This window comes from Panthera tigris, chromosome B1, assembly GCF_018350195.1.
Source record: "Panthera tigris isolate Pti1 chromosome B1, P.tigris_Pti1_mat1.1, whole genome shotgun sequence".
NCBI classification, from domain to species: Eukaryota; Metazoa; Chordata; class Mammalia; order Carnivora; family Felidae; genus Panthera; species Panthera tigris.
Genome location: NC_056663.1, coordinates 64,048,317 through 64,120,405, shown reverse-complemented (window position 1 = coordinate 64,120,405; position 72,089 = coordinate 64,048,317).

Below are 72,089 nucleotides of genomic sequence, written 5' to 3'. Positions count from 1 at the left end.
CCAGATGGCTTCCCAGGGGAGTTCTACCAGACGTTTAAAGCAGAGATAATACCTATCCTTCTCAAGCTATTCCAAGAAATAGACAGGGAAGGAAAACTTCCAGACTCATTCTATGAAGCCAGTATTACTTTGATTCCTAAACCAGACAGAGACCCAGTAAAAAAAGAGAACTACAGGCCAATATCCCTGATGAATATGGATGCAAAAATTCTCAATAAGATACTAGCAAATCGAATTCAACAGCATATAAAAAGAATTATTCACCATGATCAAGTGGGATTCATTCCTGGGATGCAGGGCTGGTTCAACATTCGCAAATCAATCAACGTGATACATCACATTAACAACAAAAAAGAGAAGAACCATATGATCCTGTCAATTGATGCAGAAAAGGCCTTTGACAAAATCCAGCACCCTTTCTTAATAAAAACCCTTGAGAAAGTCGGGATAGAAGGAACATACTTAAAGATCATAAAAGCCATTTATGAAAAGCCCACAGCTAACATCATCCTCAACGGGGAAAAACTGAGAGCTTTTTCCCTGAGATCAGGAACACGACAGGGATGCCCACTCTCACCGCTGTTGTTTAACATAGTGCTGGAAGTTCTAGCATCAGCAATCAGACAACAAAAGGAAATCAAAGCCATCAAAATTGGCAAAGATGAAGTCAAGCTTTCGCTTTTTGCAGATGACATGATATTATACATGGAAAATCCGATAGACTCCACCAAAAGTCTGCTAGAACTGATACATGAATTCATCAAAGTTGCAGGATACAAAATCAATGTACAGAAATCAGTTGCATTCGTATACACTAACAATGAAGCAACAGAAAGACAAATAAAGAAACTGATCCCATTCACAATCGCACCAAGAAGCATAAAATACCTAGGAATAAATCTAACCAAAGATGTAAAAGATCTGTATGCTGAAAACTATAGAAAGCTTATGCAGGTAATTGAAGAAGATATAAAGAAATGGAAAGACATTCCCTGCTCATGGATTGGAAGAATAAATATTGTCAAAATGTCAATACTACCCAAAGCTATCTACACATTCAATGCAATCCCAATCAAAATTGCACCAGCATTCTTCTCGAAACTAGAACAAGCAATCCTAAAATTCATATGGAACTACAAAAGGCCCCGAATAGCCAAGGTAATTTTGAAGAAGAAGACCAAAGCAGGAGGCATCACAATCCCAGACTTTAGCCTCTACTACAAAGCTGTAATCATCAAGACAGCATGGTATTGGCATAAAAACAGACACATAGACCAATGGAATAGAATAGAAACCCCAGAACTAGACCCACAAACGTATGGCCAACTCATCTTTGACAAAGCAGGAAGGAACATCCAATGGAAAAAAGACAGTCTCTTTAACAAATGGTGCTGGGAGAACTGGACAGCAACATGCAGAAGGTTGAAACTAGACCACTTTCTCACACCATTCACAAAAATAAACTCAAAATGGATAAAGGACCTGAATGTGAGACAGGAAACCATCAAAACCTTAGAGGAGAAAGCAGGAAAAGACCTCTCTGACCTCAGCCGTAGCAATCCCTTACTCGGCACATCCCCAAAGGCAAGGGAATTAAAAGCAAAAGTGAATTACTGGGACCTTATGAAGATAAAATGCTTCTGCACAGCAAAGGAAACAACCAACAAAATTAAAAGGCAACCAATGGAATGGGAAAAGATATTTGCAAATGACATATCGGACAAAGGGCTAGTATCCAAAATCTATAAAGAGCTCATCAAACTCCATACCCGAAAAACAAATAACCCAGTGAAGAGATGGGCAGAAAACATGAATAGACACTTCTCTAAAGAAGACATCCGGATGGCCAACAGGCACATGAAAAGATGTTCAACGTCGCTCCTTATCAGGGAAATACAAATCAAAACCACACTCAGATATCACCCCACGCCAGTCAGAGTGGCCAAAATGAAGAAATCAGGAGACTATAGATGCTGGAGAGGATGTGGAGAAACAGGAACCCTCTTGCACTGTTGGTGGGAATGCAAATTGGTGCAGCCGCTCTGGAAAGCAGTGTGGAGGTTCCTCAGAAAATTAAAAATAGACCTACCCTATGACCCAGCAATAGCACTGCTAGGAATTTATCCAAGGGATACAGGAGTACTGATGCATAGGGGCACTTGTACCCCAATGTTTATAGCAGCACTCTTAACAATAGCCAAATTATGGGAAGAGCCTAAATGTCCATCAACTGATGAATGGGTAAAGAAATTGTGGTTTATATACACAATGGAATACTACGTGGCAACGAGAAAGAATGAAATATGGCCTTTTGTAGCAACGTGGATGGAACTGGAGAGTGTGATGCTAAGTGAAATAAGCCATACAGAGAAAGACAGATACCATATGGTTTCACTCTTACGTGGATCCTGAGAAAAGTAACAGAAACCCATGGGGGAGGGGAAGGAAAAAAAAAAAAAAAGAGGTTAGAGTGGGAGAGAGCCAAAGCATAAGAGACTGTTAAAAACTGAGAACAAACTGAGGGTTGATGGGGGGTGGGAGGGAGGGCAGGGTGGGTGATGGGTATTGAGGAGGGCACCTTTTGGGATGAGCACTGGGTGTTGTATGGAAACAATTTGACAGTAAATTTCATATATTAAAAAATAAAAAATAAAAAAAATAAAAATAACTACCCCCCCTCCCCAAATATAGAAAGCTGGCATTGTTTAAATTATAGCAAATCTTTAAATATCTGGTATGATTTGAAAAAATATAGCTGGAGTCTCCTATGTACTTTTGTATTCAATCATCACACATCATGTACCCTCTGGAAAACTCCACTGCATACTTATTAGAGAAAGGACAAATAAAATACTAGTTACATTGTAAAAAAAAAAAAAAAAAAAAAAAAAAAAAAAGAAAGTTTATGTGTATGTATCTTTCTCTGTATTTTATTTTACCTACTTTTGTATCATGAATGGAAATTACGTATAATTAGAAATAAACAGGTTGATTTTTTTCAATTTTAAAGATACATTTTAAATGACTCCCATGTTTCCTATTAGTACACCCAATTATGTAGCTCAGTCTAATGAACTGTAAATAAAAGGAACATAAATTCTATTATAGCAATACATGTATTTTCAAAAGAGCTTGCTAAATTGTTTTAAAAACTGAAAAGATGCAAAGATATTTAACAAGTCCCTGCAGCTAGAAAACTGATTTTAGCACTGTGTCTTAAGTACTCCTCCATTTTAATGGCATTTAATAGGAAGTGTATGACATTGTATCTAGCAATATGCAGAAAACCATATGTGTCACTAAGAAAAAGAGCACACACCTGATTTGAATCCAGCTTCTGCTCTTCACTGAGTGTGATCTTGGTAAGTGAGTCTTCGTAAGGGTGTATCTTTGCCTTCAAAACAAGCATAATGACTAATAATTCAGAGGCTTCTTTAAAAAGTTTATTAGGAGGATTAAATTAAAATGAGATGATCACATGTGTCAGATCTGGCAAAGAGATGGTATTCAAAAGGCAGAACCACTTTGTGGCTCCCAGACCAGTTAGGAAATGGTAAATGGTATAGTTAGAAATGGTGTCAGGTCTGCTTCGTGAGTTCAAGTCCCACATCGGGCTCTGTGCAGACAGCTCAGAGCCTGGAGCCTGTTTTGGATTCTGTGTCTTCCTCTCTCTCTCTCTCTCTGCCCCTCCCCTGCTCACACTCTTTCTGTCTCTCAAAAATATTTTAAAAAGATAGAAAGAAAAAAAAGAAATGGTGTGAAGTCAAGATCTGATTTCTTTCACCACCATAAACACCCTGGTCCAGCTAGAAACATGGACTTATGGCTGTTATTGGTTAAGTACCAAGACATTCATTTGTTCACTCTCTTGCAAGAATTGGTTGCATTAAAAACTCTGAGGATTGATCAGCGATGAACTCTCCTGGTTGGCCAAAGATGTGCTAGGCTTGGTATTGTTGAACCTTGATGCTGCTTCCTTGGCCCTTTTTCCTGTTGGTTTTACACTTTGCTTTCACCTCCAATAACTCTTATGTCATTGGCCTTTTATAACCCTGCTATCCTTTCCATTATTCTATGCTTTGCAGATTCTTGAAGAATGGTGGTGTTGTGCTACAGTTTTCTGAAGGTAGACTGCCAGTCCTGTGTTATGTGACTCCTGTGTGCTTCCCTCAGTGTGGTCCCAGGAATGATCTCCCACCTTATGTTCTGAGTATGATCCATGATCTCAACGTCTGAGCTCACCTGCACTGCCTGTGGTCCTACTGACAAAAGATGAGCTGAAAGAGACAGAAGGGTCAGGAGTTTGGAAGCATTTTTGCCATAGCTTCAAATTTTAATTGAACTTTTGGAATATGTTGAGTGAAATGAGTTACTGAATCTTCTTGCACGAAATAAACATTAAGGATAACTATGCCTCTGTATTTTAGGGTAAATTTCCAGGACTACACAGATTCTTAAGGAGTGTCAACTGAACAATGTAAGAACATCTTATAAACACAAGCTCATAAAAATTAAAAAGGATTCAACCAAAAGATACCAAATTGGCTAAAATTTAGAAAATAAAACCTGTAAAGTTTTTTTTTGAATAATGTTTTAGAAAATAAAACCTGTAAAGTTTTTTTTGAATAATTTTTTGAATAATGTCAAATTTTAAAAGACATATAATTTGAAAAGGCTTATCATGTTCAAGTCTTGAACTGTATCAAAGCACTTTTTTCCAACAGAAGTGATTGCAAAGGTCTTTGTTTCCAAGGAGAGCAAACTCAGGTTAAATCAGTTAAATCAGTTTAAAATAGTAAGAAATACAAATGAGAAGAAAAAACACAGCCTGATGGAAATGTTCTTAAACAGTATATGATACTATGCATTGTCACAGGTTCTAATTCTCCGGCAGATGTTTGGAAATGGAGACCCTCATTCATTTGGAGAGCTTAAGTATAATCTTGCCTAAAGATGAAACTAAAAATCTTCTCAATGAGTCAGACTTTAGATGTTTATGAGCTTATGTTAGGCTGATTTAAGTCATCAGCTCCAAAGAAATTTTGTAGATCTGGAAATTTATATTCATTTTATATTTTTTTGTGTTCAATCCGAGGGCAATATGTAGTAGCTTCTAAGAAAAAGAACCATCATAGATGGTGTTTTATTTATTTATTTATTTATTTATTTATTTATTTATTTATTTATTTTTAATGTTTTTATTTATTTTTGAGGCAGAGAGATACAGAGTATGAGCAGGGGAGGGGCAGAGAGAGAGGGAGACACAGAATCTGAAGTAGGCTCCAGGCTCTGAGCTGTCAGCACAGAGCCCGACGCGGGGCTTGAACTCACGGACTGTGACATCATGACCTGAGGTCAATTCGACACTTAACCGACTGAGCCACCCAGGTGCCCCAATGGTGGTGTTTTATAAACAATTAACAATGTGACCATGACTAGAACTGTCTCATAATGACTTAGATTTGTAAGAGAGCAAAGTAAGATAATGTAATTATTTACAATTAGATAAGAAATAGAAAAAACATACTTCAGGAATTTTTGTCAATGGTTCTTTTTTTTTCCCAGAATATTACAGCTGTATTGAATGAAAAAAGATGTAAAGGTGATACCATGATAAATGAAAAAATAATAATTTATGATTTATCAGAACTATTTAACTCTCAGAAAAGCCAGGATTGATTTTTGGAGGAAAAAGTGATTGTTGTTTTTATTCTTCTAAATTATTTAATATACTTCTAAGTTGGGAAGAAATTCTCAGTAATCTTGAACACTTGAAAAGATACTTTAATATTTCCTATATCATAAAAAAAGAGGGGTTCCTGGGTGGTTCAGTCTGTTAAGTGTCCGACTTTGTCTCAGGTCACGGTATCGCGGTTGTGAGTTCAAGCTCCGCATCAGGTTCTGTGCTGACAGCTCAGAGCCTGGAGCCTGCTTTGTATTCTCTGTCTCCCACTCTCTCTGCCCCTCCCCTGCTTGTGCTTTCTATCTCGCAAAAAATGAATACACATTAAAATTTTTTTAAAAAGAACAAAACAACAAGAACACAAGGTTGTTGTTTTATGCTTTTTTTTTTTTTTTTTTCATTTTAGACCAATTTTCTGTATGGGACAAAAAGTTTTCCTTTGGCTATTGTATATTGAATCACGCTGACCTGCTGTACTTTACCAAAACATCTCTAGCAGTCAGGCTTCCCATAACATACAGAAAGATTGTTGAACAAATTCAATTCATCCATCTGTTACTCACACACAACTATTGTTAATTTGAAATTCTGTGAACAATTCATGACTTGGGTGTTGAATTAGTGGTGTTTGATTTTATATCATTAGAATTTCAAATGTGATTCTCTAATGTATTTGCATAACTACATTTGATAGATATTTCGGCTGAATAAAGCAAGGTCACAAAGAGTAATTAACTCTCCCTTTTAATGCCACATGTCAATGACACGTCAATAGATATTCTTTATTGAGCAAACTCCTTTGTTTCCTTTTTCTTCCTGTGGAGTTTTTTCTTTCACTAGATACATAACAAATGCATTTTCTTTCAGGGCATCTATTGAGAAAAATTACTCGCCAATAAAGTTAAATTCAGCTTGGTCAAATAAATCATAAAAAAAATTTTATTCTAAGAAGAGCTACAGAAATAAAAGAAACCTTGTCAAAGATCAAAGAATTATTGAAGTAAATAAATGTCAAGTATGTGTACCTCTTAGAGGGCTTAAAGAAAGACCTACTGAGCAAAGGTTTAAAATATGTATTTGAAGAGCACACCAATTGTGACCCAGGTTTGCTTAACTGCACAAGATGATCGTACTTAATATAATAACCTCTAGAAAATAAATTTTGGAAGATCAGTTAAACTCCTAATTATTTTCTTGAACTGACAAATATTTTTTCCTCAAATCAACAAAATATGTGTTCTTTGTTCCTTTGTAAGTATGCTAGTATGAAAACCATTTTAAAAATGAATCATTTACAAAACATTCTACAGATATATATCACCAACTTCCTTTCCTTAAGTTCCCTCTCCATGCTTTTTTTGCTTTCTCCTGTTTAGAGCAAGTTAAAACTACATTTTGCTTTCAAAATCAAAAGTTCTATATGGAAAATATTTAGTAATTCTTTTAAGATTTCTAATCGAAATTATTTTTTATCTGTTCAAGCTAACCATTCAGTTTTTATTACAAACTAGTTATGTACTTAGAATGTAAGAGAGAAGACCCCCAACTTTAGGTTGTCTCACCTCAGAAAATCGAATTAGATCGATGTGCTAAAAGCCAGAAGATGAATTTATTTATTCTATTTAATCTATTTAACCTAGTGTTAAACTACTCAAAGATGATGGTGCATTTCTCATTTTTCTGGGCTAACATAACCTTATTTTTACATAGGCACTTATGTTGCAATATTAAGTTTTTACAATTATAAAGGTGATATGTTGAAATTATACACGTTATCAAAAAAGTAAAATTTAAATCACCAGCATTCTATAATATAGACATAAATACTGTCAACATATTGGAAGCTTTTACCCAGTCTTTTCACAATAGGTAAGTCGAGATAGATAAGAAGTGAATACATATTTTATTCTAGGAAATTGGAGTCATGCTGCTTATAGAGTTTTATATTGCTTAACATTAAATTGTACTTTGTCTTGTCAATGAATATTCTTATAGGGACACCTGGGTGGCTCAGTCGGTTAAGCGACCGACTTGGTTCAAGTCATGATCTTGCAGTTTGAGCCCCGCATCAGGCTCTGTACTGACAGCTTAGAGCCTGGAGCCTATTTGGATCCTGCATCTGCCTCTCTCTATGCCCTACTCTTACTCACATTATCTCTCTCTCTCTTCAAAAATAAACATTAAAAATTTTCAAGAAATAAAATTCTTAGAATATATGACTTAAAAACAATATATTTTAATGTTAGAATATGTTTCAATTAAACTTTCATTAATTCACTCCACAAATATTTGCTGTGCATCTATGCTGTACATCTATACTATGTGGAAGGAATTGTGCTCAGTACACAGAATATAGAAAGATTTACACAATATTCCCAGATCTACAATCTAGGAAATGATGTGCTACACTCAAGAGGCTAAAACATAAGATAGGAAGCACTTAAATCTTATAAAATAACACCATGCTTCATTCATAATTTCAAAGGAGGAAGAAATTAACATGGTCTTTTAGAGAGTAATAGGAGAAGGTGTCAATATATCTGAGCAAAATCTTCAAGGCTGGCTGGATTTTGCACATGTAAAATTGAGAACAAGCATTGCAAGTGAAGAGACAGCATAAGCTAAGGAAAAGAAGCAGGATACACCTATAAAACATGGACAAAATGTCTCAGAAAATATAGTATAATGCATTCAGATCCATGTGCATAAAAGTCTTCTAAAACAAAGAGCAATGACAGAGAAGAACATGGTAACAAAGTTAAAGTGGGGCTATGAGTTATTGTCCCTCTTAATTACTTTATTTAGAGGTTTTATTTTTAATTTCATTTAATAAAGCATGCATAGTGTCAAGAAGTTCTCTTGCGACTTTATTTTTTTTTAATGTTTACTTATTTTTTGAGACAGAGAGAGACAGAGCATGAACGGGGGAGGGTCAGAGAGAGAGGAAGACACAGAATCTGAAACAGGCTCCAGGCTCTGAGCTGTCAGCACAGAGCCTGACGTGGGGCTTGAACTCACGAACTGCGAGATCATTACCAGAGCCGAAGTCGGATGCTTAGCCAACTGAGCCACCCAGGTGCCCCTCTTGCGACTTTATAAACATAAATTAATTTGATGAGTTGGACAATATGGGGTAGGTGTAACTACTTCAGATGAAGAAACTGAAGGATAGAGAGGATTAGAAACCTGACCAAGGGGACACAACTAGCAGGTACCAGAGCTACATGTCAAACTTGGACAGTTTCACTCTAAAGTCCAAACTCTCAAGCACTGTGCTATGCTGCCTGTCTTCCCCCACTTCCATTTATTATTAATTCATAATGTAATAAACTTGAAGAAAAAGAAATTAAACAGGAATGTGATACGTATTTATGCAAAGTTTATTTCCGGAGATACCTCGTTGTCTCCACCAGCCAATTTATTTTTGGTGTAACCCTATACAGATATAAAGTAACATGACCATAACTTGTAGTCATGAGCCAAACGCTGCAGAATCCTAAATCCCAAAGAGTTTTCTAAGGTCCAAAAGAAACAAATTAATTCTCCTATTCTTGTTTTCCAGTGGATTTCAATTTGGTCTCCCCAAGCAGGACTGCAATCACTAATAAACTCTGTAAGATGTTGTCATGGGCAATGACCATGGTTGGCCAAAGACTGGCAGCTTTGAAATTTGTTTTTCTATTTATCTGACAATATTTTCTGGCAGAATTACCCCATTCAAGAGAGGAAAGGAGAAGAGTATTAGGAAAAACAATATAAAGTTTTGTTCATACATGAAGTCATTTAGACCAGAGGTGCATATATGCAGCATTTGTTGGGGACTCAGGGGTCCACAAATGTACGTCACTTATGGGATGACACATTCCCCAAACCTAACAGATAACTCAATAACCCAATGTAGCATGTAATTCCAAGCAGAAATTATCTTTAGTTAACCTCTCTATCTTTAATAACTGTTAAGAAATACTTATTTGGCAATGGAAATAATTCTTCTAAATCATCTTCTAAATCATCTTCTAAACAATTCTTATAAACAATTCTTCTAAATCTCACATTACTACATTATTTTTTGTATTTACCACACATATAAGATGCTTTTAAAAAATAAAGGAGATCAAGTGGGACATATCCAGAATTTTGTTCAAAATAAATACTTACCTATGAAAATCTGTACTTGTTACCAGTTCAAAGAAGCTTAGAGACTGAATTAAAAAAATACCAGAAACAAACAAACAAAAAATCTAACAATTTTCATGAGAATAAGGGATAAATACTTGGGCAGAACATAAGAAGATGGACAAGACTGGATATAAGTGTGACAGATATTTACTAAACTGAATCAGAGTAATTACTTATTTTGAGGGGTATAGTTTAATTATTAGTTAATAACACATTACTTTCTTGATAATTAACATGTGAAAAGAAAATCTGGCATTAATAAATGTATCCTACCTAGTAAAGGACAGAAAATAAATTTCCAACATAAAAAAAAGTAATGATTAAAATTTAGAAATACTTTCCCAAAGCTTCCCCTATACCAAGAAGTATTTAGGTCCAAAGTGTTGAGTTTTTGAGATCCTTTCAAGTTCACTATGCAAATAATAACAGTCATATGAAATATTTAAATTCCTTAATTGAGGTATTATATACATAAAGTAGATAAATTTTAAAATACCCCTTGTTTCATTTAACAAATTAGCCTAACTATGTAATTATAACCTAGATCAAGATGTAGAACATCCAGTTAACATCCCCTATAGAGAAAAACATTATGACTTCAAATAACTATAGTTTTTCTGTCTTTTTGAAATACATATAAATGAAATCATACATTATGTATGTTTTAGTGCCTAACTTCCTTCATTTAACATTTTGTGAGATTCACTCACATTTTTGCAAACAGTTGTAGTTTTGTTTTGCTTTGTTTTATTCTCTATCCATCAATTGTTCATGGATATATTGGCTACTTCCAGTTAGGGACTATGATGAATAAAGCTGCTAAGAGCATTTTTGTACTTGTCTTTTAGCTGACATGTACTCTTCTCTGTTGGGCACATACATAGAAATGAAATTTCAGGGGTGCCTGGGTGGCTCAGTCAGTTAAAGCGTCCGACTCTTGATTTCAGCTCAGGTCATGATCTCATGGTTCGTGAGTTCGAGCCCTACATTAGGCTCCACTCTGAGTGCAGAGCAGGCTTGGGATGCTCTCTCTCTCTCAAAGGAAATTGATAAACTTAAAAAACAAAAATAAAAACAAAACTCTCAATATTAAAAAAGAAGAAATGAAATTTCTGAGAAAGAGTGTATATATATATATATATATATGCTCAGTTTTAGTAATTCTATCTAGTCATTTTCCAAAATGGTTTCATCAATATATACTTCCCTCACACTGCATGAGAATTCCAGTTGCCCTACATCTTCACAAATACTTAGAATTGTCAGTCATGTGTGTGTGTGTGTGTGTGTGTGTGTGTGTGTGTGTATAATTTTATATATTCTGGTATATGTAGTAGTATCAGAATCTCACTTGGGATCTACTTTGCATTTCTCTGATACTAAGACATTTAAATTTTAAGGAGAATTAAAAGAGGAAAAGTGTGCTACTTCCAAACTAAAACTTGGGCAGGTATCAGGATAAACTTCTAATGATACGTGAAAATGTCTTCCAAAGGAGAGTACTAACTTTATTATCCAGAAAGTTCTAGCAAAATGAGAATGGACAACAGAGAAGCAATTCTCTAGAAGCATTCCAGTTATTCTATTTAATACAAATCTAATAGAAACGTTCTATTCTCTTGCAAATGATAATAGAATGTATATTGCAGAGAGCAGTTAGTTAAATATTACTAAAAACCATTGATGAAAAAGCCAGTTTGGAGTCATCAATCCTAATTTTAAGTTATCCAGATGTTGTTCTGCCAACCATTGCTAGGTTTAGATACACATCCTACATTGGGAAAGATAAATTATCAGATATGATTCCATTCCTTTTTTTACCTAAGATAAACTTAAACGTTGGTCTTTTTCTTCTTTTTTATAATGAGACTTCACACTTTGACATGTAAAATGAGACAACACAACTTGATGTGATTAGCATCTCCTTCTTACACTGTATCAGTTCCAACTGCCAGCTGGATTTCATGTTTCACATGACTCCAGATGAGACAGACCTAACAGGATTCATAATTCAGGCCTTGTAGCTAAGAGAAATTTCAATTTTAAATAAATTGCCAGGACTAACCTTGCAAGGAACTGGCCAAAGTAGTTATAGTTATTAAAACTAGAGTTTAGTGTCAGAATCTGCATATCATATTCAGCCAACGCTTTCATGTGAGAAATTTTTTTAAAAAAACAGGGAAGAGGTTGTTCTATACTAATGAAGCCATGCAAATTTTAAGTTGTAGAAGTGCCTACTTATATTTTCAAAGTGAAATCCAGAATATTTTTATGTAGTTTCATGATTCTTATACTTCATTTTAAATGATCCTAACAAGCTCAAGAAATAGCTTTTCCGCTACTAAAATGGAACAGGTTTGTTTAGTGTGCAGGGTAATTTTTTTTTCAATATATGAAGTTTATTGTCAAATTGGTTTCCATACAACACCCCGTGCTCATCCCAAAAGGTGCCCTCCTCAATACCCATTACCCACCTTCCCCTCCCTCCCACCCCCCATCAACCCTCAGTTTGTTCTCAGTTTTAAAGAGTCTCTTATGCTTTGGCTCTCTCCCACTCTAACCTCTCTCTTTTTTTTTTTTCCTTCCCCTCCCCCATGGGTTTCTGTTAAGTTTCTCAGGATCCACATAAGAGTGAAACCATATGGTATCTGCCTTTATCTGCATGGCTTATTTCACTTAGCATAACACTCTCCAGTTCCATCCATGTTGCTACAAAAGGCCATATTTTATTCTTTCTCATTGCCACGTAGTATTCCATTGTGTATATAAACCACAATTTCTTTATCCATTCATCAGTTGATAGACATTTAGGTTCTTTCCATAATTTGGCTATTGTTGAGAGTGGTATGCAGAGTAATTTTAAAGCAGACTATATACAAAGATGAAACTAACAATGAACAAATTGTCCTCAAAAAAGAAAGCTGGAAGAACTTCTATAAATTCTTGTTAAATTAAAAATTATGCCCTGGAGTTAATATGTATCCATTTTATAAAAATTCTAAGATAAAATATTAGATCAAGCCAATTTTTCAGATTAGCATTTGGTTTGAATACAGGTCAGATGCACTCAGCAACCAAAGATTCAAGGGCAAAGAACTTTTGTGCTAATACCAAGGTTGAAAAGTTTTTCTGCCAGTTGAAGTATGAGGAAGAAAAGTTGTACATTTCTTTTCTCCTAAGTTCTCTTCTTTTTATGATTGTCCATTTCTGAATTAAGCATTTGATGTTTGAATGGCATATGTACAGTTTACTCAAGCCCTTGAAACATCTCTAATGCAATTCTTTTATGTAATTCTCTACAGTACAGAAAATTGAGGCAAATTGCCTTTATCCATTTCATGCACTCATTCTTTTTTCATTAATTTACTCTTCCCCTCCACGAATATTTACTTTTATCGATATGCCAATCATTCTGCAGGGTCCAAAGTATAAAAAAGAACACACCAACACAGTGCCTTTGCCTCAACCTAATATCTCAATAGCTAGGGCAGAAAAAAAATAGAAGATAAAGCAGTACGACAAGTGCTAGAGGAGAGGCAATGTGAAAATGAATAGGGAAGAAAAGCTAGTGGTAGAGGCAGACAAATCTTAGCATTTATATGAACTTTGCAATTTTTATAAATCTAGGGTGGTTGGTATTATGACTCATGTTTTACAGAGAGTAACATAGGACAGAAAGAATTTAATTGGCCTGGGATAATCTAAATTGCATTATCATAACTTCAGAAAGGTGAGGTGCCATATTCTTTTTGACTGAAAACTGGACAGAAATGACATTTTAATTGTATTTTTAGCAGCCTTTGGGGGGAAAACATTAAAATCCTAACTTAAGTTATATATTAGTATAATTTTTATACTTTTATTTTTTAAATGTTTACTTATTTTGGAAGAGAGAAAGAGAAAGTGCAAATGAGTGGGGGAAGGGACAGAGAGAGAGAGGGAGAGAGAGAATCCCAAGCAGGCTCCACACTGTCATCTTGGAGCTTGACACGGGGCTTGATCTCACAAACTGTGAAACCAAGACCTGAGCCAAAATCAAATCTGAGCCACCCAGGTGCCCCTAAGTTATATATTAATATTATCAAGAGTGGTTATAAAAGAGTACAATGAAAAGTAACAAAATCAAGAAAAACTGCATACAAGGAAAGTGATCAAATCTACTGGAAGCACTTTAATTTCTGATATCCTTTCATTGGGTTTTTTAATTTTCAATGTAATGTAATTTAAAAGACATAATTACCTAATAGAAATTTTGAAATTTCACTGTTCTAATATATTCTATACTGAAAGAATTGTCCCCAAGGTACCAGTGGGACAAAGTAAAAAAATAAGAGAGATTGTGCCTTTATTAAAGCAATGTAGCCTTTAAATAGGGAAACCACAAAAATCTGGTCCAAAATGGAACTCTTCTGAGATTGAAAAGAGGCTCTCATAAACATCCTCCCAGCACATCAGATGTAAATTGGGATTATTCTGAACAGGCTGGGATGTATGGTCAGCAAGTGTTACGGGCTGACCCATGTCTTCCAAAATGCATGTATTTAAGTCCTGACCCACAATAGTTCAGAATTTGACTGTATTTAGAGATGGGATCTTTAAATAGGTGAATTAATTTAAAATGTGGTTGCTATGGGTGCACTCTAATCCAATACAGCTGATGTCCAGACAAAACAAAAAATTAGGACACAGACAACACAGACACAAAGGATGACCATGTGAGGGCACAGTGAGAAGGCAAACCAAATAGAGAGCTCTCAGGAGAAGCCAAATCCGCCAACACCTGATCTCAGATTTCCAGCTTCCAGAATTGAGAACAAATAAATTCTGTTGCTTAAGCCACCCAGTCCATGTTATTTATTATGAAGTCCAGAAAACTAATAAAGCATGTCTGTCAGGTACTCATTGCTTTCTTGATATTCTGAAAGCTATAAAATACAATGGGCTTTTAAACAATGTGGGGGTTAGGGGTGCCAAACCCCTGCACAGTCAAAAATCTGTGCCTAACTTTTGACTCCCCAAAACTTAATTACTAATAGCCAACTATTGAGCAGAAGCCTTAATGATAACATAAAGAGTCATGAACACATAATTTGTATGTTATATATATTATATACTGTCTTCTTACAATGAAGTAAGCTAGAGAAAAGAAAATACTCTGGAGAAAATCATAGGGAAGAGAAAATACATTTACAGTACTGTACTATACTTATTGAAAATAATCTGCATATAAAAGAACCTGCCCAGTTCAGAACAACCTGTGTTGTTCAAGAGTCAACTATAGTTGTTTTCAAACTTTAGAGTACAAAACACTCACTGGAAGTGTAATTAAAATGCAGATTTCTGGGCCTTACATAAGGCTTCCTGAATCAGAAAATCTGAATTTAGGGCCCAGGGATCTGACAATTCATTTTAGGCTAAGTCTAGGGTCATATAGTCCAAAAAATTCTGATCTCTAACAGTACTGTTTTCTTATAATTCTGAAAAAGAACAGTCTAAATATTTTCTAATAGAGTTTAGGTATATTTTCTCAAATCAAATTTGAATTATAATTGTCTTCTGTATCTAGCTATATTGATTTTTTTCCTACTTTATTGAGATATAATTGACATGCAACATTGTGTACAATGTAATACATAACGGGCACAATATATTGATTTGATGCACTTACATATAACAAAATGATTACTGCCATAGCATTAGCTAACACTTCCATCATGTCACATAAAGCTATACTCATCTTGATAATTAAAATTATGACATGGGGTTATGAAGCTAGGCTACTGGATACAATTCTCAGTAGCATCACTTCCTTGTTATGTATATTCACACAAGTTAGTTAACCCCTCTGAATCTTTCATCTATGAAATGGAGATAGTAACCATGCCTGCCTCACAGTATTAAAAAAATTCTCCCAGTTGCTCTTTGGCAAGCATATGTTTTTCTCTTTCTCAGAACACTTCTCACAATTCATGTCATTTCTGGCACCTTCTAAAGCTACTCAGGTTTACATCAATATTGCAGTAGTAAAACATTTCAGTATATCCAAGCAAACCATATGATAACATCATAGATTATAAAATAATATAAATAAATGGAAGAAATAGTCATCTTCTCCTCAGGTTAAGTGATTTGCTCATGGTCACATACATTTTTTACAGACCCAAGACAAGATTCCAACCAAGTGTCCTGATTTCTTGCGCACTATTCTTAATTTTTGCCATGATCATATAATTTATTGTCAAACTAGGATACATTTGAGAGTGAAAGAAGCACTATTAAAATACATTGGAAAAATAAACATAAATTAGGACTGTCCCAGGAAAACCAGAATTATTGCAATGGACTGAATGTTTGTGTTTGCCCAGAATTTATATGTTGAAATCCTAGTCCCCAGTGTGACGGTATTAGAATGTGGAGACTTTGGGAGGTGATTATGTTTTAATGATATACGGGAATAAATGGGATTAGTGCCTTTATAAAGACATGAGAGATCTTGCTTCCACCACTCTCTCTGCTCTCTGTCATGTGATGACACGGCAACAGACAGCCAGTAGTGAACCAGTAAGAGCCTAACCATGCTCATATCCTCATCTTTGACATCCAGCTTCCAGAAAGAGAGCGATATATTCCTGTTGTTTATAAGCCACACAGTCTATGGGAACTTTGTTATAACAATCTGAATTAAGGTAATTATGGCATATCATGCACAGTTTAACAGATAAAATAGAAATGGCAGCAGGTATTTTAATGTGGAAAATTTAACATAGGGAATTTGTAAAATTGGGTTGGAGAACTGTTAAAGAAAATGAGGACAAAAACAAAAAGTTAGATAATTACTGAAGGAAACAACTATCATTTTCCAGAATGTGGAAATAAAATGAAAGATACCAATAAACCTTAGAAGTTCGGGATGGTCACCTTAGTACTGGGATTCAAACACTTTTGAATAAAGGAACCTCAAAGGAGGGTCGCAGCAGACTTAGGGCTCAGGTCTTTGAAAAGGGTATAAGGTCAAGCTGATAATACTACCTCAGGAGTTTAAAAGAAGGGGTTGTGTTGTGACTTGCATCCTTGAGGATGATATCTTACATGACAATTTCATATGTCAACTTGGTTGGACCATGGTGCCCAGATATTTGGTCAAGCATTATGCTTGATGTTTCTGGGAAACATTTGTTTATACTAGCATGTATCATCATCACATTTTGAAAGCACATATAATTTATAAAGTTTCACATGTTCACAGCTGGAGAAGAATTTTGCCTCAGGGATGAATCATACCTCAAGTCTCATTCACATATGATTTAGATGATATTTAAATGAGACACTGAACTTTATATTTAAACTTCTGAGTTGATACTGGACTGAGTTAAGACTTTGGGGGCTGATTCACTGAGGAAATTTTGGGGATGGTGTTAGAGAAGAGGACCGTAGGCCTATCTTGTCCCACAAACACAACTAGATAACTACCAAATCATCTTAAATACCCCAGAAATCAACCTAAAGACTGGCAGAAAAAACTTCACAATTAAAGGGAGAGAAGAGTCTAAATTCAAGAAGATAGAAAGTGTGGAGACAAGGTTTAGGGAAGAAACAGACCATGGGTGCTGTGGAGGGGAGGGAGCCATGGTTGCCAAGAAGGTCGAGAGAGAGAGAGAGAGAGAGGAACACACAGGAGAATGCCCTAGGAGAAAAGTTTCCCCAAAGCCATTGGCTTGGAAAATGTGAGGGGATGAATTTTTTTTTTTCATTATTTCAACCACTGGGACTTAAAACCTGGAGTTTTAAAGGTCAGCAGGCTTGGCATGGATAGAGCCTGGATGGCACTTCACTGCTTCTGGAGAGAAGGCAGGGAAACAACCTGGGGGCAGACAGCATGGAAACAGTGATCTGAAAAACGTCAGGACACATATTGGAGAAATTATTTTCTTTTCCTAGAGCACATCCCTGAGAGGCAGCATTCTGCCTCACAAAGGAACAGGCTGGTGCCATTTCCCTCCCCTGTCCCTCAGCATAAACACAGAGCCACCTTAGATAAGCAGCTCAGCATGGACACTCCTGCCTAACCTGCCTACACTAAGCCTCACCTCCTGTGCTCTGGCAAGACTGCCCTTCTCACTCAAATTTGCCTCAGTCCCAGTTTAGCAGATCCTCCTCCAGAAGACCAGCACAAATCCCTGCCCACACTACATCTCTTGACCAGAGAGTTCTGCAGCGCCTCAGTTCTGGTGGAGCTGGTGTTGGGTCTCATTTCACAAGCAGACCAGAGCGTTTCTAGTTCTCACTACATTGAAGCCAGGGACCAAACACTTCTGACAGCATGCAAGGAGAGCTTCTGCAGACAACTGGATGAAGGATAGAACAGCCAAAACACAATAGTAGAGTCCATTCAGTACACATTTGAGACACTCCCTGAAGCACCAGGCCCTGGACATTACACGCAGGAGACATTAATGGCTTTTCTAACACACAAGAAGGCAGAGACTTAAACCAAATGCCAAGATGAAGGAATTTATCCCAAATAAAAAAAGAAGGCCATGGCCAAACATCTAAACAAAACAGATATAAGTAACATGCTTAATGGAGAATGTAAAGCAATGATCATAAGGATACAAACTGGGCTTTAAAGAGAACAGAAGATATCAGCGAGACCCTTAAAAAGAGATAAAAGAGTTAAAAAAAAAGAATCAATCATAGATGAAGAATACAATTAATGAAATTGGAAACAGGCTTGATTCAATGAACAGAAAGCTGGAAGAAACAGAGGAATGAATTAGTGACCTAGAAGACAAAATAATGGAAAATAATGAAGCTGAACAAAAGAGAGAAAAAAGAATTATGCAACATGAGAATAGACTTAGGGAACTTAGTGACTTCATCAAATGTAATAGCATTCGTATTACAGATTGGAGTCCCAGAATAAGAGAGAGAAAGAGGGAAAGAAAATTTATTTCAAGAAATAATAGCAGAAAATGTCTGTAATCTGGGGAAGGAAACAGACATCCAGATCCAGGAGGCACAGAGAAATCCCATCAAAATTGACAAAGGCAAGCCAACATCAAGACATATTATAATTAAATTTGCAAAATATAGTGATAAAGAAAATATCTTAAAAGCATCAAGACAAAAGAAGTCCTTAACATACAAGGGAAAACCCATTTCAACAGAAATTTGGCAAGGCAGAAGGGAGTGGCATGATATATTCAAAGTGCTGAATGGGAAAAATCTGTAGCCAAGAATACTCTATCTAGGAAGGCTATCATTCAGAATAGAAAGAAGAGATTCTCAGATAAATAAAAACTAAAGAAGTTTGTAACCACTAAACCAGTCCTGCAAGAAATATTAAAGGGGACTCTTTGAGTGCAAAGAAGAGACCAAAAGTTAGAAAGACAAGAGAGGCACAAAAAGATCCAAGAACAGAACAGAAAACTCAGAATTGAGCCCACAAATGTACGGTCAATTTTGAACAATTCAGGGAAGACTACCCAGCAGGAAAAAGACAGTTTCTTCAACAAATGGTATTGGAAAGACTGGACAACAACATGCAAAAGAATGAAACTGGACCACTTTCTTAAACACAAAAACAAATTAAAAATTTATAAATGCCGAAATGTGAGACCTGAAACCATAAAAATCCTAGAGAAGAACATAAGCAGCAACTTGTTTTGACACTGGCCATGGCAACTTCCTTCTAGATAATGTCCCTGGAGGCAAGGGAAACAAAATAAAAATAAACTACTGGGACTTAATTTAAAAAAAAAAAAAAAGCAAAAAAAAAAAAAAAAAACCCACAAACTTCTCCACAGTGAAGGAAATAATCAATGAGACTAAAAGGCAACCTATGGGAAGGGAGAAGATATGGCAAATGACATATCTGATAAAGGGTTAGTATCCAAAATATATAAAGAATTTATAAAATTTAACACTGAAAAAACAAATAATGCAATTAAAAAATGGGCAAAAAATATGAACATACATTTTCCAAAAAAGATACACAGATGGCCAACAGACACATAGAAGATGCTCAATGTCACTGATCATTAGGCTAATACAAATCAAAACCATAATGAGATATCACCCCATACCTTTCAGAATGGCTAAAATCAACAACACAAGAAACAACCGGTATTGGCGAGGATGTGGAGAAAAAGGAACCCTCTTGTACTGTTGGTGGGAATGCAAACTGGTATACCCACCACAGAAAACAGTATGGACATTCCTCAAAGCATTAGAAAAAGAATTACCTTATGATCCAGCAATTGTACTACTAGGTATTTACCCAAAGAAAACAAAAATATTCTTTCAAAGAGATACATGTACCCTGATATTTATAGCAGCATTATCTACAATAGCTAATTATGGAAACAGCCCAAGTGTCCATCACCTGATAAATGGATAAAGAAGAGGTGGTATGTATGTATGTATGTATGTATGTATGTATGTATATACATATACATATACATACACACATACACATACATACCGCCTCTTTATACATTTATCTTCTTTATCCATTTATACATACACACACACACACACACACACACACGCACGCACACACACACACACACTGGAATATTACTGAGCCATAAAGAGAATGAAATCTTGCCATTTGCAATGACACGGATGGAGCTAGAGAGTATAATGGTATATGAAATAAATCAGAGAAAGACAAATACTTTATAATTTCAATAATATGTGGAAAATAAGAAACAAAAAAAATGAGCAAAGGGGGGAGAAAAGGAGAAAGAGAGGCAAACCAAGAAACGCTCTTAACTGTAGAGAACAAACTGATGGTTACCAGGAGGGAGGAGGATGGGGGGATGAGTAAAATAGGTGATGGGGATTAAGGAGGGTACTTGTGATGAGCATTGGTATTGCATATCAAATCACAATAATTGTACACTTGAAACTTATATTACACCATATGTTAATTACCTGGAATTCAAATAAAAACTTAAAAATTTTCAAAAGATTTTGGAGGTTGTTGGCATGGAATAAATACATTTTGCATGAGAAAAGGATATGAATTTTGAGGGCACAAGGAATACCATATAAAATCAATTGTGTCCCCTCTCCCTGGTAATTAATATACTGAGGTTCTAACCTCCAATGTAACTCTACCTGCAAATAGTGTTTAGGAAGAAATTAAGGTTAAATGAGTCGTAAGGTGGGACTGGTAGCCTTATAGGAACAGGAACAGAAAGATCTCTCTCTGACATGTGAGGACAGAGAGAAGGTGGCTATCTGAAAGCCAGAAGAGAGCTCTCACCACAAACTGAATCAGCCAGAATGCTGATTTTATACTTCCAGTCTTCTAAACCCGTGAAAAAATAAATTTCTGTTTTTTAAGCCACCAAGTCTGTGGTTCTTTTGTCATAGCACCCAAGCAGGCTAACACATTGTGGTTTTGGATGAGATTAATATTTAAATTGGTGGACTTTGAGTAAAGCAGATTTACAGGATGAGTAGGCCTCATCCAATCAGTTGAAGGTTTTAACGGAACAAAGACTAACCTCCCCTGAGAAGAAGGAATTTTTCCAGTGGACTTTCTTTGGAGTCAAACTGCATTTCTTCCCCGAGTCTCCAGACTATCAGCCTACTCTATCAAGTTTTGTATTTGCCAAGCCTCCATAATTACAAGAATCAATTCCTTAAAATAGATTTCTCTGTGGAGTTGCACACATCCTATCATTAATGTTTCTCTAGAAAAGTCTAAATAATACATGTGGCCAATGTCAGTACATCAGGAACTCAGAGAAGGGCACTAGGAACTTGGTCTGAATACTGACAGGAAGAAGATTCTTCTTCCTGCCTCTCCACCTCCCTCCCGCTTCCCTCACTGGGTGAACTCACAGGAATTAGCTGACAAAGAAGAAAGTAATTTTCAGAATATCAGGCTCAGCATCTCCAGAGTATTAAGAGTGAGTTTGTAGCACAATCCACTCCATCAAAACTACCAATTTTATGCTTCTGTATAACAAGTTGCAAATATATTTCTATAAATGAAATAACTCTAACCTTCTCCCTAAAGAGAGGTGCAAAATCCAAGCCATCATATACTCTAATAACAGTAGTTTATACCTCTCTAGTGATGTTCACTACTCTTCTATTTCAGTCACAGTCCCACCTGAATATTCTGTAACCTAAAGACTAAATTTTGAAGTAAACCACCACCACTAAGCCTTAAATAAAATAATAAAGGAAATGAGGTGGGAGGAAAAGGAAACCAGTGAATACATACATACAAACATATATACACATGTATATATACTCACATACACAAATATATAATAAAATATGCATACTGATGGAGCTCTCATTTTGCAGCTGGTCACAAAGCTGTAATTATTTTTTTTAACTTCTTTATTCAACTATCAATTCCATATGCCCTCTGTTTCTGGAAGCATGTGTGGAAATTTTCATCTCTAAAAAATATGAATCCTCAGTGGTCTCCTATATATAAATATTTTGGGGGTTGCTATAATTTGTCACTAACTTTTGCCACTGGGCTCGGAGGCATCACAGATAATCTTCTGGGCTCACTGACATATTCCTTCAGCTCCCATTAGTAGTAGTGACCCAATTTCTTCTCTGCATCAAGATTAATCATGCCAGTCAGTGCAATAATGTGGTTGGTTCACTGACAGGAGAAGCACAAAACGGCCAGGCGGCAGTCTCAACTTCTAATTCAATGAAACCACTGTGTCCCCTGGTAAAAGTAGTTTTCCCTTAGGAAGGAAGAAATGCAAACCAGTAGAGTATAAGTTATGGGAAAGAAATGCAAAATTTCTGCAAATGGGTTATAAAGTGAAATAGTGAGTGATACCTCTCCATCTCTGACTCTTGGTTTCCAGGACTATAGAAAAGCTATAGAAAAAAATGATATGATACATTGCTCACAGATTCATAACATATTCCCCATTTTATAAGATAAAATCTCACTTTTTTAAAGGCTATCATCTCTAAACTGCATTGTGATTAAGTCTTCAATAGACCATTCCCTCATTCTATCAGGCCACTTGACTTTATACCCATGGAGTACATGATTAAGACCAGGTAACTCTATGAGCATGAACCCTTTAGCACACTTCTTCTGGTGTGAAATGAGTACTTTGGTCCTAGGCAATGTCCTACAAATAAAACAAAAGTAACGCACGTGTTGGTGCTAGTAGAAACGTTTTGGGCAGAGAAGGCTAATGTATATCCAGAATATGAATCCTGTTCCAGCGAGGGTTAATTACTGCTCTTCCCTGTTGAAAGGCGTCCAGTGCCGTCACTAAACAGTAACAAGGCTGGCTGGTCCCCCTAGAGTAAGGTGTCATGTTGGAGCCTTGTATCAATCGCTGCTATTAAAAGACTAGGTGGTCAGCCGTGGTGGTAGTCAGATACCAGCACTGTGAGCTTTAACAGTGAATAGAAAGGGCAAACTCAATCTTAGTTACAATTGTCAAGAAAGACTTTGTGAAGGAGCTAGGATTGAAATGAACATTGAACGGAATTGAGTGAAAGGAAAGAAAAGGATATTTCAAGAAATTAATAAAGTGAGGGAACACAAGCAGTAATTGAGGCAGGACTAAACATGATATGTGCGTAGCACCAGTTAGCAAACATCGCTGTCTGACTAGAATTAGTGGGGTGTGTTCAGTAGCAGTGTAGAATAAATGCTCGGATTTTGGATGGCCTTCTCTGCTTATAAATCGTGGCCCTTCCACTTAGGACCTGTGGGATTTTTTGGGTATTTCTCAATCCATACAAAACCAACAAAATATACTACTACTACAAATTCTGCTCTATGGACATATTTCTTTTCACCACTGATTTCTCAGAGACATTCCTCCTTTTTGTCCCCAAAGAACAGTATACCTATACCTCAGTTTTCTCATTTATGAAAGAAGATAATAATAGTATCCATGTCACAGAGCTGTTGCAGTGACCAGAAGATTCAATATATGGAAAACACTTAAAACAGTGTCTGGCATATAGTAAATGCTACAAAAGTATGATTTATGATTCAATTTTTAAAAGTATTAACTTATATCAGAAATAGTTCATATAAGTAAGATAAAGTAAAACCTGTTTCTTTCCATATTATGCTTTGTAAGCCACAGAACTTTCTTCTGTGTTTACTTTTTGGTCAAAGTCAAATATACCGTACAGAAAATTTAGTGTGAAGGAAGAGTTAAACTAGAAACGCTTTCTCCATAAAAGCTGTTGTATTTCTGGTCATAAACAATAAAACAGCATGTTAAAATATTTATTTTCTATTGCTTTATTTTACATCTTTCATAAGTCACAGCCTGACTGTGTGAAATATCTGTGAAGCTGTAATATTTCACATCATCACTGCCCTGAAAAAGTGATCAAATCCACCATAGCCAATTTGGAAGTCATTCCCAAAATGCTGTAGTATAAAATAATGAAGCAAAGAAATTAGTCATGGGTTTCAACAATACCCCTCATATCCAACGTTTCTAGAAGCATGCCTTTCTGGATAAGACAGTGTTTCTCTGTATAACTGTAATTCCTGTTAAGACATGCATCAAGATAGTAGCCCAACTGTCCTATAAGCCTCTTGAGCAGCTTCCTGACTTCATGCTGCCTCTATTGACAAGCCAGTAACTCCTGAGAATTTGAGCTGAAGGCACAGGTGAATTGTTATCCGGGCAGAGAGATTCATAAAGGTTCATTTCCTCACAAGTAATTGTACAGTGTTCGTGGAATATACAGTGATGGGAAAACTGAAGGGGAATCCATTCTCACCAAGTCATTCAAATAAGATCCTTTTCTCCTCTATTTTTTCCTCCCCATAGGGATTAATAAGGAAGAACTCATTACCTCCCCAGATATACTTTGGACAGTTCTTTTGATTGAAAATTCATATTTATAATGAATTAAAATCATTTCCTCTCAAATTAGTTTTCTCCTTGTTTCCACTCATTAATTCCTTTGCATTCCACACCACCCACCATTACCGTCTTTCCAATGTGGAACTGTATTTATTTGGTGGAGAGTTCTCCTTCAAAAAACCAAAATGGGTATATTGATTCTATCAGCATCCTCATCTAGGAAATCAGCTTATAGTACATGATAATTATCATACTATTATTATTATTTTAGATCAGCCTGGGTACCATCTGTAGAGGGTTACTTTGTACACAACTCAAAGTAACTCTGGATAACTAAGGGATAGAAATAAGTAATTTATTGGAATACTATTATATAGGTCACAGAATCAAAGCAAAGCTGGGGCACCTGGGTAGCTCAGTTGGCTAAGCATCTGACTTTGGCTCAGATCATGATCTCAGGGTTTATGAGTTCAAGCCCCATGCTGGGTTCTGTGCTGACAGCTTGGAGCCTGGAGCCTACTTCAGATTCTGTGTCTCCCTCTCTCTCTGACCATCCCCCTGCCCAACTTGCTCGCTCTCTCTCTTTCTCAAAAATAAACATTAAAAAAAAAGGCAAAGCTGCAATACTTAAATCTCAAGCAGGGCAAGACCCAGGGAAGCACTGAGGCTTGCAGGCAATCTCTTCAGGCAGTTTACATCTTGATGAATCAGTCTCAGCCATTTCTTTCCTACTTTTGTCACTCCTCTCAAAATTCAAGTTCTAGGGAAAATCCACCCCATTGGCTGAGCTGAGCTTAGGTGCCTACGTCTAGGCCAAGAGTGAGCAGAGCACTTGACTACAACAGGAGAACAGGAGTTTTCCAAAACAAAATCAATGTTCGGTTCTCAAGAAGAAAGGGACTCACATTCTAGACAAAAAAACGCAGACACCCACTAATGGATATGCTGACATGTATGTTCTGTAAGCTAGGTGCTTATGGTGTTTTAAACTACACCTCTGGGAGAAGCCAAGATGGCAGAACAACATGGAAGCTTTTTGTGTGTCTCACGTCCATGAAATACAGCCAGACCAACACTAAACCATCCTACACACCTAGAAAACTGATTGAAGGATTAACACAACAATCTGCACAACCTGAACCACAGAATTCAACACGCAGCATGGAGAGCAGAACTTGGGGAGCAAGAAGATGTGAAAGGTAGGGAGCTGCTTTTGTGGGCGGAGAGAGGACAGAGACTGGGGAGTGGGGGAGAGTACAGGAAAAGCACCCCTCCCCAAAAGCAGCTGGAGAGAAAGTGGAAAATTGGAAACAGCTGCAGGGACTAAACTAAAAAGGGAGAAAGGAGAAAGGAGAGGGTTTAAATTCCATTAAGACTATAAACAAGGGGAGCACAAAGGCTGCAACTCTGCAGCTCCATACCTGGTGGTGCTCTGGTGGGAAGGGCAAATCCCCAGGAACAGAGTGGGGTACGGGAGGTTCTCGGGCCACACAGGGAACAGCAGTTCCACTGCTGGAAGGACATTTGGTAGAGACTGTTGGAGACACCTGGTCCTAGCAGACCCCAGAAAAACGGCCACATTCGCTGGTGCTGGGGCAAGGTTGTCAAGGGTGAAGCCTGGTGCCAGATGTGTGCTGTGATTTTCCATAATCCCTGAAACGCTGCTGCTACACTATCCTGTGAACTTTTTCTGGGGAGGGCTGGCACCTGGCCACAGTCTCAGGGCATCAGCAGCAGCAGGGTCCAGCAAGCATTCCTGGGTGCAGCTGACATTCGGCCATTTCTTGGTGAGACCCTCCCACAAAGGGGCAGAACAGGTCAAAAGCCACAGTCCTTCAGAAGTAAGGGGCCAAGGAAAACATCTGCATCTGAGACAAAACTCGGGACAGAGGTACTGCCTGGAGCCTGGTCACAGAGAGTGAAAAAGCGAGGAGTGAACGAGAGCTGAAGACAGAGGACGGGTGCGCGATTGCTGATCCAGGAGAACAGACTGGGTACCTGGGTGGCGCCATTTTCACCACTTCCCACATGCGCATACACACTTACAACTGCTGCAAAAATCCACCCCACTAGGTTAGCAACGCCATCTAGTGGAGAGCGGAGCTGTTACACTGAGCCCCGCCCAACTGGGCCAACTTTGCTCTTCAAGAACACAAGTCTCAAAGCGGGCTTACTTTATGGACTATAAAGAGCTACATAGACTGACTTCTAGGGTAAAAGGAAGCAATTTCAGTCCTACTTCAATCTGCGAGCAGGTTCATCTATTCAATTTTCTTTCCTTTTTTTTTTCTTTTTCTCTTTTACAATTCTTTTCTTTTTCTTGAATACAGAAAGAGAAAAAATTCATTTTTGTTTTCAATTTTTATTAAAAATATCTTTCTTTAATTTGTAGTACTATATTTTTTACTTTTGTGTAAATTTTTTAAATTCTACTTTACTTCCATCATTTTATTTTAGTCTACTTCAGAGTACTCACCTTTTCAAATTTTCAAATAATTTCTTTTTACTTTCCTTTTCTTTTTTCTTTTTCGTTTCTTTTCTTTTTCTTGAATGAAGAAAGAGAAAAACTTCATTTTTACTTTCAATTTCTATTAAAAATATTTTCATTTTATTTTTATTACTATATTTTTTGCTTTTAAGTACATTTTTTCAAATTCTATTTTACTTCCATCATTTTATTTTAGTCTACTACAGTGTATTCACTTTTTCAAATTTTCAAACAATTTCCTTTTTCTTTTTGTTTCCTTTTTTAAAATATTTTTTCTCTTTTTCATTTCTTTTCTTTTTTTATACCAAAAATGAAGAAATTCATATTTATTTTTAATTTTTATTAACATATTTTTCTTTAACTTTTTTTATACTATATTCTTTACTTTTGGGTATATTTTTTCAAATTCTATTTTACCCCCATCATCTCATTTTAGTCTACTTCAGTATATTCAATTTTTCAAATTCTCAAACGATCTCCTCTCCCCTCTTTTTTTTCTCTAATCTGTCAAACAACTTTCAACACCCAGACCAAAACACACCTAGGATCTAGCATCATCTATTATATTTGTGTGTGTGTGTGTGTGTGTGTGTGTGTGTGTGTATTTAATTTTTAATTTTAATATTTTTTTATTTTAATTGTTTTAATTTCAATTTTTCTAACTCATTAATTCCTTTTCTCCCTTCAAAATGACAAAATGAAGGAATTCAGCCCAAAAGAAAGAGCACGAAGAAACAACAGCCAGGGATTTAATCAACACAGATACAAGCAAGATGTCTGAACCAGAATTTAGAATCACGTTAATAATAATAATAGTTGGAGTGGAAAATAGATTAGAATCTCTTTCTGCAGAGATAAAATAAGTAAAAAATAGAATGAAATTAAAAATGCTATAACTGAGCTACAATCACAGATGGATGCAGCGGTGGAAAGGATCAACAAGGCAGAACAGAGAATCAGCGATACAGAGGACAAACATATAGAGAATAATAAAGCAGAAAAAAAGAGGGAGATTAAGGCAAAAGAGCACGATTTAAGAATTAGAGAAATCAGGGACTCATTAAAAAGGAACAAAATGAGAATCCTTTGGGGCCCAGAAGAGGAAGAGAGAGAAATAGGGGTAGAAGGGACATCAAAATCCAGGAAGCACAGAGGACCCCCATTAGATTCAACAAAAACCGACCATCAACAAGGCATATCATATTCAAATTCACAAAATACTCAGGCAAGGAGAGAATCATGAAAGCAGCAAGGGAAAAAAAAGTCCCTAACATACAATGGAAGACAGATCAGGTTTGTACAGACCAATCCACAGAAACTCAGCAGGCCAGAAAGGAGTGGCAGAATATATTCAATGTGCTGAATCAGAAAGATATGCAGCCAAGAATTCTTTATCCAGCAAGGCTGTCATTCAAAATTGAAGGAGAGATAAAAAGCCTCCCAGACAAACAAAAATTAAAGGAGTTTGTGACCACTAAACCAGACTTGGAAGAAACTTTAAGGGGGAATTTATGAGGGGAGAAAAGATGAAAAAAATATATATATGTATGTATATATTGGTGTGTGTATGCATATATATATATATATATATATATATATATATATATATATCAAAAGCAGCAGAAGATTAGAAGGACCAGAGAACACCACCAGAAACTCCAACTCTACAAGCATCATAATGGCAATAAATTCATATCTTTCAGTGCTCACGCTAAACGTCAATGGACTCAATGCTCCAATCAAAAGACACAGGGTAACAGAATGGTTAAGAAAACAAGATCCATCTATATGCTGTCTACAAGAGACCCACTTTAGACCTAAAGACACCTTCAGATTGAAAATAAGGGGATGGAGAACCATCTATCAGGCTAATGGTCCACAAAAGAAAGCCAGAGTAGCCATACTTATATTAGACAATCTAGACTTTAGAATAAAGACTGTATCAAGAGATGCAGAAGGGCATTTTATCATAATCAAGGGATCTATCCACCAAGAGACCTAACAATTGTAAACATTTATGCACCAAATGTGGAGCACCCAAATATATAAATCAATTAATCACAAACATAAAGAAACTCATTGATAGTAATACCATAATAGTAGGAGACTTCAACACCTCACTCACAGCATTGGATAGATCATCTAATCAAAAAATCAACAAGGAAACAATGGCTTTCAATGACACACTGGACCAGATGGACTTAACAGATATATTCAGAACATTTCATCCTAAAGCAGCAGAATATACATTCTTCAGCAGTGCACAAGAAATGTTCTCCAGAATAGACCATATACTGGGACACAAATCAGCCCTAAGTAAGTACAAAAAGATCGAGATCATACCATGCATATTTTCAGACCACAACACTATGAAACTTGAAATCAACCACAAGAAAAAATTTGGAAGGGTAACAAATACTTGGAGACTGAAGAACATCCTACTAAATAAAGAATGAATTGGCTAACCAAGCAGTTAAAGAGGAAATTAAAAAGTATATGGAAGTCAATGAAAATGATAACGCCACAACCCCAAACCTCTGGGACGCAGCAAAGGCGGTCGTAAGAGGAAAGTATATAGCAATCCAGGCCTTCCTAAAGAAGGAAGAAAGATCTCAGATACACAACCTAACCTTATGCCTTAAGGAGCTGGAAAAAGAACAGCAAATAAAACCCAAAACCAGCAGAAGACAGGAGATAATAAAGATTAGAGCAGAAATTAATGCTATCGAAACCAAAACCAGTAGAACAGATCAATGTAACCAGAAGCTGGTTCCTTGAAAGAATTAACAAAATTAATAAACCACTAGCCAGTTTGACCAAGAAGAAAAAAGAAAAGGACCCAAATAAATAAAATCAAGAATGCAAAAGGAGAGATCACAACCAACAGAAATAAAAACAATAATAAGAGAATATTATGAGCAATAATATGCCAATAAAATGGGAAATCTGGAAAAAATGGAAAATTTCCTAGAAACATATACACTACCAAAACTGAAACAGTAAGAAATAGAAAGTTTGAACAGACCTATAACGAGTAAAGAAATTGAATTAGTAATTAAAAAATCTCCCCCAAAAAACAAGAGTCCAGGGCCAGATGGCTTTCCAGGGGAATTCTACCAAACATTTAAGAAAGAGTTAACACCTATCTCTTGAAACTGTTCCAAAAAATAGAAATGGAAGGAAAACTTCCAAACTCTTTCTATGAAGCCAGCATTACCTTGATTCCAAAACCAGACACAGACCCCACTAAAAAGGAGAAGTATAGACCAATTTCCCAGATGAACATGGATGCAAAAATTGTCAACAAGATATTAGCCAACCGGATTCAACAATACGTTAAAAAAATTATTCACCACGACCAAGTGGGATTTATACCTGGGATGCAGGGCTGGTTCAATATCTGCAAAACAATTAACATGATTTATCACATTAATAAAAGAAAGGACAAGAACCATATGATCCTCTCAACAGATGCAGAGAAAGTATTTGACAAAATACAGCATCCTTTCTTGATAAAAACTCGAGGAGCATACCTCGAGATCATAAAAGCCATATATGAACAATCCAATGCTAATATCATCCTCAATGGGGAAAAACTGAGAGCTTTTCCCCTAAGGTCAGGAACAAGACAGGGATGTCCACTCTCACCACTGTCATTCAACATAGTATTAAAAGTCTTAGCTTCTGCAATCAGACAACACAAAGAAATAAAAGGCATCCAAATAGGCCAGGAGGAGGTCAAACTTTCACTCTTCACAGATGACATGATACTCTATATGGAAAACCCAAAAGATTCCACCAAAAAACTGCTAGAACTGATTAATGAATTCAGTGAAGTTGCAGGATATAAAATCAATGCACAGAAATCGGTTTCATTCCTATACACCAACAATAAAGAGAAAGAAAGAGAAATCAAGGAATTGATCCCATTTACAGTTGCACCAAAACCCATAAAATACCTAGGAATAAATCTAACCAAAGAGGTGAAAAATCTATACACTGAAAATGATAGAAAGTTTATGAAAGCAATTGAATCAAGACACAAAAAAATGGAAAAAAGATTCCATGCTCCTGGATAGGAAGAACAAATATTGTTTAAATGTCGATACTACCCAAAGAAATCTACATATCAATGCAATCTGTATCAAAATAACACCAGCATTCTTCACAGAGCTAGAACAAATAATCCTAAAATTTATATGGAACCAGAAAAGACCCCAAAAAGCCAAAGAAATTTTGAAAAAGAAAACCAAAGCAGGAGACATCACAATCCAAGACTTCAAGCTATACTACAAAGCAGTAATCATCAAGACAGTATGGTACTGGCACAAGAACAGACACTCAGATCAATGGAACAGAATAGAGAACCCAAAAAGGACACACAAACGTATGGCCAACTAATCTTTGACAAAGCAGGAGAGAATATCCAGTGGAATAAAGACAGTCTCTTCAGCAAGTGGTGCTGGGAAAACTGGACAGCGACATGCAGAAGAATGAACCTGGACCACTTTCTTACAACATACACAAAAATAAACTCAAATGGATTAAAGACCTAAAGGTGAGACAGGAAGCCATCAAAATCCTCGAGGAGAAAGCAGGCAAAAACCTCTTTGATCTTGACCGCAGCAACTTCTTACTCAACACATCTCCGGAGGCAAGGGAAACAAAAGCAAAAATGAACTACTGGGACCTCATCAAAATAAAAATCTGCACAGCAAAGGAAACCATCAGCAAAACTAAAAGGCAACAGACAGAATGGGAAAAGATATTTGCAAATGACATATCAGATAAAGGGTTAGTATCCAAAATCTATAAAGAACTTATCAAACTTAACACCCAAAAAACAACCCAGTGAAGAAATGGGCAAAAGACACAAATAGACACTTCTCCAAGGAAGACATCCAGATGGCTAATCGACACATGAAAAAATGCTCAACATCAGTCATCATCGGGGAAACAGAAATCAAAACCACAATGAGATACCACCTTACACCTGTCAGAATGGCTAACATTAACAACTCGGGCAACAACACATGTTGGCGAGGATGCAGAGAAAGAGGATATCTTTTGCATTGTTGGTGGGAGTGCAAGTTGGTGCAGCCACTCTGGAAAACAGTATGGAGGTTCCTCGAAAAACTAAAAATAGAACTGCCCTACGACCCAGCAGTTGCACCACTAGGCATTTATCCATGGGATACAGGTGTGCTGTTTCAAAGGGACACATGCACCCCCATGTTTATAGCAGCACTATTAACAGTATTAACAGTAGCCAAAGTATGGAAAGAGCCCAAATGTCCATCGATGGATGAATGGGAAAGAAGATATGGTGTGTGTGTGTGTGTGTGTGTGTGTGTGTGTGTGTGTGTGTATATATATATATATATATACATATACATATACATATATATATGTGTATATATATATACACACACATATATATATACACACACATATATATACATACATACAAGAGTATTACTTGGCAATCAAGAAAATGAAATCTTGCCATTTGCACCTATGTGGATGGAGCTGGAGGGTATTATGCTAAGTGAAATTAGTCAAAGAAAGACAAAAAACATATGACTTCATTCATATGAGGACTTTAAGAGACAAAACAGATGAACATAAGGGAAGGGAAACAAAAAGAATATAAAAACAGGGAGGGTGACAAAACAGAAGAGACTCATAAATATGGAGAACAAACTGCGGGTTGCTGGAGCAGTTGTGGGAGGGGGGCTGGGCTATATGGATAAGGGGCATTAAGGAATCTACTCCTGAAATCATTGTTTCACTATATGCTAACTTATTTGGATGTAAATTTTGAAAAATAAAAAAATGAAATGAAAAAAAAAAAGAAAAAAAAATAAACCAGACATCTGTCCTTGCTTTGGCTCTAGAGCCTTCCTGAAAATTTGACCCTGAGCTTCATATGGCCACCATCATAGCTTTAAGATGGTAAATCTTATATTCATCTTATGATTCACCCATTACCATCATTCATAACTCCTACCCCAATCCTTCGCTACAATCTGCCATTTACTGAGTCAGGGTGGCATATAGATAAAGATGCTACCCTGGGAAGGCGGATTCATCCAGCTGGGGTGCATGGGATCTGTAGACTGTCTCCAGATGTCACCTCCTTTACAGAAGTTTCTGCTTCAGCTCCAGAAAGCCACCTTGCTTGATGGGATGCCCCTTTGGAGACAATCCACATGCAGTGACTAAGGATGCAAAGAAGGAGGGGGTTGAAGGCACAAGGACTGCAGCCAGGTGTGGGGCACTCTGATGTGCAGAATTTTCTCCCGAGCTTTCAGTTTGGTCAGCCAAAGCTGTGTTGGGTCTGCACTGCAGACACTCTCTCTGTCTCTCTCCTTTTTTTCCCCTCAAGTGTTGATGTCTAGGAAACATCACAAACCCCAAACTCATCTTAACATCTGCTCCAGAAAACCCAACTTGCAATACTTGGGGACTGAGGCAATACCCATAATGTAATCTGTTCCAAGTCCTATTAACTAGAGGCATAGAAAGGCATAGATATAATGAGAACGTGTGATCACTTGACTAGAAATCCAGTATTACTCCTAATTTTCCATCATGCCTCATGTCCACAGACATCCATGACAATTTGGTTGATTCTGGCCTTGCAAGGACTAGTAGCCATCTAAAGTGATTAGATGCAGCTAGAAGGTAAAAATCATAAAATGACTTGTATCAATTATTAATATCCATGGGACTCCAAGCACAGGTTGCTGGCTCACCCTTCCATCTTCATAAGCCAATTCTATAGTATAATTCTAGATGTACAGCTAAAATACAAAATGTTGTCCTACACGCATAAGCAACACTCACAAAAGCTGTGTCTCAGGTATATAGCATGCCTCTCTGATTTCTACATTAGCCTCTACCCCTAAAGATTTCAAGAAAATAAAAAGTCTCATATGTTTTCTCTACCTTTACAAAATCTCTGGTTTTCTCCTAATTTTCTCTGAACTCCTGGTTATTGGCCAAATTTCTTCCTTGGGCTCTTTGTCATGAAAATTTATGAATTATTTTAGGTCACTAACTGGAGAGTAGCTACTACAAGAAAGAAAAAAGGTAACTAAAAATTTCTGCTGTCATATAAAACATTTTATAAGTAGCATAATACCTATGATTGTCAATATGTTTGGGGTTCATAATGTTGGATAGGTACACGCAGGATAATTTTCAAATGGTATAAAAATCAACACAAATACTATTTCTAAATTAGCTTATTTAATAGTTAAGTTACAAAAATCTTCTATGTCTTAATTATTAACTCAGTCCTGGCAATGCTACAATTTCAGATCTTTATCTCAGTTGCAAACTTCATTAGTTCTTTAAAGTAACTTATTAGCAGCTCAATATTTTGCATATGAACTTAATTGAAAATTGCACTTTCCCTGTGTACAGCTAGTTCATTGAGTTATCTTGACATTTCAAAGGATGAAGTACATTTTAAAAAAGGGATACATTCACAGGTATATCATGAAAAATTATTAGAATATTCTGCTTCTTTTTAAAATATTTTTTAAAGTTTATTTATTTTGAGAGAGAGGGAAAGCGTGAGTGTGGGGTGGGGGAGCAGAGAGAGCAAGAATCCCAAGCAGGCTTCTTACCATCAGCACAGGGACCCCAAAGAGGGGCTGGAACTCATGAACTGCAAGGTCATGACCTGAGTTGAAGTCGGTGCTTAACCAACTGAGCCACCGAGGCACCTTTAGAATATTCTGCTTCTTAGTTTAAGGAACAGGCTTTTATCTAGAAAAGGTTTCTGTCTGCCTTAGAGAATCTGAACTTGGCTTGGTCTTATAGAAGAGCCTGAACAGAGTCAACTTTCTTGCTGAGTAGACAGTTCAGGGTCCCACAGCCTTCCTACTCTTAAGTCTCTGCTATAGAAAACATGAAACCCAGCTCTTCATTCTGGTATTCTCAGTACATCTAGAGAAAAAGAAAAAACCTAATCCCATAGAGCATCAAATTAATGCTATATCATTTATACTAAAACATTAATTTCAAAGTTTATTTTTTATAAAAATATAACATGGAAAATTAGTTCAAGTAATTCATTCATTCAATAAAATTCAATAAATATATATTAGACATTGTTCTGAGCACTTGGCATATCAGTGCAAAGACAAACAGACAAAAATCCCCATCTTCACCCCTCAACACCCCAAGGCATATTTTCTGTGTCATGTAGGGAGACCTTATGTTCTAGGATTTTGTGTGTTTGATTTTTAAATGCCCTGTGTACTATCAAGGCTAAATTCCTCTACTTGTCTTTAAATGACCTGTTAATCTGACCCCACTATATCTATCCAAAACAGACCCTGTTATATCATCCCACTCTAGCCCTGGTTTTCTCCTAACATTAGTCTTTTTGTCAACTCCATGTGTTAGCCCATGGTGTCATTTTTGCCTATCCATTGCACCTGTATGTAATTTAAAATAGTATCCTCCAAAAAAGTTTCCTGACTCCCCTAACCCAAGACAATTTATGCTCATCTCCCAATTTCTAATGAAACTTAGTTTACATAAATATATGTGGATTGGTATACATTACATAGATTGGTATTAAATAGACTGGTAGAATAGATCATGCTTACATTCATTTTGTGTTCCCCAGAAGGCTTAAGATGATGCTAAACACAAGTGGACAATCAATGTTGATTCATTTATTTTTAGATAATCTTGCTAACTTATCTGATTATGGTCATGTTTTTAATGTCACCATAGCATCTTAATAGTTCCTCTCAGTAATTAAAAAAATAATTAAAATTACTATGATCTATTTTCCATGGGATGGATTTGCATTATTAATAAAAATGCCCATTTCACTGCAACCTTTTGTTGATATGTTACATCTATACACCGTTAGAAAATCTACCACGTTCTACAAAGATAAATAAATTCCAAATCTGTATTTAAATATACAGAATATATTTACAGAATGTATGTCTTCGCCTTTCATGCAAACTTGTGGGATATGAATGAAGATAGCATATTCAGTGAACAATGAATATCTGAACATTTTTGCATTAGCATGTGTACAAAGAAATGGTGTAAATGAGGAATAATACATCAGAAAATTTTGCCTCATGAAAATGCTCAACCTAAATTCACTTGGAGAAAAGTATTTCACTTTATGTAATAACTTACTAATAATATGGTCTAAAAATTCCAGACTTAAGCATTTTTCTTGTGTGTGTTACTCCTTTCCAATACTTAGAGTAGGAAGATCATGAACTATGGTCCAAATACCCTGGTACTTATGGTAGCCAGAATAATGTTTCCATACAGATGTCTATGTCTGAATCCCTGAAACCTATGAATTCATGTTAGCTTATGTGGTAATGGGGGGTTCTGACAATATGATTAAGTGGAGGACCTGGAGATGGAGAGACTGTCTTAGATTATCCAGGCCAACCTAATATAATCACAGAGTCCTTATAAAAAAGAGGCAGGTGGGTCAGAGTCAGAGAAGAAGCCAGGACAACAGAGGCAAAAGTCAGAGTTCTGTGGAGCCACAAGCCAAGGAATGCATGCAGCTTCTAAAAACTAGAAAAGCCAAGAAAATTGGTTCTCTCCTTGAGCCTCCTGAAGGAACACAGCCTTGTGGACCAATTTTAGATTTCTGACATCCAGTACCAGAAAAGTAATAAATTGTGGTATATTGAGTCACTAAATTTGTGGTAACTTTTTATACTAGAAATAAGAAATTAGTAGAGTACCTTACATTGTCTAGGATCCTTCTAGGTAACTTAGTTTCCTTTTGTATATGTTGATTATCTTATTTTTTCTATTACATAGAAAGAGACTAAAAACTGCTTTGTAGTCACTATAGTTTCTTAGAAGACAGAGAAACATATGATTTAACTGTTTCTATTTCTGTTGACTATTAGCAAAATCCAAAGGGATATAGTAATATTTCCCAGTGTGGACTTCTCTGCTTTCATCTCCAGCCATCACTGCTCTCCTTTGATTGCATGCTTTGCCTTCTTACTACTTTCATTTCTTTGTCACATTGTGTCTTCCACTATAGCACATTACAAATCTACAGTGAGGTACAAAACCAATATCTAGCTAGAAAATTAAATGCATAAAACATACAATAGCATCTTAATCTAAATATTCAATGTCCTAAAATGTCATGACATGGTACATTTTACATTTTAATGGTTCATTAACAATATTACTGTCAAATCAGGTAGTGTCATTAGCAACATTGTTTTTTCATATTAAGAAGCAAATTCAGGGGTGCCTCAGTGGCTCAGTCAGTTAGGTGTCTGACTTCAGCTCAGGTCATGACCTCATGGTTCGTGGGTTGGAGCTCTGCGTCAGGCTCCATGCTGACAGCTTAGAGCCTAGAGCGTGCTTCAGATTCTGTGTCTCCCTCTCTCTCTCTGCTCCTTCCCCACCCCCGCTCACACACACACACACACACACACACACACACACACTCTCTCTCTCTCTCTCTCTCTCTCTCACTCTCTCTCTCAAATAAATAAATAAATAAATAAATAAATAAATAAATAAATAAACAACATTAAAAAAAGAAGCAAATTCTTAGAGGTTAAGCTAATTGTAGCTATCCTAATATAGTACTAGAGAGCACATTCATTTTTATTAGAAAGAGCCATCTTCTAAGAATTTAATACATGTCTAGTATTTTAGGAGTTTGGAGGGCAAAACTTCAATTCCTTACCTATACGAAATTTATAATCAAGTTGTGAAAACAACTCAAGTTAGTGAAACAACCCAGGTTAGTGAAAAGTATCTGATTAATTTCCAGTTATTTCAATAACGATGATATGCATAAAAAATTAGAGAAGGATCAAGCTGAGCTTGTTTCTCAAAAAAGGCTAGTATAGTAGAATAATAGAAGTTAAGAATAAACAAGAAGAGAAGTCCACATTTAATGGAGGAGTCAGCAGTAACTTGCAAACACCATGGAAACTCGAGCAAGGTAACGAAATTATGAAAGCATAAACAAACAATGATTAGTATAATGGTTTGAGGAGTGTGGAAGTCAAAAATCAGAAACACCAAGGCTACTGGAGGGTGAATGGGGAGCAAGATTTTAATCCTGGAGGGATTTAATCCTGGAGCCCCATCTGAGGGCTCCATATTATATTATATGAGGTTCCTGTAGTCCCTGCTCTGAGGCTTGACTATTATAAATGACTCTTATTATAAATGATAAAATATACTAATTTATATGATTATTTGTATTATATGAATGTTTATTAAAGTGCATTTTCAAGGAACTTATCTAAAGAAACCTACTTCTTCTTGACGTTATAACCTCACCTTGATGTCAGCTCTGTAGAACACTATACAGGGGAGGCAATGAGCCAAGTGACTTTTAATTAATTTAAAAACTACTATGGTTATTGAAAAAGCATGAGATGTCAAGTCTTAGACAGAATCAAGTTTAAAAAAAATGAAAGCACATAAAAATATTACTTCACTAACTTTGAGGGTATTCTGAAAAAAGACCTAAACTTAACTGAAACATTAGATGAAATAAGTCAAATTGATCTCAAAAGAAGAAAAAAAAAGGAGATAAAAAGGATTATTATTTCTGGAAATAGTCAACTGTATCTGCACTTGTACTTCAACATATCTGTAATTTTGTCTTTAAATCTACCTCTCATCAGCCCCTACTCTTCTTCTGATGCCTTTAACCCTTGGCCTGAACTCTCATCTACAAAGCAGGTTGCTATCTAGATGAAAAGAACCGTGAACACAAGTGTAAGTAAGCCTGTGGTAAGGTAAGGGATAGTAGAGTTGAAAAATATGTCTATTTAAGGAAACAGGATTCTTCCCTGTGGAAAATACACAGGCTGAAACTAAAACCAGAGCTAATACCAAAAAGGAAAGGAAAGTCTTGGCAAATAAGAAAGAGAAAAGTTCTGTGACTGATTGTAACTAGTCCTGAAATGAAAGCTTCAAGGGAGTAAGGATTGCAACCCAAGAACTAAGGAAGAGAGTACAAGAGAAAAAAAGCAGAAAGATAAAGCAGAAAGGAGACCAGACTAATTGTTGAAAGCACACACTACAATTCATAGCTTGCCTTCTGGGTCCTTTCTGCCTGGGTAGGTTAGGTGGATAAGTCAGGTGAGTTTGAAGATCTAGGAAGAGCTTAGATCAGCCCAAAATATCACTTAGGAAAGAAGGGTTGGACTCAGGGCTGGAGCTCCCCATATATATGCTACTTCAACAAGCTATAGCTACAGGTACCTTAGAATGACAATTTCATAAGCAGACAGTCCCTAGGTTACTACTTCAAAATATGCTACACTGTGAATTATAGAAGTCAACACTTTCATAAAGTATTTCCTGACTGTGTTTCTTCATTCTTCATTTCATCATATAATTTAACATTTTTAGCAGACAGAACATTTCTTAAATCTTGGGAAACAGTCATTAGAAGCAACAAAGATTCTATTGATCTCTTATCTCTTTAAGACTCCATGAAAATTGCTTGTTTTTCCCTAAATAAACATTAAGACATGAGAAATATATATTTAAGTGTGCTCTTCCAAATATAAAGTCATATTTGCCATCTCCTGAATCAAAGTTGAACACAGTTTAATATTGTAGATTTTATTTGTGAGAGATTCACACATTCTTTTATTCTTTCTTTATCCTATATCATCATGTACATTGCAGAAAATATCAATACAAAGACATGCAAAATGTGTTCCTGTATAACTTTCTCATATAATTTTTGTAACATTTACTCTAGAATCTTAGTTGTATGCTAACTTGTTCATTGTCTTAACCTCAGATTTTTTGGCTATGAGGGATTCCTGAACAAAGAACAATTAAAATGCCTAAAAATTAAGCACACATTAAATATAAGACTGAGTTATTAAGAGGAAAATGTGAGCTGTGTTTCTCAGCATGCTCACCATACAACAAAAAGGGAGTCCGCGTTAGGCACATAGCTGTATTAATAAAATATTCACCATTGTACCTATGTAGTAATCATTATTTAGCTCAAATACTGTGACCAATATAATTTGCATATCCTCTCAATAGCTATGGGCTGTATGTACTTTGAGAAAAGTACAAAAGGCAATGGGGTGTGAAAGACACAACCTCTATCAGCTGCGTCCCTTGTCTTTCATTACAGCACAATGCCAAATACAATTGGTAGAAATTGGAAGGTCCTTCTGAAATCTTTCTTGGGAACACAGAATTGCCAGATGAGCACCAATGAGTTTACTTTTTGAAATTGTGGGCCAAGAACAAAGACAAGTTACTAAAAAGAAGAATGTGAACCAATCTATTTTCATCAGGCAATAAAGGCTAAACATTACAAAGGGGAAGAGGAAGACAAATGAAGGGGAATAACATGAAAGGCAATGTCATGTCCACTGGGAATTTTAAAGTGGTCTTCTACCTGCTTATTTTTCAGCTTCTACATTCTCATGAGCTTGGAGCTGAGCTATAATTTGGACTGTCTTCCCCCTCCTTCCAGCCACTTGTCAGAATTTCACTACAAGGTTCTAAACAAATTGCATTTTCTGATACTCTCCTTTATCTTTCTTTAAAAATAATTTTTTATTAGTATATAGCATGCCTTCCTGTTGGGTGAGCCCCATGGCCAGTGTGGTAAAGCGCAAACATCTCAGGTTTCAGAATCAGACTTGGCTTAATTCTGCCAGTGACTTGCTGTATGGCCTCAAAACCTTACTTAAGCCTTCCTTGTTCTCATGTGTAAAATGCCAATAATACTGTATGTTTCATCAGTGGATAGTGAAGCTACAAGATGAAATATATAAAATGCTGAACAGTAAATTCACTGTTCACAGTAAATTCACAATGATTTTTAGTTCTCTGTACTTCTTTCTCTTTCAATTTCTGGTTTTCTTTTCAAATCAACAAAAACATAATACCAGTGTTACAGTTAGCATACTAGGAAGTCATCAGGTTCCTATTAAATCTATAGTCAATAGTGAACCACAGTCCATATACATTCATATACTCAATGTCTTATATCAGAAAGCAGCAAACTACAGCCTATAGTCCAAATCCAACTCACTGGTTGTTTTGTCTAGTTCATGAGCTAAAAATGGCTTGTACATTTTTAAGCCATTAAAAAAATTTAAAAGAAGAGCAATATTATATGAAATTGAAATTTTGGTGTTCATGAATAAAGTTTTATTGGAATATGTTCAGACTCACTTATTTATATATTGACTATGCCTATACAGTTATGCCACAGTGGCAAAACTGCATATACAAGACAGAGGCAGTATGAGCCACAAAACCAAAAAATATTTACTATGTGGCCCTTTACAAAAAAAAAGCTTACTGACCCCTGTCTTAGATTAGTAACAATAGAGAACTGAATCAGAATTATTCATGAGCAAGCTACTGCCCCATATTTTGATGCTAATTTCTTAAAGGCAAAAATCAATGTAGTTCTAACGATACTGTGTATATAATAAGGCATATATATATATATATATATATATATATACACACATACACAGAAATAATTAAAAGACATAGGTTCTGTGAATGGTAAATCATTTCTAACTTTCATAATTAAAATTTCACTTAAAATACAGTAGGGAGTTTTAGTTCTTGCAGAAATCACACAGAATATTAAGATATCATAATTAAATTCCCAGTAAATAATTTTTTTAAGAATTTTTTAAAAGTCTAGTTTTAGCTTAACATAAACCCAAATATTTTGGTGGTAGTTTAAAGAATTCAGCATTTACAGTTCCATGACAAAACTTTCTAGGAAGACTGATATAAGAAATCTCATTCACTCATTAAAAATAAATAATCAGAAGGAGTAAAATATAATGAGGTGACATTTAGAGATGCTTAAAACCAATTTTATCATTTGTCCCTTTCATGCTCTTAGGTAAAAATAAAATGCATATTTAAAAATATGGATAATCATATGCAAAGCTTTTTCATTTCAAGAAGTTTAGTATGCACATTGTCTTGACAAGTTCTCTTCTTTTAAAAATAAACTATAGCCATGATTTTATTTATTGCTATCAAATACTTCTTCATAAAAATTTAGAAATCTAATAAACAATGCCTTAAATTAGTGCTTCTGAAACGATGTGCATGTGACCCACAGAGGAATCCTGTTACAAATGCAGGGACGGATTCAGTAGCTCTCAGGTGATGCTGGTCATGCCTTAAGTAACAAGGTCTAAAAATACTGGCTTCTAACACAGAGACAAAAGATAGCATGGTCTTGCTTGAAAATTGATAATTTGTGCATCTTATATAAGTTCAGAATAAAATCCCTTCCTTTGGTGTTTGACTTGGGGATTTCAAAAAACTATTAAAGTGGTTTTTTTATTTATTATTTTTATTTTTTTTAACGTTTATTTTTTTTGAGACAGAGAGAGACAGAGCATGAATGGGGGAGGGTCAGAGAGAGAGGAAGACACAGAATCTGAAGCAGACTCCAAGCTCTGAGCTGTGAGCACAAAGCCCAACACGGGGCTTGAACTCACAGACCATGAGATCATGACTTGAGCCGAAGTCGGAAGTTCAACCGACTGAGCCACCCAGGCGCCCCTAAAGTGTTTTAGATTCCACATATAAATGAGATCACATGGTATTTGTCTTTCTGTATCTAACTCATTTCACTTAGCATAATGCCCTCAAGCGGTTGTCGTAAAAGGCAACATTTCCTTCTTTTTATCGCTGAATAATACTCCAGTGTGTGTGTGTGTGTGTGTGTGTGTGTGTGTGTGTCCACATGATCTTTTCTTTATTCATTCATCTGCTGATCATCACTTAGAATATCTTGGCTATTGTAAATAGTGCCACAACAAATATGGGGGTGCATACATTTTTTCAAGTTAGTGTTTCATTTCCTTCAGATAAGTGCCCAGAAGTGGAATTGTTGATCATATGGTAGTTCTACTTTTAACTTTTGACAAACCTCCTGTTTTCGAGAGTGGCTACACCAATTTATATTCACACCAACAATGCAAATGGGTTCCTGTTTCTCCACATTCATGCCAACACTTGTTATTTCTTCTCTTCTTGAGGGGTAGCCATTCTAACAGGGGCCAGGTGATATTTCATTATGGTTTTGATCTGCATTTCTCTGATGATTCATAATAAAGGCCCTTTTGATATACCTGTTAACATCTGTATGTCTTTTTTGGAAAATAGATCCTTTTCCCATTTTTTACTAGGATTTTTTTTGTACTTTTTTTTGCTATTGAATTGTATGAGTTCTTTGTATATCTTGAATATTAACTCCTTATCAGATATATAAATTACAAATACTTTCTCCCATTCATTAGGATGCCTTTTCATTTTGTTAATAGCTTCCTTTTCCTGTTTAGAACCTTTTTAGTTTGATGTAGTCCCACTTGTTTATTTTTGCTTTTGTTGTCTTTGCTTTGGTGTCTCATTATATTTCTTTCTCTTTCTTTCTTTCTTTCTTTCTTTCTTTCTTTCTTTCTTTTCTTTCTTTCTCTCTCTCTCTCTCTCTCTCTCTCTTTCTCTTTCTTTCTTTTTAGACAGAGAGTGTGAGCGTGTGTGAGCGGGAGAGTGGGGCAGAAAGAGAAAGAAATAATCCTAAGCAGGCTTCATGTTAAGCACTGAGCCCAACACAGGGCTCAATCTCATGACCCTGGATTCATGACCTGAGCTGAAATCAAGAGCCAGTCACACAACCAACTGAACCACCCAGGCGCCCCTCATGATATTTCTTATTTGTAGGAAAATATGGGAATTTGGACAATGAAGGTGAGACACAGGTATCTTTTCATTATTACTAAAATTTACTTATGGAGAAAGTTAACTTCTGAAACTGTGTATGAATGATAGCATTAGTCCTAAAATTTTTCCTAATCCTTATTAAACATTAAGGAAAAAAGAATCTTTGAGAAAAATACAGTGTTTTGAATGAAAATCTGATAACAGGAAAAACTTCCCAGAATAATCTAATGATATTATGAACATTTCTGTCATATAATATAGGGCCAAAGTTAGGAACTCCACTTAAAAAAAAAAAAAAATTCAATGGCTCTCATTACCTTTGAAATGCAGCCACATTTTCCAGCAGAACATGCATGTCCTTAAGGATCTGACTCCCCCTGGCCACTATATTTTCTCGTCACTCAAGCATTCACTTTACATGCCCATCTTGTCAGTACCTGTGCTATGCTTCTCACTTCTGCACCTTTGCATATACTGTTTCCTGTCTCAAACACTTCTAATTACCTGTAAAGTCTCACTCTCCTTCAAGACCTAATCCTTCCAGTTGAAATCAGATGTTTTCCATTTCCCAATTCCCCTCCTTATTCCTCTGTTACAGCACTTAGGCCATTGCTGGAATTATTTCCTCACAGTAAATGAGGAGCCTCTGTAGCATCAGAATATAACCATGTTTATACCCCAGTGCCAAGAACTGTATATTATGATAGATACTTAATCAGTGTTCAGTGAATTGATAAATAAATGAAAGGACTTTCATTTTTATATAAAATATCTTAGAAACTCTAAAAATTCAACTATTTTGTACATAGATGTCAAAAGTCTTGCTCAAAAATTGTCACAAGTAGAAAGACAAGGACACATGATAACTAAATTCAATATGGCATCCTAGCTTGGATCCTGACATAAAAATAGGTATGAATGGAATAAGGGGTGATTTTTAAAAAAAAAAAATAACCTGTAGTGAATAGGATAGTAGCAATATCAATTTATTAAGTTTTACAAAAGCAATATGTAAAAACTACAATTATGTAAGATGTTAAATTAGGGGAAGCTAGGTGATGAGCATATGGGAACATTCTGTACTATCTTCATAATTTTTCTGTAAATCCAAAATAATTCCAAAGTAAAAAGGAAAATGCTGCTCAAGTCATAGTCCTAAATCAGATTTTCTCAACTCATTCAGTCACTTAATAAGTTTCTACTTAATATGTCTACCATCTAGTGAGGGCTCAAAAATATTTGTTGAAATAACCACTGCCACATGAATACCACAGCACATGATCACTTTGCATATTGGAAATCCCATCATTAAAGTCACTCACTACTGAACAGAACAATGAAGGAAGCCAGCACTGTTGCCAGAAGGCCACTGTTTGAATGAAGAGACTAGACAGTAGACAGTAGGTTTTCAGCTCATTCGTAAATTAGCACTAAGATTTTTATATTAGTTAATTGTTCTGCTAAGAAACAAATAAAGGTGATACAAGGAGAACATTTTCTATAAGGGCAACAAAATAAAAAAGATTGCCATAAAATAGATCCTGTTAGATATAGAATTTTAATATATGATATGCAAATCATTTTGAATAAATCGCATAATTTATGTGTTGAGATACCGGTAAGTGATTTGGGGGGAAATGAACAAATAGATCTAGAGTGGCAAAATGACCTTTTATCGAACGTATCTAAATAAGCATTTAAATAATATGTTTCTCATTCAGTTTGACATAACACCTACAGATCTGTGTCCTCATCAAAGGACTTCAAAACTACACATATTAAGATGGTTATACATTTAGCCAAAATAACTATGTGCTGAGTCAAAATGAATCTCTGCTTCTACCCATCTCATTTGACCTAGGATATTTGTCTCCATTACATCCAGATTATGAGAAAACTCAGAATATTATTTTCATTTTTCCTCCAAATATATAAACTTCATGTGGCTTTTATTACTTAAATAACTATTTTCGACTATTAAAGAATGGTATTAAAGGTAAATAGAGTTTATGCATTTTTAACACACATTTAAATTTGAATTTACCAACAGAAACTTCAGAGTTATAGCTGAGAATAGTCTTTCTTTGGGAAAAAATCATCACTGTGTAATTAAACCATGATACTAAGTTCTAAAACATTTATTAAACTCTATAATCATCAATGTAATGTAACAAATTTCCTTTTTGAAATTCTGTGTACATGTGTAGTAACTAATGAGAAATTGATCTGAGCAGTGGTTTTAGGAGTTCTTTTGGCTAAGCTCATGCAGCCAAGACAAAACTAGTAGAAAACTGAGTAGATGGCAGTCTGTTGCCCAGGAAAGCATGCCATCCACTGGTTTCAAATTTACCTTGATGAAAAGTTCCAGCCAAAATGCCAGGAATTTATTTGCTGTCAAGTCAAGAGCTTGGCTCTTTGCTACTTTTTTTTTTACACCTTTTATTGTGTTGTAGAAGAAAAGTTATGAAGGAGGAAAAGAAAATATCAATTGATGGAGCATCCACTTCTACATACAAACTAAACTCTCACTTTCCTTTAAAAGAAAACTTGCTTTTTCAATTGTTCTCAGTCAAGGAAATAGCTCTTATTATTGAGTTTCTCAGGCAACTTAAAAAAGTTTTTTAAGTCATTTTTGACAATTTATATCTTTTCTCCCAACTTCCAACTTGTAAGCAAATCCACTCTTCTATTGGATATGGTGAATCTGAGCAGCTCTCTGTACATCCACATGGGTTACCCAAATACTGATCTGAATTATTTCTTTTCCCAGACTCCTGCAATAGCTTCCTAATGGGCTCTCTGTTCAATTCATGTTTCTTTACAGTTTATCCTCCATACTACATTCAGAAAGCCTTTAAAAAACCCAGATAATTTCCAGGGGTGCCTGGGTGGATCAGTTAAACGTCCGACTCTTGATTTCCGCTCAGGTCAGGATCTCGTGGGTTTGTGGGTATGAGCCCTACATTGGGCTCCACGCTGACAGTGCGGAGTCTGCTTGGGATTCTCACTCCCTCCCTTTTCCTCCCTCTCCCTCCCTCTCTCTCCCTCCTTTCTCTCTCTCTCTCTCTCTCTCTCTCTCTCAGAATAAACAAAGTTAAAAAGAATTTAAAAATTAAAAAAAATTTTCCAATAACGTTTAGAATACAAATCAGAGTCTCAAAATAGTTTGACAGACTCTGCATGTCTGGACCCTAAATATGTCTCAACTCCATCTTTCTCCCATGTGTTTCAGTCATACTTGGTAGATCATCCTAGAATATTACTGTCAAAAGGCCTTTGCACAGAGGCTCTTCTACATATCTGCATTTCTAACTCCCCAGTTACTTTCAGGTGTTCAAATTTTACCTTTTCTGACACCTTTAACGTGAACACTTTATTTAACATAGCAACCTTTCCCTTCCTCAATTGCTATCACTTTATTTCCTTTTTGTGTGTGTTTTTTTTTTAATTGTGCATACCCTCTGACACAGTACATAATTGTGTATCTAGTATCTGTCTCTCCCTACTAGAAACTTAAAACTATAATGATTTTATTAGGGACTTTCTTACAGATAATAAAGTTGGGAAATTTAATAGTTTACCGCTGTATATCCAGTATCCAGAAGTTTGTCACATAGTAGGTAGTAAGCACTTGATAAATAATTACCAGTTTTGTAAATGAATGAATGAATATATTCTATTATTTATTGAAGTATAATTAACATACAGTGTTAAATATTAGCTTTAGGCGTACAATATAATGAGTCACCATTACTCTACATTAGTCAGCACTCATCACAAGAAGCATGTTATTCCTCCCCTTCACCTTTCTCACCTATCCCTGCACCCACCTCCCCTCTAGCAACCACTAGTTTGTTCTCCGTATTTAAGAGACAATTTTTTGTCTTTTTTCCTCTGTTTTGTTCCTTAAATTCCACTCATTAGTGAAATCATATGGTATTTGTCTTTCTCTGTCTGACTTATTTCACTTAGCATTATACCCTCCAGATCCATCCACATTGTTGCAAATTGCAAGATCCCATTCTTTTTTTTTGTGGCTGAGTAATATTCCATTGTGTAGGTATATATACATTGTGTATATATAGATATATATACACATTGTGTATAAATATATATACACAAATATATATACACAAATGGATAAAGAGGATGTGATATACAGATATAGATATATAGATATATCTATATATGTTAATATAGATATATGTATCCTCATTCATCTATTGATAGAGACTATGTTCGATTGATTCTTTATTTTTTTTTAATGTTTACATATTTTTTGAAGGAGAGAAAGATAGAGCGTGAGCAGGGGAGGGGCAGAGAGAGTGGGAGACACAGAATCCGAAGCAGGCTCCAGGCTCTGAGCTGTCAGCACAGAGCCTGACATGGGGCTCGAACCCACGGACTATGAGATCATGACCTGAGATGAAGTTGGACACTCAACCAACTGAGCCACCCAGGTGCCCCTACTGATTCTTATACATACTTGTAATTGTTTCTTTGTATATAGAAGACTGATTATTTTACATATTGATAAAAACCTGGGATCATACAACATAAAACAGATAAAGTTTAGCCTTTGTTAGGAAAAGAGTAATATTAAGTCAATTTTAAGAACATTACCTTCATTCTATTTTCTTGCTTTCTGTTATTTACGTCTCCTCAGTGACCTAGGCTGGCCATTGAAAGTCTACCAAAATCTACAATCTGCTGAAAGTGTTGCACAAAAAAAGAGAGCTATTCTTGATAATGTTCTGTTTCATTTTACCAAACACAGTCTTCCAGTAGTTTCAGAGTATTTGGGATAACAGGTTTTAACCAATAGATACAGTGTAAGTGACATTCTGGGAGTTCTGAGTCTGGGCTTTAAAAGGATTTGCACCTTCTACTTTCACAGAGAAGGAACCCATCTGCCATGTGAAGGAGTCTAGGGCCATCCTCTCACTGGAGAATTCGAAACATGTGAAATAAAGGGCACACGGAGACAAACTATAACTCTCCAGCCAATAGCCAGCACCAAGGCCCCAGACACGTGAGTAAGGTCACCTTGAAATCTCCTCCGCTGGCTGATATTCTCTACTCAATACCACAGAGAGTAGACAGGAGCTATCTCTGCCAAACCACACACAAACACTAGATCCTCAGACTTGTGAGCAAATAATATCATGATTGTTTAAAGCCAGAAAAATTTGGAGTAGGATTATTCAACAGCTAAATTAGACTTCTCAGGATGCCAAATACCGAAGTCTGGGTGGCTTAAACAACAGAGATTTATTTTCTTACAGTTCTGGTGGCTACAAGTCCAAGATTAAGGTGCTGGCTATATCAGTGCTGGTTTCTGGTGAGATCTCTCTGGCTGTTGGGCAGCTACCTTCTCACTAGTCCTCACATGCCCTTCACTCCGTGTGTGGAAACAGCTCTCTGTGGAGTCTCTTCTTCTCATAAGGACACCAATCCTACTGGATTAGGGCTACCCTTATAACATCATTTATCCTCATCATCTCCATAGAAGCCCAATCTCCAAAATACAGTCACACTGGAGGTTAGGGCTACAACTTATAAATCTGGGAGGGACACAACTCTGTCCATATGCAGCAATACAAAACTTATACACTCATCTATAGAATAATTATTAAGTAATTAGCCAATCCTATCTTGACCTTCTGTATAACAAAGATGAACCTGCTGTCTACTGAGTATTAACAATCTTAGGGACAACTAACATGTGATATTGCTATTTCTTATATTTAAAATGGGCACTAATGCTTTCATTTAAGATGATAAAAGTCAAATGTTTCTACCACTGTTAATATGTGAGACTCTCTGAGTACCATTTATCTTTTAATCTCTCATTCACTTAAGTGGATGCAAGAAAATAGTTAAAAGACGGGCCCCTATTGGGCTCAGTCAGTACAGCAAGAGGCTCTTGATCTCAGGGTCCTGAGTTCCAGCCTCATGCTGGGAGTAGAGATTACTTACAAAAAATAAAACATAAATAAAAAAGAAAATAATAAAAGAAAGTTATATGGTATAACATCACTATGCCATTCACTTAAAAGCTGTCATATAGTCAATGATATTGTAATAGCAATCTATGGGGACAGATAGTAGCTACACTTAGAGTGAGCACAGAATAATAGCTTACCCACTATGCGGTACACCTGAAACTAATAAAACACTGTGTGCCAAAAATACTAACAAAACAAAACAAAAAACAACGTGTCATGTGCTATTACCCACAATTGGCCTCTTATTCTATCACAGTTCGCCATTAGCTAGAGCACCACGGTATGATCAAAGGGACACTCAACTGCCCTAGTTGAGACTTGATTATTATCGTTTCTTAGCAAATACCTATGCTATTCTCTGACCTAAATATTTATGTAACTTCTCTTTAACGCCTTTTTCCCCAAAGTTAAATAGTAAGATTAAAAATGCTTTCTGTGATATAGTGAGGCTAAAAGTACAAATGCATCAAGAATAACTGTACTAATTAATTTTCATTAGCATATTTGGAGCTCCAAGATGGAACACTGCAAGTAGCAGAGCACATTGTTTTTAGAAGATAATACTCATTGTTTCAGTATGCTCTAGTGATTTTCATTTGCTCCATTCAGTTTATTGTCCTGACCCAGTTTTCTGGGGCAAAGTGGAAAATTTTAATATTCCTTTTTACTTTAAAATTAAGAAATACTGTCAATTAAAATGTTTAAAATGTGACTTACATACCTGTAAAAATAGAACATTTTAACAGTTAACACTAAAGATAACTTGTCAGTATCCATATTAAATTTTATTTCTAAAAAAGGTATTCTAATATTTCTCTCCAAAAACTCCAGTCTCTTAGGCTTTGGGAAAAAAATCTCATAGGCTTTTCCTTTCAATGGGGGAAATGCTACAATTAAAAAAAAAACTGATAGACTCATCCCTAGTCCAGGAGATCTTAGAAACTAAAATCAAAGTGCAAGGTGAAGTCATTTGGGACCAGGAATACCTTCCATTCAATTAAAGAGACAATGATTTTGGTGTAATCACAAAATTATTATGCTGGGCCCTATGCTGGTTGCTGGTAAGCAGTGAGTTGGAGGGCAGGGGTGGGAAGGGTGTTTTGGCTGACAACTTATATAGAGTGGTCTAGGAAGACTTCAAGGTGGAGGTGGCTAGATGAGAAAGCAAAATGTCTTCTATGGAAATGCACAAGTCCACATGCCCTAATAAATTGATATAGAATATAATTAAAAACTATGCTATGACTATGACGTGCGTTTGAACAGCAGGTAGTTTATTGTATACATATTATGTATTATAACTGTGGAGAAAAATGTTCTGCTTGGGCATTCAAATCTGAATAATGTAAAAGAAAATTTCTAAGCATAAAAAAACCATAACATTTCCATTTCCTTAATTTTAAAACTTTAGATATTACAGTAATATATTAAAGAAAATATGTTTTTGGCATTCTAGCAAAGATGTTTTATAAGGATTTGAATGTAAATCTTTTAAAAATGCTTGACTACTTTTTAAAGCATAAGCAACTTTAAAAAGTAACTTTTAATTATTTAGAGATTGGAATTTTATTTTTGCTACTATGGCTAAAACTTCAATGACTTTCATACAAGGATATGACACCTGGCTTGACCTCATGAGATATTCTGAGCAATAGAGCCTGTATATGCAAAAAAAATCTAAGAAAATTCACATTTATTTCCACTCAACAGAATTTCCTAAAGGGCATTTTATTTCTCTACAGAGCCTTGTATTTCAAAACATTTGGGTCAGAATAGAACCATTATATTTTTAAGTAATAATGACTTTAATGGAACTAAATTCCCCCCAAAACACTAAAATGAATTTATAAGGTATTATTGACTTAAAAAATAACTTACGTACCCAATGTACTAGTTATATGTCATCACTTTGAGATCCTGATATAGCCTGGGGTAATAGTGTGCTCTGAATTTAGAGATGAAATTAAAACAATGTTTCATCAACCTAAGAGATGTATTTTTCTAGGAGGTTGCTAGTGGCTTGATAACCTGAAGAAAAATTTCTTTGGTTTTTCTTTTTTCATCAGCCCATACCGGTAACCAGTTGAAGACAAAACACCACAGAAATAGAACATTGATGATATTTATTCTAGATACACATTACTGTTCTCCTTGGTGCATTGCAATATATGCAAGGAAGTTTTGTGGATCATGCAAAGGTGAAGCTACATGCAGGGATACTCCACACAGATCATCTAGGTCAAACCCAACATTTTTCAGAGATTATCAATGACTTATGGCAGTCTCTGAAAGATGGCCCTGTAACAAACTTTGCCTCCAAAGAGTCACCCCTGTATGTCCCCTCCCCTTGAATCAGGACTTGATCCGTGATTGCTCTGACCATTAGAACAGGGTGGAACTGATGCTATGTCAATTCCAGGTCTTTTAGAGCACTTGGAATCCCACTCGCTTTTTCAGAAGCCAGCTGCATGGTAAGAGGCACACCTCTCTGCCACCATGATGCTGAGAGAAGCGTGAGTCATATGGAGATGCCCTAGATGATAAGACACTGGAGGCAGAGATAAAGAGGCCAGGATCTGTGTGAGAAGCAGTGTTCAGTGACATCCAGCCGAGTCAAACTTCTGGAGAACTCCACCCAGCTGCACTCAAAATGAAACCACATAAGAGACCCTAAGCAAGACCCTCTTAGCTGAGCCCAATAAACTCTGAGCATTATAACAGATAATTATAAATTGTTGTTGTGGGCTACCAAGTTTGGGGTGGTTTGTTCTCAACAATAAATAAGCAGAAGGCTTGCCTAGAAACCCAGAGCTAGAATGGGACAACTCACATCTCCTAAATTCCATTTTCTGACCCCTTCCACAATCACCTGTGGTTACTGCTACTTTCTCTAAATATCCATATTATTTATTATTTATTATTATAAATAAATAAATGGGTGTGTTCTATTTCTTATTGAAGTTTAATTAACATACAGTGTTAAATATTAGTTTCAGGTATACAATATAATAAGTCACCACTATTATGCATTAACCAGTACTCATCACAGTAACTACATTCTTCCTCCCCTTCACCTTTCTCATCCGTCCCTACACCCATCTCCCCTCTAGCAACCACTACTTTGTTCTCTGTATTTGAGTGTACTTTTTGTCTTTTTTTTCCTTTGTTTTGTTTCTTAAATTCCACACATAAGTAAAATCATATGGTGTTTGTCTTTGACTGCCTGACTTATTTCACTTAGCATTATACCCTCCAGATCCATCCACATTGTTGCAAATTGCAAAATCTCATTCTTCTTTTTGTGGCTGAGTAATATTTATTGTGTAGGTGTGTATATATATACACACATATATATAGCGTATACACATATATACGTATATATATAGTGTATACATACATATAGTGTATACATAAATATATATATTGTGTATACATAAATACACACACACACACACACATACACACACATATACACACACACACACACGGATAAAGATGTGGATAACAGATATTTGGTATTAAGCAAATACTGCTTTGAATTGTTAACTGTCTATTTTTGTCTTCTTTATAACTAACGAGAGCAGAAAATAACTGCCTCTTGATCTTCAGAACTAGCAGAAACACATGACTTCTATATGCAGCAATTATTTAGAGATTACAATGACATAGGCTTCATAAGCTTTAACTTAATAAGCACTGAATGTGAATAATAATCTGCATACAGTATGGGTCAGTTTATGACAGAGGTTCTACCTATAAGGCTTGTGAAAACCAGATTGCTGGATTCCATCCCCCAGACTTTCTGACTCACATGGACTGAAATATGGCCCAAGAATCTGCATCTCTAGCACATTCTCAAAAGATGATACTGCTGGCCCAGGACCACATTTTGAGAACCTCCAAGTTAGGATAACCTCAACAACCCTCTTTTCTAGGACTGTTAGTCCAAACACTTGCAAAACGGGTGAAAATAAGTCTGTTTACTATGTCTCTCAGTTTCTCATCCTTGGCTTCTCTCCTTCGTGATTCCTTTCCTCTATAATCCTCTCCATAGGCAGTGTCACGAGGCTCATCTCTGCCTCCCCAGAGCCACTCAGTGTAAAGCCCCTCATAGCTGTGACTTCCTCCACACCTATAAAGCATGCCAAAATTTTCCAGGGCCTCCTACTTTTGACTTAGAAGCACTGCATTAAGTGATCAGCTCTGAGCTAACCCTGGGTCAAGATTATACTGGTATTATTCTTGTATCAGCAGTGCCCTACACACAGCACCTGACATATATAGTTGGTAACAAACTGTTTTTAGGTAAAAATTAAATAAAAATTCAATCTAGGAGTGCCTGGGTGGCTCAGCCAGGTAAGTGCCCAACTTGATTTCAGCTCAGGTCATGATCTCACAGTTCAGTTTGTGAGTTCAAGACCCACATCAGGCTCCACATTTACAGAGTGAATCCTGCTTGGGATTCTCTTTCTCCCTTTCACTCTGCCCCTCCTCCTCTTGCATGCACTCTCTCTCTCTCTCTCTCTCAAAATACATAAATAAACTTTAAAAAAGAGGAAAAAATTCAATCTAAAATGTGAATTACTGATAGTTTTGCCATGGTACTACATGGTAAGGATTCTACACAAGTTTTAAGAATTATGTCTGTGAAATTAAATGGAATGAAACACTAAAAGAACATTAGATTTTCAAGTGGTTTAAAAAACAGAGGTGATAATAGGCATTTATTAAGCACTTTTGTTAACTAGAACCAGGAAAAATGACGAAGAGAATATAGCTACAGCATCCGGCTACTTAATAGGAGGGAAATATGAGATTTTGTTTCAAACTATGGAGATTCCAATTACTGTGTTCAAACATGGGAAGGATCTCTCTTGTTAGAGAGTGAGAGAGGCATAGGTTTGCCACAGTGCTAGACATACACTATTTTTTAATTTTTATTTATTTATTTGGCGGGGGGGAAGACTAAGTGGGGGAGAGAAAACCCAAGCAGGCTCTTCACTGCCAGCTCAGAGCCTGCTGCGGGGCTCAATCTCACAAATCACGAGATCCTGACCTGAGCTGAAATCAAGAGTCATATGCTTAACTGACTGGGCCACCCAGGCACCCCTTAAGTACTTTAAATATATCATGATTACCCTATGTTGTAGGAACTATTTTTTTAGTATCCCACATTTCACAGATAAGGAAACTCTTTATGACCAGGCTCCTTCTCTCTAAGCTGCATTGCTGTCTTTTAAGACAATGAGACAGTAAAATTCTAAAACATTTTCAAATGGCAGCATTAAGAACCCAGACCTACCTCTTTCTTGGCTCCACTCCCACTGTAACTTTTTTATCAGAATAGGTAAGTAACATAGCCACCTCTAAAATAGCACTGAATTTGTAACATCTGCACTATTAGCCTGAAAAGACTTTGACACTGTACAGTAAAACCAAATCAATGTCAATTATCTCCAAATAGACAGATTCAGGAATCTGAAAACCCACATAATCAGAGCACATAACAATGAGCATGCTTTGTTACTAAAGTCGCATGCATAACATGAACTGTGGGAGACTCACCTAATAGACCTAATGTTTGATACCTGACAAGGTGCACATTATCTCTATGTAGGAAAGGACATACTGTTATTTGTGTTTCTCACAATTTTGAGTGTAACTTACAATATACCAGAGACTGAGAAATGTTAGACACGGTAAACACAAAAATTTTTTAATTTAAGCATCTGGCATTTGACGTGTGTTATTACTAATAGCTAATGTTATATATGTCGTTATTACAAAGTTATACTAACTTTGTTTCAAAAGTTGAGGTTATTAATATTTTAAAAGTTAAATTTATATCTAATTATACAAAAATGCTGTATTACATTAAGACAAAAATATAGAATCATACCATTTATAAATTGATGCTTCCAATATAATTCCACAATGTGTTACATCTTTATAAACATAGTTATTTTGCATACAAGGAAGATATTATTTCATTTTAATTAGGTTATTTAAATTCTCAACCATTAAGGAAAACAACTTTAGGGTATAAAGCATGTTTTTCATAGCCATAGTCTGTATCTTTTTACCTAATAAATAGAATGAAAACTGAACATCCAATTTCCCAGTGTTTAAGCCTAATGACCAAAGCAATTCTTATATTGATAAACATACAATGAACATCTACATGACATTTATTGGACTAGAAGTTCAGCATTTAAATATGAGTATGAACTCAAAACTTGTAAGGGTGATGATGACAAAAAATGCCTGGCACATAACAGGCACACAAGTAACATTTCTTGAAGAACCAGAATATAAATGAATAGAAGGTAGTATATTAGAGCTCTTTCTATATTGCCAGGCACTATTCTAAATACTTCCATGTACTAAAACATTTAATTTTCCCAATGGTTCTATTGTTTGTACAATTTTCCAGATGAGGAAACTGAGCCTTAACAAGGAAGTAACTTCCCAGCGTCACACAGCTATCAAGTAGCATAGGTTTGTCTACTTTGGAGCTTCAGGGAAAGTCAGACTTGCATGCAGCAAAGTCTATTTAAAACTGGTGTAACCGTGAGATCACAGAATTATAAAAAAGTGCTCTGACAGCAAAAAGGAAGGGGGTTTTCTGATTCTATGGTATGGAAAATATTTTACAACGCAGATCCCTTTTTAGTTGGGCCTAACTAATCAACCACCAAAGAACAGGAAAAGAACATTCAAGGTAGAGGGGAAAAATGCTATCATAGTTGTAAAGTCAGGCAACGATGAGTAAATCATTAAGTCAACAGCAGTAAGAGAGTGAAAAGAAACCTAGCAAGACCTGGAAGGAGAAATGTGTTTTGAAATCAGATCACCAAGGGAATCTGATGTGCTGAATGTGCCATGACAAGGAAATTAGATTTATCAATAAGGCAATGGAAAGTAATCAAAGTCACTTAAGCAGAGCAGTGATATTTTATTGTCAAATTATCTTATTAAGTTAACCTGTTGACAGAGTTAAGTTTGGTCCTTGATAGAGATCAGTCAAGAGCAATAGGCAGTAAGAAGGAAGGAAAGGGGAAATAAAAGATCAGTGATCAATACTTGATCTCACTTTGCTACTGCATTCCTCATGATCTATTTATTTTTAACTTTGAAGACATGTTTTAAGAAAGGCAAATCATTCTGGCAATTGCATAACTAGCCAATCAAAATATTACAAAAGCAGTGTTTCAAAATTCAAAGGCATCAATGTTTTTCCTGCTGTCTCACTTTTTGCCACATCACCCAGCTAGTTTCACAGGTCCACAGTCCTTCCTTTGGCTAGTGCAACAAAGAGGAACATGTGAAGGCTGATGGTGGTTGTATTAGTCAAGAATCTCAAAAAAAAAAAAAAAATCCAGAATGAAAAGGTATACATATATATCTTCTTTTGTATATCTAACTTCTATGTATATCTACAGTACAATATGAAGAGATTAATTATAAGGACTTGACTCATGTAATTATGGAGGCTGGTAAATCTAAAATCTGCAGGGTGGGCCAGTAGGCAGAGATTCCAGAAAGCCAAAAGCACAGATGAAATTCAAGGTCAATCTACTGGAGATTTCCCTCTCACTCAAGGAGTCCAATCTTTTTGTTCTATTCAGACCTTCAACTGATTGGATGAGGCCCACCCACATTATGAAGAGCAATATGCTTACTTATTTAAACGTTAATCTCATTCAAAAACATCTTCCAATTTGACAAATAAAATTAATCATCATAAAGGTCATTCTTAGACAGGTCTTTAAGTAAGTTTCTACTTGATAGGATATCCATTAAACATTCTTAAGAGTCTCACCTGAATGGTTGGAAATGTCTTTTAGCCCAGGGGCTAAGTATTTAGTATTTCCCTAGTCATAGCAACAAGACTTTTTGTATCCATCTCCATGAGAATCCTTTGTCTGCAAGTAGCCTCTTGTTTTCTCTTTGCACTCTATTCACCTTATGTACCCAGGAAAATGAAAGTTTTGTTTTGGTTTTTTGGAAGGCACTTTTAATACTCACTTAAAGACATTTCTGTTATATAAACAGGGCAAAATTAACTGAGAGGAAAATTTAGACTTGAATTTTTACCTGGGCAATTTCCAAATTTCAGCATTTGGAAATACGTTTTACTACTTGTTGCAAAGACAATGATTACCATCATGTACTACGTCTTCCTCAAAAGTACAGAAAAAATTTTAACCATTTTCACATATAACTGTTATTAAATAATATTTATAGCATTTAATGCATACAGAGAACATTAATCAAAAACACCATCAGGATGGCTGGGTGGCTCAGTCGGTTGGGCATCTGACTCTTGATTTCAGCTCAGGTCAGGATCTCAGTTTGTGAGATGGAGCCCTGCGTTGGGCTCTGAACTGATAGTGTGGAGCCGCTTGACATTGTCTCTCTCTCCTCTTTCTGTGCCCCTCCCCTGTTCTCTCTCTCTTTCAAAATAAATAAATAAACTTAAAACAAACAAACACCATTACACCTCGCCAGCATCTGCTGAACTGTTACTCTATGATGAGTATGGAATAAATGCTTTCTGCTTTCCTATGTTTCTGGGCTTCTCTCCCAGTCGGGCACACTATACTCTTTGCACTTAACAGCAGCACAGGAATGTAGATGCAGGCTACCCAAATCCTAATACTTGGCAATCATTTCCTCTCACTCAGCACCACTCCTCTTGCTTCTGCCCCTTTTCAAACAAGCAGCTCTGAAGTGAAATACACCCAGGAGAATAAAATGCAACAACAAAAATGAGTAGACATCCTGGCTCAGAAATTGTTTCTCCAAATTCACTGCGTCTAGCCACAGTGCATTAATTAGAAGGGCTAAGATTAATTCTTCCCCCTGACCTATGTAAAGCAGAGAGAAAAGTGGTGCTGTATCAGTGCTTGATCTGTAGGACTTAGAGGTTCTAGAAATAGCCTGGATTTCAGAGCTCACAAAGGAGAATCAGCTAGGCATCATGGCTAGTCATAGGCACTTGATTTGTTTTCAGCAGACCCATGGGGCAAGTTGGGCAGTTACTCTATGCTCTATGGATTGGTCATCTGCTTCTCTGAGAACCTGGACAAAAAAAAAAAAGGTATATACCTGGGAAGGTATTCCTAGGGGAGGGATGTAGCCCACTCACTGCCAGAGAAACAGGGATCAAATTCCCTCTCTTCATATGCATAGCTCTTAAACGATTTGCATTTTCCTATCTTGTGCTAATCAGCTCAATATCTAAGAATGCCATTTCGAGTAAAAATAAATATAAGAGCAGCATCATGAAATTCAGTGTGTTTCCTATGGCATTTTCTACAAGTTAAAGCAAACTTCGTGCTGGAATGAGGATGCTTTATTTTTTTATTTTGTATTTTTTTAAATATGAATTTATTGTCAAATTGGTTTCCATACAACACCCAGTGCTCATCCCAACAGGTGCCCTCCTCAATGCCCAACATCCACTTTCCCCTCCCTCCCCCCATCAACCCTCAGTTTGTTCTCAGTTTTTAAGAGTCTCTTATGTTTTGGCTCCCTCCCTCTCTAACCTTTTTTTTTTCTTCCCCTCCCCCATGGTCTTAAATGTTAAGTTTCTCAGGATCCACATAAGAGTGAAAACATATGGTATCTGTCTTTCTCTGTATGACTTATTTCACTTAGCATAACACTCTCCAGTTCCATCCACGGTGCTACAAAAGGCCATATTTCATTCTTTCTCATTGCCAACTAGTAATCCATTGTGTATATAAACCACAATTTCTTTATCCGTTCATCAGTTGATGGACATTTAGGCTCTTTCCATAATTTGGCTATTGTTGAGAGTGCTGCTATAAACATTGGGGTACAAGTGCCCCTATGCATCAGCGCTCCTGTATTCCTTGGGTAAACTCCTAGCAGTGCTATTGCTGGGTCATAGGGTAGGTCTATTTTTAATCTTTTGAGGAACCTCCACACTATTTTCCAGAGTGGCTGCACCAGTTTGCATTCCCACCAACAGTGCAAGAGGGTTCCCATTTCTCCACATCCTCGCCAGCATCTATAGTCTCATGATTTGTTCATTTTAGCCACTCTGACTGGCGTGAGGTAATATCTGAGTGTGGTTTTGACTTTATTTCCCTGATGAGGAGTAACGTTGAGCAATTTTTCATGTGCCTGTTGGCCATCTGGATGTCTTCTTTAGAGAAGTGTCTATTCATGTCTTTTGCCCATTTCTTCACTGGATTATTTGTTTCTTTCGGGTGTGGAGTTTGATGAGTTCTTTACAGATTTTGGATACTAGCCCTTTGTCTGATATGTCACTTGCAAATATCTTTTCCTATTCCACTGGTTGCCTTTTAGTTTCATTGATTGTTTCCTTTGCAGTGCAGAAGCTTTTTATCTTCATGAGGTCCCAATAGTTCATTTTTGCTTTTAATTCCCTTGCCTTTGGGGATGTGTCAAATAAGTCTGCTAGAACTGATACATGAATTCAGCAAAGTCGCAGGACACAAAATCAATGTACAGAAATCAGTTGTATTCTTATACACTAATAATGAAGCAACATAAAGACAAAGAAACTGATCCCATTCACAACTGCACCAAGAAGCATAAAATACCTAGGAATAAACCTAACCAAAGATGTAAAAGATCTGTATGCTGAAAACTATAGAAAGCTTATGAAGGAAATTAAAGAAGATATAAAGAAATGGAAAAACATTCCATGCTCATGGATTGGAAGAATAAATATTGTTAAAATGTCAATACTACCCAAAGCTATCTACACATTTAATGCAATCCCAATCAAAATTGTACCAGCATTCTTCTCGAAGCTAGAACAAGCAATCCTAAAATGTGTATGGAATCACAAAAGGCCCCGAATAGCCAAAGTAATTTTGAAGAAGACCAAAGCAGGAGGCATCACAATCCCAGACTTTAGCCTCTACTACAAAGCTGTCATCATCAAAACAGCATGGTATTGGCACAAAAACAGACACATAGACCAATGGAATTGAATAGAAACCCCAGAATTAGACCCACAAAGTGTGGCCAACTAATCTTTGACAAAGCGGGAAAGAATATCCGATGGAAAAAAGACAGTCTCTTTAACAAATGGTGCTGGGAGAACTGGACAGCAACATGCAGAAGGATGAAACTAGACCACTTTCTTACACCATTCAAAAAACAAACTCAAAATGTATAAAGGACCTGAATGTGAGACAGGAAACCATCAAAACCTTAGAGGCGAAAGCAGGAAAAAAAACCTCTCTGACCTCAGCCGCAGCAATTTCTTACTTGACACATCCCCAGAGGATGCTTTAAAATGTGTTCAAAGAGATCTCTGTCAGTGTGGTGACAGATTTCAGGGAAGAAATAATGCTTCTCGGAGAACTGATTCTTTTTTTTTTCCCAATATATGAAGTTTATTGTCAAATTGGTTTTCATACAACACCCAGTGCTCATCCCAAAAGATGTCCTCCTCAATACCCATCACCCACCCTCCCCTCCCTCCCACCCCCCATCAACCCTCATCAGAGAACTGATTCTTGACAATGAAGTTGGTACATGAGAGCAACAGGAATATTTATTTTAACTGTCCCCCGCTTTTATAGAAAAATAAATTAGATTTAATGTAAAAGTAAAAATGATTTTCCTCAGACTGTAGGTTTATCCTTTCATTATTTACCTTTAGTGTTCAAAGTGGCATATGTTGTAGTCCATCTGGACAGGCAACAGATCAAAACAAATGACATGAAACAGAAATGTATGCCACATGCGACATGTTTCTATGATCCAATTTTTCTTAAATTTGATGCAACGTAGCTTATTAATCAATAAATGTATTTATCATTCAACAAAAATATGTAGATTAGAGTGCAAACATGGAACAGTGGAGGAAACAATGCCACTCAATGTACCTAAATTATTCAGTTCATAACACATATTTGGGGGCAGAATAAGGAGAATGTCAACAAACACCGTCTCAAAATGATCTGAAATATTCAACCACTACTTAAGTAAACAGGACTTATATTCAAAGAAACATGTTTCATTCATTAACTAACTTAACCAAAGTGACACTTGGTGAGCAGGAGGTAGGATGATAATTAGGACAGAGCAAGGACTAGGTAGATGTCACACATTTCAAGGGCCTGAGAGAGACAGAGCTTCCAATATAGGCACAATGACTTCATTACTCTGATGGCATGACATCTTTCCAGATTCTCTTTGTGACATCTCTTCAGAGTGTTAGGCACATGGTAGGTGTTTTAAAAAATACTTGTTTGGAGATAAACCCTCCTAGTTTAAAACTGTATAATATGTTTGAACCTCTATTTTTACTGTCTTGAAAATAATCAGATTGATAACAGGTCTCCAGGTCTAAACCAGACAATCTAGGTGGAGAACCTTTCATTAAACTGTTTTCTCATGGGTCCGAGGACCACCTGAGAACTGCACCAACTGTCCATTAGCTCCCTCATAACACATTAATCGTGCATCTGGGCAAGCTTCAAAATAGAACAAAGTAGACTCTAAAGGAAGAGGAACTTGACTTTCTTCCCATTTGGAATGTAAACTCTTTGAAGTATTTCCTCCAAATCCTCTCTGCCTGTTTGAACATTTCAGAGACTGAGGAGCTCTTCTGTTTCAAGAAGCAGTCTCTTTTATTTCCAGACTGAAAAATCCAGTTCTTCATATTAATAAGTTCTTATGTTTAGTGCAAAAATTCTACCTCCCTACAAGACTAACCTCAGTAACCTGAGCTTGGTAATCACACTTGATCAAATGCTTCTTCCAACACATGATGGAAGGTAAACTCTGGGAGGATCAGGAATTCATCTATATAAATAACACTCTATCTGTAACTGCTGGAATTCTAGTAGATAGTTAATACTCAATATATTTTTGTGGAATAGATGAACGAATGAACAAATGAATAAAGAGAGTCTCAAGCTCCTTCAAGTGTTTAAGAAAATATTTAAGTGCAAAGGAAATAAATTATAGTGTAAAGAACAATGAAAGACAGTCAGGAAGCCTAGACTCTAGTTTTAGCTCTACATCTCAAGATCTATAACATCTTGGGGCATATGTTGATACAAACACACTAGGGTCTATTTTTCTTTTTCTGAAAAAGAGGACCTTGGTTACTTTTAATAAGTTCTTATCAGACTCTTACATTCAGTGTCCTCTTTAAATCTAGGCTATGCATTCCAGTGCTCCAAAGAACATATTTAATCCCTTTCCCCTAGCTCAACTGTCCAAATACTTACAAAAAGTGTTATTATATGGCACAACAGTTATTTTCTAAGACATACCTATATATCCTCTGAAGACAGATTTTTTTTACATAGAAAAATTGCTTCAAGCCTCTTCGCCTACCTGAGTTTTTCTTAGAACGCTTTAGTTTGTCAATAGTGCTCCTAACTTGCAAAAACTGGAACTAAACACAACACCTCTGGCAAGTTCTGAACAGTATAGATTAGAGTGAAACTATAATATCACTAGTTCTAAATATGACGGTCTCATCCCACACCCCTTGGGAGATTATAAGGTGCCAACACTGCTCTGGGCACTGTGACTATAACCAATGAGAGAATTTTTCACTTAAGTGCCTTATTTTCAAGTAGAAATAGAAGGAATAGGCAGGCCATTTCAGATTGTGATCCATAGTAATGAAGCAAATAAAACTATGCAGTGGGCTACTAATTAAGACAAACCCTAGAGTCCGCCACATAGGGAACTAGGGGGAAAGCAATACAGGTAAATGGAAACAGTAAATTCCATTCCCCAAGGCAGAAATGAGCTTTGTATGCCCCAAACTGAAGAAAAGCCCGTGGTTACTGGAAACGCGAGGAACAACTGTATTACATATAACTTAACTGTAGTGTTTTACAGGCAGACTAGTTCAAGTTTATCATCTTATATTTGTCTGTCAGGTTAGCCCAGTTAGTGAAGATCCACAGAAACAAAGCTAGTGGACAGACTCTCTCTATATAAGAAACTATAATGACAGTGAAACTAAGAATGTTTGCAGAAGTCAGAAGCAAGCAGGTATCTGAGGCTGGCATACTAGGGAAGCAAGGCTAACTGTGTTAAGTATGGAGGCTAAATCATGGTAGAGTTGGGGAAACTAAGGTTAAAGTAAAGAAATAAGAAAGCCAGGTAATGATCGAATGGGCCAAGACTTAAAATAGAGTCTGTCCCCAAATTTTTTTAAACCATGTTTTATATCATAAGTTGGAGAGCTACTATATTAAGGGTATAGGGGATAAATGAGAAGATTCAGTCTCTCCCTTCTTTTTTTTTTTTTTTAGAAAAAAATTTTTAAGTTTATTCATTTATTTTGAGAGAGAGAGAGAGAGAACTCTGATGGGGAGACAGAGAGAATCCCAAGCAGGCTCTGCATTGTTGGTGCAGAGCTCACTGTGGGGCTTGAACCCAGGAACTGTGACATCATGACCTGAGCCGAAATCAAGAGTGAGACTAAGCCACCCAGGAACCCCAAGTATATCATCTAATACTATTGAGCCTGTAATATTGTATTTTAAATACAATGTTACATATTTAAGTATATATGCCTTTTATGATACCATTTACAATATTATAAAAAGACTGAAATATGAATTAGTCAAGGGAAAGAGCTCTGTAAAAAGGATTCTGCAGTTTGCATTTGAACTTCTTTAATTTTTAAAAGCTAATGCATGCTCTACTCCTAAATATTAGATTTATTTATAAGGTATATTTGTACTAAAAAAAACCTTCAATGTATGTTTTAAGAGCTCCATTAAGTATAGAAACCTAAATGGAAGAATCAAAATTAGTCACTATCAATGTAATTGTTAAGGTTGTAAAGTTAATTTAGCAGCTGAAATTAACCAATCTAGCAAAGATGATTTCTATATGTAAATGTGGTATTAAAATAGATTATCATGTCCTTTAAAAAAAAAACTGTGGCAAGCAGAAAAACTACATTTAACCTCTTCAGGGATTCTCAAAACAAGCTGTACAAATTTATCAAGTGTAAAGTCAGGCTCTAGAACAAAAACCGTAACATATATTTTAAAGAAGACCATTGCAACAGCTTCCATGGCTGTGTAACAAATTACTGCAAAACTTAAAACAACATGCATTTATTTAGCTCATGATTCCATGGAGTAGATATTTGGGCCTGCATTAGTCAATTAGTCTTGTCCATATATCTGTCGTCAGCTAGGGGCTACCGGTCTTTGACAGCCTTACTCACATGTCTTGTCACTGCCCATCTATTGCTGGGGGCAACAGAGGTGACTGGTCTAGCTTTCTCTTACTATCCATAGGGGTTCTGGCACTAACCACTTTGCAAGAAAAGCAGGAGGGTAAATGCTAATGCACAAGTATTTTTCGAGGCTTGGCTTCCATCATTCTTCCTACTAGCCAAAGGAAGTCATGTAGCCAAGTCCAGAAACAGCATTATGAGGCACTACCAAAGGCCTTGAATATAGGGGGACAAAAATAAACAGAGGTCATCACTGCAGTTAACCCACCATAGCCACACAGAGTAAACCTACAGTAAAAATAAATCTTCACATTAAAAAGTGACAAGGATCTACTGCAAGAAATAACAAATAAGGGTGCTGAGAAAGACAATGAAGAACTAGATTTTTATGCTGTATAAAGACAGAGACTATGTTCCTTTTGCTCGCTACCGTATCCTTAGTACCCTGGCCTGTGTTTGGCTCTTGTTGGTACTACTAAATGCATACTGAATAAACAATTTTAAATGGAAGTGAATTATCCTCTTTAAGGTCTAGCATGCTAAAACACCCGTTCTGTATTGCACAATGGGAAACAACAAAGTAACACAGTGGTTTTAAATATAGCCTCTGGAGTCATATTGCCTGTATTTACATCCTGGCTTTGCCTCTTATTAAGTGTGTTTTTGGAAAAATACCACATCTTTCTGGGCCCAAATTTCCTGAACTATAAAATGAAGATAATGACAGTAACCATTTGTGGTGGTTTAAACATGATTCCTAAGTTATTTGACATGATTCACTTCAGGAGGCAGGGTCTGTGACACTTCCTTTTGAATAGAATGGGCTTGTGACTACTTCAACAAACAGACTCTAGTGGAAATAATGATGCATGACTTCCAAGACTTGATCATAAAAGGCGATGTACCTTATACCTTGATTGTTGGCATAGTCGCAACTGAAGCCCTGAGCCTCCATTTGAGAAATTTGAGTATCCTGAAATTGTCAGGCTGTTAAGAAGGCAGGTGATAAAAAATGGCCATGTGCAGGCACTCTAGTTGGCACCCTTAATCTTGGAGTCCTCTTAATGCATGTACCAGAAATGTAAATGAATAAACCATCAGATGATTCCAGCTTCCAACTGCTGAGTTATTCTATACAATCTTTGAATCTTTCCAGCAGAGGCCCCAGGCATGATGCAGTAGGGAATGATGCCATGCTGCTATGCTTCATCCCTGATTTTCTTTGTCTGAATTCCCAACTGACAGAATTCCTCAGCACAACAGCATTTGTTTTAAGGCATTAAGTTCTGGGGTAATTTGTTATGTAGTGATAGTAGCCGTAACAGAATTGTGGTGTCTGAAAGATAGGTGCTACCATAAAAACCCTAACTATGTGCCCAGGCTTTGGAAACAGGTATCCTACAGAATCTTAGAGGACCCTGTGATGGTTAATTTTATGTGTCAATTTGACTGGCCCATGGGTGCCCAAACATTTGGCCAAAAATTATTCTGGGCCTATCTGTGAAGATGTTTCTAGATAAAATTACTATTTAAATCATTAGACTGAGAAAATCAGATTGCCCTCCCTAACATGGATAGCCTTAATCGAATCAAAGACCTGAATAGAACAAAAAAAGTTAAGTAAGAACTCTTTCTATATGACTGATTGAACTGGGACATAACATCTTCTCCTTCAGACTTAAACTAAAATAGTTGGTTCTTTTTGGCTCTCAAGCCTGCTGGCTTTCAGACAGAAACTTCTACGACAGGCTCTTTGGGTTTCCAGATTGCCAACTGGATATCTTGACAACACTTAACCTCTTTAATCAGGTGAGCTAGTTCCTAATAATAATTATCTTTATATCTATACTCCTCTATATATTTCTATCTTTGTATCTATCTATCTATCTATCTATCTATCTATCTATCTATCTATCTATGTACCTACCTACCTATCCATCCATCTATCTAATCTCTCATTGGTTCTGTTTCTCTGAAGAACCCTAATAATACAGACCTTAAAAAGATTATTTGTGAGAGCTTAAAAGACCTCAAGGAGACTGTTGATAAAATAATGGGGAATTTGGGAATAAATTATCATTGGAGGTTGACAAAAAGGGTGATCAAAGTTCAGCAGCATTCTCACTGATGATGGGAAAAATAGCTTTAAAAGCTATGTACAAGCAGCATATAAGATACAAGAATAATGACAAACTGAAAGAAAATTTCTATTTTTAAGCAAAATTTAGAGAAAATATAAAGGAGCTAGGACTTGTTCCTTTTTAAAAAAAATGTTTATTTATTTTTGAGAGACAGAGAAACAGAGTGCAAGCAGGGGGGTGACAGAGACAGAAAGAGAGAGACAGAATCTGAAGCAGGCTCCAGGATCTGAGCTGTCAGCACAGAGCCTGATGCAGAACCCAAACCCACGAACTGAGCCATGAGATCATGACCTAAGCCAAAGTCAGACGTTCAACCGACTGAGCCATCCAGGCACCACCTGGGACTTGTTTCTTTTATTTAAAAATAAAACTATATCTCCATCTCCATATCACCCAGAGGAAGAGTCTCAAATTAGAAAACACCTCAGGGAAAATATCAAATCCTGGTTCCTCTGAGATAAACATCTTAGGGTTAAGGTGAAGTCAAGGATATGAACAGAAAAACTCTTTGGTAAGAACTTAGAAAGACTAGAAATAGTGCTTCATAAGCTCTGTGAAAGAGATAAAAGTTATCTAAGATATTAAGAGCATCCCTGGCAAATTATCTCTCTTAAATAATAGGTATTCTGAGAAATTTAAGATCCTGGACTCCATCAGCCTCACAGGAAGCCAATACAGTTGTGTTTATTTTAAAGAGAATGTGGCTATGGCTTCTGTCAAATCAAGTGTATTATAAATCAAAACATAGGAAACCCACAAAATGCTTAAAAAAATTAGTCAGTTTTGACTGAAAGAAATAGAGTCCAAAATAAAAAGAGGCCTTTGTACTTGCCACCTTTCATGAGAAGGAAGCAAGCTTGAGGGGGATTCTCATTTGAAGTACAAATCAAATTTTATGGAAAAAAATAGAATATAGTGAAAATAATAACCAAGAGCTATAGAGCAGAACTAAGAGTCTCAGAAAACTGCTTTAGGGAAGTAGGAATAAACCCTAGTCAAAGAACTCGCAACAAATATGCAGCTGGACTTCAGAATTGTTATGGATTAGTGACTGCTACGTGTCTCTTATTTTCCTCCTTTTTGAATAGGAGTGTCTATGGAAGTTACTCAGCCATTGTATGTTAAGTGTATACCGTACAGATAACCTGTCTGTTTATTTTAGGTTCTTCAGATTGAAAAAAACCATACTAGATGAACTGTACTCAAGAAGCCAACTGGAAAATTGAGATGGCAAGATCTTGGACTTGTATTTGATGACAAAATAGGGTAAGACTTCAGATGGCTTGGGGAGAAATAATGGTATTTTGCACCCTACAATTCAAGGAAAGGAATGCAAGTAATGGTGGCTGCAGGTGAACTGTGGTGGTTTAAAAACATAAGCCTAAAACTGTCTGGCCCGACTACCATCAAAATATGGGATCTGCACATTATAATTATAAAGTCAAACGTTAAGGACAAGGAAATAATCTTAAACAAGCAGCAAAAGAAAAAAAGCTCATTACAAGCAAAGGAAGCCCCATAAGATTATCAGCAGAGTTTTCAGCAGAAACCTTGCAGAACAGAAGGGAGTAGCACAATACAGTCAAAATGCTACAAGAAAAAAAAATTGCAAACAAGAATATTCTACCCAGCTAACCTATCATTCAGAATTAAATGAAAGATAAAGAGTTTTCCAGACAAGCAAGAGCTAAAAGAGTTTACCACAACTAAAACAGTCTTACAAATAATGTTAAAGGGACTTCCTTAAGCAGAAAAAAAAGGCACTAATTAGTAATGAGAAATCATATGACAGTATAAGTCTCACTGGTGAAGGCAAATATAGGTAAAGGTAGTGAACTGATCACTTAAAAACTAGTATGAAGGTTAGAAGATGAAAACAATAAAAATAGTTTCAACTACAATTAGTTAAGGGATACAAAAGATAAAAATATGTAAAATGTGACATTAAAAACATAAAATGTTCAGGGGGTTAAAACATAGAATTTTACAGTGTGTTCAAATTTATGTTGATATCAACTTAAAATAGACTTTTATAAATATAAGTCATTATATGTAAGCCTCATGGTAACCACAAAAGATAATAAGAAAGGAATCTAAGTATACCACTATAAGAAATCATCAAATCACAAAGGAAGAGACCAAGAGAAGTAGAAAGAAATAGAGGAACAAACAAACAGCCAGAAAATAATCCACCAAATGCAATAAGTACATATATATCAATAATTCTTTTTATGTAAATGGACTAAATTTTCCATTCAAATACATAGAGTGGTTGAATGAATAAAATAAAACTCATCTTATATGCTGCCTACAAAAGACTCACTTCAGACATAAGGCATACACAAACTGAAAGGGAAGGGATGTAAAAAGATATCTCACACAAATGAAAACCAAAAGAAATCAGCAGCAGCAATACTTTGGTATCAGACAAAATAGACTTCAAAACAAAGACTAGTAAGAGACAAAGAAGGTCATACATAATGATAGAGTTAATCCAACAAGAAAATATAACATTTGTAAACATTTATGCACCCAGTGTAGGAGCCCCAAAATACATAAAGCAAATATTAACAGATCTAAAGGGAGGAAGAGATAGCAAAGCAATGAAAGTAAGAGACCTTAAAAAAAATTACAAAAGGGGTCCTAGGTAGCTCAGTCAGTTAAACACCTGGCTCTTGGTTTTGGCTCAGGTCAGGATCTCTTGGTTTCATGAGTTCAAGCCCTGCATTGGGCTCTGTGCTGACAGCACAGAGCCTGCTTGGGGTTCTCTCTCTCTCTCTCTCTGTCTCTCTCTGTCTCTCTCTTTCCCTCTCTCTCTCTCTCTCTCTCTCTCTCTCTCTCTGCCCCTCCCCTGCTAATGGTGTCTCTGTCTCTCTCAAAAATAAATACGCTTAAAAAATAAAAATAAAAGTAAGAAACTTTAATACCCTACTTACATCAATGGATAGATCATCCAGATGAAAAATCAATAAGAAAACATCAGCCTTAAATTATATATTAGAACAGATGAACTCAACAGACATACAGAACATTCTATCCAAACAACAGAATTCACATTTCTCTCAGGTTCACATGGAACATTCTCCAGGATAGATCAGATAATGAGCCAAAACATGAGTACTAACAAAACAAAACAAAAACAAAACTGAATATTAAGCATATTTCCCTACCACAGTGGTATAAAACTAGACATCACTTACAAGAAAAAACACTGGAAATTCCACAAATATGTGGAGATAAAAAAACTATGTTACCTAATACCAAATAGATCAATGAAGAAATCAAAAGTGAATTCAAAAAAATGTCTTGAGATAAATGGAAATACAACACACCAAAACATGGGAGGTAACAAAAGTAGTTGTTTTTTTAATGTTTATTTATTTTGAGAGAGCATGCATGAGTGGGGGAAGGGCAGAGAGAGAGAGAGGGAGAGAGAGAATCCCAAGCAGGCTCCATGCTGTCAACACAGAGCCTGATATGGAGCTCAGTCCCATGAATCATGAGATCATGACCTGAGCTGAAATCAAGAGTCAGCCATTTAACCAACTATGCTGCCCAGGCAACTCACAACAAAAGCAGTTCTATGAGAGAAGTTAATAGCAAGAAGTGCCTATCTCAAGAAATAAGAAAAATCTCAAATAAACAACCTAACTTTATACCTCAATGAACCAGAAAAAGAAGAACAAAGCCCAAAGTTAGTAGAAGAAAGGAAATAACAAAGATTACAGCAAAAATAAATAGAGATGAAAAAGACAATAAATAAGATCAAATAAACCAAGAGCTAGAAGAAGACACAGTGGGAAAGCTCCTCGACATGGGTTTTGATAATGATTTTTTGGAAATCACACCTTTGGAAAGTAAAAGCAACAAAATAAAAAATATGCCAGTGGGGGGCACTTGGGTGGCTCAGTCTGTTAAGTGTCTGACTCTTGATCTCAGTTCAGGTCTTGATCTCAGGGTCATGAGTTCAAGCCCCACGTGTGTGTGTGTGTGTGTGTGTGTGTGTGTGTGTGTGTGTGTGTACACACACACACACACACATATACAAGTGGGACTACATTACACTAAAAAGCTTCTGCACAGGAAAGGATAGATACATCAACAAAATGAAAAGGCAACCTACTGAATGGGAGAAAGTGTTTTCAGTTCATGTATCTGATAAGGGATTAATATCCAAAATATATAAAGAAATCATACAACACAATAGTAAGAAAATAATAATAATAGCAATAATCCAATTTAAAAATGGACAGAAAATCTGAATAGACATTTTCCAGAGAACAAATACAGAAGGCCAACAGGTACATGAAAAGACACTAACATTACTAATCATCAAGGAACTGTAATTCAAAACCACAATGAGATACGACTTCACATGTGTCAGTATGGCTATTTTCAAAAAGGCAAGAAACAAGAAGTGTTTACAAGGTTGTGGGAAAAGGAACCCATTATACTCTTTTGGTGGGAATATAAATTGGTGCAGCCATTAAAGAAAACAGTGTGGAGGTTCCTAAAAAAATTAACAAGAGAATTAACAAATGATCCAGCAATACCATTTCTGGGTATTTACCTGAAGAAAGAAAAACACTAACTAAAAAAAGATAGATGCACCCCCATGTTCATTTCAGCCTCATTTACTATAGACAAGATATGGAAACAACTTAAGTGTCCACTGATAGATGAATAAAGAAAATATAATACACAGGCCCACAACACATACACACACACACACACACACACACACACACACACACACGCAG